General features: G+C 40.0%; 1 protein-coding gene across 1 annotated transcript; it reads left to right on the forward strand.

Moving 5' to 3' along the window:
- The first annotated feature begins 20,130 nt into the window (after positions 1-20,130).
- Positions 20,131-49,809, forward strand: ZFP64 (ZFP64 zinc finger protein). Its single transcript, XM_026697479.2, has 6 exons — positions 20,131-20,300; positions 21,875-22,114; positions 23,670-23,831; positions 37,473-37,535; positions 38,815-39,066; positions 43,815-49,809. The coding sequence occupies exons 1-6, from the start codon at positions 20,252-20,254 to the stop codon at positions 45,098-45,100; spliced, it is 2,052 nt and encodes a 683-aa protein (XP_026553264.1). The 5' UTR covers positions 20,131-20,251; the 3' UTR covers positions 45,101-49,809.
- Positions 49,810-72,089: the final 22,280 nt, after the last annotated feature.

Raw genomic sequence — 72,089 nt, forward strand, 5'->3', positions numbered from 1 at the left:
ATTTTCAAACACTACCAACCAAAATAATTATGCTCTAATGTTCAGATGTTTTAAAATGATAGAATATGTAATAATAGAATTGGAAGGGATGTTGAAGGTCTAGTACAATCCTGTGCTCAAGCAGGAAACCCAATACTATTCTGGACAAATGGCTGTCCAATCTCTTCATGATGCCATTTGGCAAACAAAAAACTAGAGAGATTTGAATATTGGAAGAACAGCTATGTGAAAAGGCATGCATTAGTATAAATAATATGTTAAAATGAATGAAACACAAACACACCTCACAGTAACTTTCCTTGAGATCTTGGAGAAAAGATAAGCTATAAATCTAAGTAATAATCATCATCATAACAACATTAATAGCAGCAACACACATACAAAAAAAAAAACCAATTCACAGAAACTTGCAAAATGCTTCTTCTGAGAAGATGGGAAGCAGTATATACAATTACATCATCATCATTTAGGCAAAAATTGCTGTTAAATGCAAATTTCCCTGAGAGAGATGCTCATCTGAACAAAGAAATATCACCTGCCAATAAAAACTGATTTTCTCTCCCTAGCTAATGTTGATTCAGGAGAAGAGCTTCCAGGTTCCAGTCGCCACATTTCATTAAATTAAAACAAAACTTATTTCTTTTCTGAAAAATAGTTGGAGCATCCTAGGAGATGACTGAGACATGCCACTTGTTTTTTAAGCTCTTGGTTTTATGGTTTATCATTTTATTCCTGCAAATAAATAAATCTCACATTCTCCCATTCCTATTCAACACACTTATTAAAGTACAGAATATGTATTCATAATTTCCCTTTCTTGCAGCATAATTTTAACTCTTTCTGCTTACAGTATTTCCTCTCTATTGAGATATTTTAAAAGAAAAGAAAAAAAAAACAGGAGAATTTCCTGTCTTGAACTTGTGGCCCTTTTAATTAGTTAAATAATACATCGGTACAGAAGTTATAACATTGGTTTGCATTAGGATATAAGGTTTGTTTTAATTGAAAATGTACTCAGTAACCCTTTCTAAATTCACAACAGAGACTTGTTAAATAGAAGTTACAGAAGCAGATGTCCAATCAGAACCAGGCAATAGTCAAATAATATTTCCTGTTATGAACGTTTTCTTCTTCTGCAATGATTGAAACAATATTTAAAACATATGTAACATGTTTTTTTCAAAAATATGAACAGAAATGAACTGTGAGATAGGAAGACAGCAGGAGAGAAGGAAAAACAGGCAGAGAATAAGAAAGAGAAAATTGGGAAATTGAGGGAAAATGGAAAACAGAATGGAATTGCAGAAGCTGAGATCTTGCCTCAAGTTTGAATACAGCTCCCTTCTTGTGCCCCCAAGCCCCCCTCAGGCAGCACTTATTAGAAATTAGGAGTACATATTCTTACTGATTTGAGGCAGGAAACACAAAAAGTGTAGTAGAAAAGTGTGTAGAATTAAGTACAGGTAGTCCTTGACTTATGACCTCAATTGAACCCAACATTTCTGTTGCTAAGCATGACAGTAGTTAAGTGACTTTTGCCTCATTTTACAACCTTTCTTGCTATAGTTATTAAGTGAATCTACTTTCTCCATTAACTTTGCAGGTCAAAAGGTCACAAAAGGTGATCACATGACCCCAAGACACTGTGCATCTTCCCTAAATATGAGCCTGTTGCCGATCGTCTGAGTTTTGATCATGTGACCACAGAGATGCTGCAATGGTTATAAGTGTGAAAAATGGTCAGAAGTCACTTATTTCTGTGCAGTTGTAACTTCAAATGGATTCTAAACGAATTGTTTTAAGTCCAAGTCTATCTTCTTGGATGAGAACCAAAACGTCTTTGAAAAAAAATCAGAAAATTCAGTTGCCTCTTGAAAAAGCACCTTTGGGACAACCATGACCTGGATGACATAATAGAATAGAATAGAATAGAATAGAATAGAATAGAATAGAATAGAATAGAATAGAATAGAACAGAACAATGGAATGAAATGAAATAGAATAGAATAGAATAGAATAGAATAGAATAGAATAGAATAGAATAGAATAGAATAGAATAGAATAGAATAGAATAGAATAGAATTCTTTATTGGCCAAGTGTGATTGGGCACACAAGGAATTTGTCTTGGTGCAAATGCTCTCAGTGTACATAAAAGAAAAGATACATTCATCAAGAGTCAAGAATCATCAGGTATAACACTTAATAATAGTCATAGGGTACAATAAGCAATCACATCATACTAGGAAACAGTCAATTAAATCGTAAGGATCCAAGCGAAAAAGTTAGTCATGCAGTCACAAGTGGGAAGGGATGGGTGATAAGGAGGGATGAGAAGATTAATAGTAATAGTAATACAGACTTTGTAAATAGTTGGACAGTGTTGAGGGAATTATTTGTTTAGCAGAGTGATGGCGTTCGGGAAAAAACTGTCCTTGTGTCTAGTTGTTCTGGTGTGCAGTGCTCTATAGCGTCGTTTTGAGGGAAGGAGTTGAAACAGTTTATGCCCAGGATGTGAGAGGTCTGTAAATATTTTCACAGCCCTCTTTTTGACTCTTGCAATATACAGGTCCTCGACTAAAGGCAGGTTGTTAGTAATTGCTTTTTCTGCAGTCCTAATTACTCTCTGGAATCTGTGTCTGTCTTGTTGTGTTGCAGAACCAAATCAGACAGTTATAGAGGTGCAGATGAATCTATGAATCTCCATAGACATTTGACTACCTGTAAGCAATTTTATTTTTGAGTCAGTGGGTCTATATTTCTTAAACTTTTTGCTTTTCCAGTAAGATATTTCCAATTTGTATTAAGAAAAACCATACCCAATACCCTAAATGTCCAGAATAAAAACTTTATTATCAAAATCCTACACCTTTCCATAAGCATGTCCAGGATTTGCCCCTTTTCTGCCATCTTCCAGTCTTCTGTAGCCCTTAGCCCTATCTACAAACATTAAGATCAGTCTTCAAATGCCCACTCTGTCCTACTCATAAATATATTGACTGGCAACACTTTTCAAATTTTGATCTGCAACTCTTAAGGACAAAGTTTTAAAAGATTTATATATGCGTATATCTGAAAGGCAAAGTTGAGGATGGATCATTTTGGAAAACATCTATTTATATGCTTAGTAAGAGTCAACACCAACTTGATGGCACATAATCAATTAATCACTCAATCAATAGTCATAATGCTGCCATACCACTGATCTTCATAAACAATATGGATGAGCTTGTTTTAGTAATGGTCTTGGGCTTTCTTTTGCCAATTGGGCCTGCAATACTTGCTGATGTCGTCAATCCATCTTGTTTTAGGTCTCTTTCGTGGATGCTTTTTATCAAGTGGGATCCATTCTATGACTGCCTTGGTCCACCTGCCATCATTTCTTCTTGCTACGTGTCCAGTCCATTTTCATTTCAATTCTTTTACTCTTTTGACAACAAAACCATGGAAAGGGAGGCTGAAGAGATGCAGACAAGCAGTGTGACCTCTATCACTGCATAGGACTCCCTCATCATGCTGGGAAATATGTAGAAAAGAGAGAAGAGAAAAGATTCAGATACAGTTGAAACTCAAAAATTAGAATATCATTTATTTCAGTAATGCAACGTAAAAAGTGAAACTAATATATGAGATAGACTCATTACATGCAAAGCAAGATAGTTCAAGTCCTGATTTGTCATAATTGAGATGATTATGGCTTATAGCTCATGAAAACCCCAAATCCACAATCTCAGAAAACTAGAATATTACATGCAATCAATAAAACTAGGATTGTACATAGAACAATATCAGACCTCTGAAAAGTATAAACATCCATATGTACTCAGTACTTGGTTTGGACCCCTTTTGCAGCAATTACCGTGTGGCATTGAAGCTATCAGCCTGTGGCACTGCTGAGGTGTTATGGAAGACCAGGATGCTGCAATAGCGGCCTTCAGCTCTTCTGCATTGTTTGGTCTCATGTCTCTCATCTTTCTCTTGTCAATGCCCCATAGATTCTCTATGGAGTTCAGGTCAGGCAAGTTTGCTGGCCAAGCAAGCGCAGTAATCCCACGGTCATTGAACCAGGTTTTGGTGCTTTTGGCGGTGTGGGCAGGTGCCAAATCCTGCTGGAAAATCAAGTTAGCATCCCCATAAAGCTTGTCTGTGGAAGGAAGCATGAAGTGCTCCAAAATCTCCTGGTAGATGGCTGCGTTGACCCTGAACTTAATGAAGCACAGTGGACCAACACCAGCAGATGGCATGGCTACCCAAATCAACACAGACTGTGGAAACTTCACACTGGACTTCAAGCATCTTGCAATGTGTGCCTCTCCATTCTTTCTCCAGACTCTGGGTCCTTGGTTTCCAAATGAGATGAAAAAGTTGGTCTCATCAGAAAAGAGGACTTTGGACCACTGAGCAACAGACCAGTTCTGTTTTTCTTTAGCTTCTGATGTTGTTTGTTGTTCAGGAGTGGCTTGACAAGAGGAATCTGACATTTGAAGCCCATGTCCAGGATCCGTCTGTTTGTGGTGGCTCTTGATGCACTGACTCCAGCCTCAGTCCACTCCTTGTGAAAGTCCCCAACACTTTTGAATGGCCTTTTCCTGACAATCCTCTCCAGGCTGCAATCATCCCTGCTACTTGTGCACCTTTTTCTTCCACACTTTTCCCTTCCACGTAACTTTTTATTAATGTGCTTTGATACAGCACTTTGGGAACATCCAACTTCTTTTGCAATTACCTTTTGAGGCTTTCCCTCCTTATAGAGGGTGTCAATGATGGTTTTCTGCACAACTGTGAGGTCAGCAGTCTTTCCCATGATTGTGCTTCCTACTGAACCAGACTGAGAGACCATTTAAAGGCTCAGGAACCCTTTGCAGGTGTTATGGCTTAATTAGCTGATTACAGTGGGACACTTTGAGCCTAGAATATTGAACCTTTTCACAATATTCTAATTTTCTGAGATTGTGGATTTGGGGTTTTCATGAAATGTAAGCCATAATCATCTCAATTATGACACATCAGGGCTTGACCTATCTTGCTTTGCATGTAATGAGTCTATCTCATATATTAGTTTCACCTTTTAAGTTGCATTACTGAAATAAATGAACTTTTGCATGATATTCTAATTTTTCGAGTTTCACCTGTAAGTTCCTTCCCTCGTATCAACAACCTCTAGAACAACTGAGACAACTGAGATATAATTCCACATTGGACAACCAAAGGTTTCTGCCAATGGCAAAGGAAGGAAGGAAGGAAGGAAAGAGTCTTTATCGTCGTGGTTGCTTCATGTCCCATTTTCAGGAACTGGATAAATAACCTTTGTCTTTCTGAGATACTTTTGCTTGATGGATAGGTAAAATTTCCTATGAACATCATCCATTGTAGCCTATCTCATTGAAACTGTGAATTAAACTAGCACTTCCTCATCTTGTGGTTCTGCTGAATGCTTTCCAGCATTTTTCAGGAAGCAGCACTGAAACTATGGTATGTCATTTGATTGGGAGGAACCTGGAGGCTATCTGTTCGACAGATCAAGGAAGAATGCCCACTTTAAAGTGCCATATTTGCCAGAAATTCACTATGTCAGGAGACATTCTCAATACCAGTGACTTTTACAAAATTCCTTACTTATTCAGTCCAATTCTGAATCTGGTGAATATTTGGCATACACTTAAGACACATCTGTTCATTACCCAGTATACTCTTCACTTCTGCTTTATGAGAAATTTTAAAAAGACAACTCAACATGCAAAACTCACAACCAATCTAACCCTTGGGGAATATTGCACACTAAGGTGTAGAATGCAGTAGACCAAAATTGGTCCAGTTCTTGGGAGGGGCACCATTTTGTTTGCTTATCTAGTAGATTTATATCCATGTTCCTTTCTTTTAGGAGTACACTCTCTACTATACCGCTGGCTCTGAAAAGCAGCATGTCTGAGAATCCCAGCAGATGAGAATGGGATTCTGGCATAATTTGGAGTCATCCCATTTAGCCACTGACTTCTAACTTAATTGAGAAATTCTTGTTTAAATTATGTCCTTTTTAAAAGAAAGAAAGAAAGAAAGAAAGAAAGAAAGAAAGAAAGAAAGGAAGGAAGGAAGGAAGGAAGGAAGGAAGGAAGGAAGGAAGGAAGGAAGGAAGGAAAGAAGGAAGGAAGGGAGAAAGAAGGAAGAGACAGAAGGGGGGTTTCATTGTGTTGTATCATTATTTTTAATTCCTCAGTTATTTTAAATTGTTTACCCACTGAATTTGAACTATGGGAAACACAATAAGCAACAGATAAACAGGTGAAAAGTGACTTTTTGCAAATTGTTTTATTTTAATGCTGCTTTGTAAAAGAACAGGGATGTCTGCAAAGAGGAGGATAAAAAGTCATAATGACAGCCATAATTACAAGCACATAAAAAGAGGTGGGGCTTCAATTATACAATTGCAGCCACCATCTTGTCTTTTTAAACATCTTCCCACTCCCCCTCCCCTCTGCCCCGTGGATGTAAGGACATGAATGTAATATAAAGTAAAACCAATGGTCGGACTTTTAATGGAGGAAATATTCCTTAAACTTATTGTCCCAGTCAAAAATGAGAGACAGAAATGCCCTTCGCTTATCTCCTGCTTAGCTATGCAAATTTCTACCATCATTTACCTTATTTTCTTTCTCTGGGAGTATGTAGTGTTGTTTTGAAGTAGTTCAAGTAATCTATATACCTCTGAGAATGCGTTGAAAAGACTTTATAAGCAGCCACTAAGTTTTATTGGCCTGTCATTTGGGTTTTCATTAGACTCAGATAGCAATCTTCCTCCTATCTTATGAGGAGATATAATGAGATTGCAGTTGCAATCCTTTTCCAAGAAGGAGAGAAGCAAAATAAAGGAAAGTCAACACTGTCCTTTGCTGCATTGCCAGCAACTTCAACAATGTCATCACACTTAACCATCTTCTTTTATTTATGCTGCAGTCCAAGGATTTTTTTAAAAAATGCTGTCATTGCTTTGGTGAACACAGAGAACTACCATATTTATTTATTTATTTACTTACTTATGTAGTTATTTATTTCCATTCTTTCATGCCCTAGGGTTTCTTATCTTGACTGTAGCAAGACTGGCTAAGCTTTGCTCAGCCCTACTGACTGCTCTGGAGCACATACCGAAGAAATGAAAAGAAAGAATGAGAAACCATTGTCAACGGCTCTTCCTTTTGAATATGGATAACTATTACTCATGTAATTTGACAGCTGTTGACTCTCAGCTGTATAATGGCAAAAAAAAAACCTATAAGAATTTCAGCAACTAACTTCTGTCTTATTTCGAGATAAGCTTATCAAGGATAGCACAAATCCCTATAGTTTTTGAACAGATAGAAGCTCATGTTATGTTTGCCTCTTGGATTCTTAAGTTTTGACTATTCCTATTTGGAGAGGCATTTATAATCTTTGTAGCCTTCAAAAGCCATTCTCCCAATATGCACAGCCACCTAGGATTCCAATGCCCTTGCTTCAGGACAAGACTGTATCTATAATGAATTAATACAGCCAGTGAGTTCTGTGGTTCTTTGTTGAACAACCCAAGTGTAGACTACCTCATTATGAGGAATTTTCCATGAGAGAAGATGGACACTTGCGCATGGAGGTTTGGTGTCAGTCTGCAGTGTTGCTCTTCTCTTGAGTTACTACACCAGTCCCTCTACTAAACAGCCAAGGATATTGATCACCATTTGTAATCTTCCCATATGGCTTCCAACAAGCAAAGTCAATGGGGGAAACTAGATTTGCTTAAAGAGCACATGTTTCACTTAACAACTGCAGTGATTCACTTAATAACTTTAGCAAAAAAGATTGAAAAATTGGATCCAACTCAGTTAACAGCTGCCTTGCTTAGCAACTGAAATTCTGATCCCAACTGGGGTCATAAGTCAAGGACTATGTATGCTGGAGATATTTGATGATGGGCTATTTTCCTTTTATTTTTAATAGGTATTCCTGCCAAATCTGCCTTTTGAGTCCTTGGTATGCCTCTCTATCTTCATAGCTCAGTAGCTGCCTTAGCACTTAATGGTTCTTACACTGCTATCCATTTGGGTCACAATAGTGTTTTAAATAGTTTGCCTCCCTGAGAAACCAAGAACCACAAAGCAAAGATGGAGATGGAGGAAAGGCAGAAAAGGAGGCTCATTTTAATGCTCTCCCCTAGGCCAATTGGAAGGAAGTGTTGATTAAACCTAGTTAGTGTTTATAAAGGAGTACTGCAAACCATTACAAGACTGTGATGGCTCAGAAAAAGAAAAGACTGTTTGGGCACACATAGATGTGTCCAAATAGAAAGATGAGAGAAATCAAGGTCAAATTAAGGATGAATGTAAACTGTAAACACACCAATAACATACCTGACACATTGTTTTAATTGACGTTGAAGATTAAGGCTTCTTCATAAGATAGGTATGTGGTTAGGTTTTCAGGGAACTGGAAATTGCAGGATTTAAATGTGAAAATAGGAAGAGTAAATCCTATCTTTAATCTCACCTGAAATAAACAAAAAGGTGAACAATGCCTTTAGTTCCGCCTGGTGCAAATTTTCCTGTGTTATATTTAGAGCTTTAGAAAGGCTAAGTATATTGGCTTTATAGTATAATAAGGCCTACTCTATTTGGTAGGGATAATTTTCAAGGTATGCTTCAGAGTGCAACCAGATCAGTCAAAGACATGGAATGTCCTCTTTTTCTAATCATCTGTCTAATGATCTGCAGTGTCCCTCACTTCCAAACTTCAGTGAAATCCAAGGGATTTCAAGACTCCAAAAACAATTTACCAGTGCTAATAGCACCATTACTACTACTAAGTCTGTCCCTTGAGAAATGATAGGAGAATTTTTCCTTTCTCCAAAAAAAAAAAAAATGTTGCCCATCTAAATTCTTTTTGCCCACTCATTTGAGGATGGATTTGCAAAGACTATTTGCACCCAAAATCTAATCTGAAATGCCAAACAGGCTAAAGAAAAGTTCCTTGGGCAAAGTTATTCATCCTTAGATATAGGTAGTCCTTAACTTGCAGTATGACCAAAATTGGAACCAGAAGTTCAGCTGCTAAGCAAGACAAGTCGTTAGGTGAGTCACACTAGAGTTTTGCATCCTTTTTTTTGCCACGATTGTCAAGCAAGATGTTAAGTAACTCATGCGATCGTTAAGGGAATCCAGCTTCCCTCACTGATTTAAGTTTCTCAGAAGCCATTTGGGAAGATCACAGATGGTGATCTCATGTCCCCAGGGTCATGCTGCAATTGCATGTAAATACATACTGGTTGCCAAGCGCCCAAATTGAAATCTCATGACCGTGGGCATGCTGCAATGTTTGTGAGTGCAAGGACCGGTTGTAAATTACTTTTGCTGAGTGCTACTGTAACCTTCAACAGTTGCTAAGTGAATGGCGGTAAGTCAAGGACTACCTGCATGTTGCAGTACATCTTGGGGCACCTAGGCCTGGCCCATGACACATCCTCATAATCATTCTGCCAAAATGTGGCCTGGAGATAAGACAGGGCATCATTCTATCCCAGATTTCTTACCTGTATATTGGGTGGGGCATCGATCCATTTGTTAGTTCATTTTGTTGGTTCTTGTGGGAGCGGGGACCCTGCTTCTTCTTCTTTTCAATAATATATTCTAATTTCCTTGTTTGAATTATTTTAGCGAGTTCATAGGAAAAAGCCTCTTGAGAGGTACACCTCATTTTCATGCACGCCCCAGGGGAAGAGGACTTGTCCGATGGCAAAGCTGGCTTTCTATTGGCAGGCAGAGGTGACAACTGGCTAAGAGACACCGGGGAGCTCTGGAATTTAAACTTGTTAGGTATTTTGCTTAATACAGCTGAGTTGGAATTTATGCTGGTATTGAAGTTTTCATAGCTAGGCTATGCTCTTTGGAATGGAATTTCACACTAATGAGCCTTAAAAAAAAGAAGTAATGTCTGGAAGCAGATTTCAAAGAACATTTGATGGTAGCTGCTGTACAGATAGGAAAATTACAAATGCAACCAAACAGCACCCTCTATTGACAGACCTGAAATGCAGCAGAGAAATTATAGAACATTTTGCATGTTGGGAGAAGCTAATTTATATTGTTCAAAATATAAGCATTGACAAAAGGATTCCTACTGCATCCTTTAAACAGGTTAAGTTACTATTGCCCTCTTCCATAATGTGTCTTATCAGATGTATGCTTTGGGAATTATAATCCAACAAATCTCGAGATAGCCAAGTTATGGGTGCTGATTTAAGAAGAATCTGAATATGCAAACTGTAAATGTTGACCAGCAACTGTAATATATACAGTACATGCAAAAAAAAGGTATGGGGACCCCTTGTCAGGCAAAAGAAACCAGAATACCATAAATAGGCCTAAGCAGTTCTTTATTGTTGATCACCTACTGTTGATCATCTACACTTACTAGTCTGTTTTATGTTTCCTTCCCCAGAGAAACTCCATTTTCAAAGTCTCTTAACTCCCCCCTACCCTTTAGCCAGTGATTCCAACACACCCCTACATCCAACCCAAAGTATTAATAAGTATATTTTTCTAGAATTGACTCTGGTAAATCAATCAACTAAAACACATTCTAGGAGCTGAAGTCCACCCCTCTTAAATTTGCCAAGGTTGAAAAAACACCATCTTAGAACCTGCAGGGAAATGGCTCATGGTGCACTGCATTTCTTCTAACCCTTGGTTGACTCTCAATATCTGTCACCTGACACAAATACTTACTCACCTCACAGTAAGGTTAACCTCCTGTTCTCCCTACCATCTCTATATCCCATTGATCCAGGCTAAATACAGATCCTTTGGTTGACCACTAACCTGAAATCCTACTAATGTTATTAACACCTGATAGTGAAGTCCACAAGGTTATCTCTGCCTGTACATCAGCTATTGTTGTCTTCAGTTCCTAATATTTGTTCAACACATTGCCAACAGTGGCTAAACACAGATTTTACTCTTGTAATGTCCATCTTATGTGCAATGCAAAGAGGCCGTCAAATCCTGAGTTGATACATTACTGTCATTGTTATCATAATCATTTATATCTCTTCTCTGACAGTTGATAGCATCTTACATGGGAGTCTCCTCTAATTTTACTTGAATGACAACAATCCCATGAGGTTAGTTGAACTAAGGGAGAATGAGTGACCCTAATCATCCATTGAGCTTCATGGTTGAATAGGAATTTCCCTATCACAAGTCTGACACCTTAATCACTGATATAAGATTGGTTATATACCATTTCAGGCTGTACAGTGGGGCAATTTCTTCATTTTGACAGACAAAATTCTGATACTTCATTCTGCTAGTTCAGAACAAGATCACCTGAGGGCAGCTAGTAACTCTACTTAGGAAAAGTAGAATTTACTGAAGGGAAATGCATGCCAGTCCCTGAAGTGCACATAACTTCAGTCGTTAAATATGATGTATCTCTGCATTTTATATGAATGTATACCTTTCTTTTTAAAATATAATTTGTGGGGGATTGGCTATACTGTAGTATCCCCAGTTCTGATTGATTGATCTGTTACTGAAAGTCAGGGAACCAGTAACTTTGAAATGTTTTTAAAATGTTGTTTTTATTGTTATTGATAATGGCAGCAACTATTCTAAGCTCATTTAAAAAATAATCACATCCTTGAACCTTTTTTAAAAAAGCATTTTGCTTTAAAGACAGGGGGCTATGAAGAAGTAGCAAGCAGCATTTTATCTGACAGTCTTGAGAGACTAAGAGTAGATGGTAACACTCATTTTACAGCAGAAAATGTTAAGATATCTCCTGTTTCTATCTTATATGTATATACTTAGAATAAACACCAAAGATGGATTATTCAGATTAATGTTATGAACTAATAATAATGAAAGTACTACATATATAGTAATTGGCAGTCGATAGTTTGTTCATCATTTATGTTGGTTGTACTTTGGTTTTTTTTTATTATTATGAAATAGTTTTGTGAAAATTCATTTACTAAATGACTATGGAGATTCTTAATCATCTAAATCATTGTTGCAAAAGTGCTTCTCCAAAAAACAGAACTGAAGAAGCTTCCTGGATGAGAAACAAAATGTCTTCAAGGAAAAACAAAGAAAGTCCAGTTGTCTTTTGGAAAAGAGCTTTGGAACAGCTGAATTACTACTTCTAGGTACCAACTAGAGCAAAATTAGCCTAATGAAGCTAATCTCTCAGCTGTGCTGATGAAATGGGCCCTGGATTCCTCTATCTTCAGTGCCAGTTGCTAGCTGATGGTTGTAATGTTATGCAATATAGATATCTGAGTTACAGGAGCTAATTTTGGAAGGCTCACTCACAATTAAGCTTGTGGATAATTTGGACATAGCAACTTCATTAAAAGTGAACAAGCCAGAGTAATTTAGGCAAACAAATGATGCACCTCTCCTTTTTCCTCCTGCAGAGTCAATCCTGGAACAAGTAATGTGCAAAGCCAGTTTAGTAAAAACCTCAATCATATCACCTTGCCAAATTCAGAATGATGTAGCCTACCCATGTCCCTGGATTTTATGAGAGATGGTAAGATTTGTGGAGAAAAAGGCTCAGAGAACATTATTCTTGGTGAGCTTTGGCACATACAAGTTAATAAATTCTAGTTGTCTTGGTTCTACGGAATGCAGTTCTGTCTAAAATTTCAGTTTTGTTTTTCACCATCTTTCCCTGGTGGGGCTCAAACTTGGAAAGAGCATCAGTCAATGGCTCGTTAGTTTGATAAACTGGTATAAGTGACTCAAGCAAGAATAGGTACCTCCAGCACAGAAGCATTTATGGGTCTCGGGGGTGGGGGGGAATTCTGCAAAACATCAGGCAGTCTTTGCCTCCTGAATCACACCAAAGTATTGAAATCTTTAATGTTTACATGTACAGGGATGTGTGCCAATCTCTGTTGGACTATCTAGTTCTGTTCATACCCATGCATGCATGTAAATATTGAAAAAATTGTAACTGAAGTATCTAATAACTGCCCAATACTTGCAGAATGCCTTTCCTTTAAAAAAAAAGCGTGTGTATGTGTGTGTGCATTTGTGTTTATGCTATGAAAACATCATCCCTAAAATATGAAGTAAGCCTGTCCCACTTGGTTTCTATAACCAGTAAAGCATTCAAAAGCTTCTGGAATAGAATTACTTATCAAATGCAAAACTCCACCACAGGGTATTCAGAAAATCCCTCCATAGGTATTCCTTTCCATTTTCAATCCGTAATGTACAATAAAAATGAGAAAATATTAATCTGGAACTGTCTGACTCTGTGAACATACTTTCCATTTGCTGGTTATCCTGCTGTCTCCACAGCATTCCACCTTGAATTTTTATTTATAAGTGTGTTTATTTATATATGTGTCAGCATAAATTTTGGGAGAAATTTAGTTTGCAAGAAGCTTCCTTCCAGATGTGACATATCTATCATCAGTGTGCTCCATTAATTATCAGACCCAGCCAACAGAATAAATTGTCTGTTTTACAGATTACATTGGTTGCAGAGTTAGTAAGCCATATTGATGACAATAGCCTGGCAAAGCAAATGATAGGCAGGGGAACAATAATCAGGATTTTTAAAAAATAAATTTAAAAGGACAAAGAAATCTGAAGTCGATTATATAGGGCAACTTTTACAACTTGAATCACCTTCACATATGGGTTCCACTGAAGGTGTTGCCTGAGGAAACATGGGATTTGGTTCATCTAGATCAGGGGTGTCAAACTCGTGTTGTCACGGCGGTTGTCATGTGACATATTGGAACTTTTTTCCCCTTCGCTAAATTGGGTGGGGGCGGGGCCAGCACGTGACGCATCCGGCCCATGGGCCGTGAGTTTGACACCCCTGATCTAGATCATGGGTGTAAAACTCACTGGGTCACGTTGCTGTCACATGATATTTCATGACATTTTCCCCATTCACAGACCTGGGTTAGGCGTGGTCTGTGCATGATGCATCCAGCCCATAGGCCACCAATTTGACACCCCTAATTTAGATCAGTGATTCTCAATCTGAGGATGGGTGGACTTCAACTCCCAGAGTCCCCCAGCCAGTCATTTTGCCAGCTCAAGATTATAGGATGCAGATTTTAAAAAATAATAATAATCCAGGTTTTGCCTGCTCTAATCTTTAATATTTTCCACAACCATATAGAATACGTCAGCCAATGACAATGAGAGAGAATTAGGACTAGTAATCAATATTGTGGGACAATATCTCATTGTTCTCAAAACACAGATCCATGTTTAGGTTCCAGAGTTTTGAAAGGTCCCTTCCCCTATTTCCACCCCAATAATTCTGAGATTTCAAAAGAAAAGGAAAATTAGTGCCTAAATACCTATTTTCTGCAAACTTTAGGGAAGAATGTGACCCCATGGCAAAGCATGTCAAATTCAATCCATGAGTCAGAAGGGCCAAAAGAAAGATTCCTGCCTGAATTTCAAGACTGCTGTCAAGCATTGACAATATTAAATTAATATTTTAATTTCTATGTGTATGGTGGACATAGTAGGCAGCCGTACCTAATTTACCTTTTGTAGACCCAACAGCTATGCAAGATTAGTACCCAGAAGAGAATTCTAAGAATATTGGCTGGGCTGGAAAGTTTTAAAAAATCTGGGAAGATAATAAATTTATTCCATAACTCTTCCAAGAAAGCAGCATGAATATTGGGTCCATTCTGGGTTCCAAGAACTGAATCCATACTAAGAATCATTGTCTCATTTGATATTCAGAGGCACTGAATTCCAGGATATTTCAGAGCCTTCAAAAAGTTTTCCTACATCTTCACATGTGCTACAAATTTCACCAATGGGCCATTTCTTGACCCATTTCATAAAACTGCTTATCTCAAAAGGAACGTTAGTGAGCAAAAACCCAAACTTACCTTTAGACTGTGTTATCCTTTGAATCATCATTTAAAAAGCAGATGTCAAAATAAAGGCTGTTATTCTAAGAGCTGAGCTTTTTCTTATGTTTCAAGACATAATGATTTGTCATGGTTGTGTGACCCAGATAACTATTGATTTATCATAAACAAATTATACTGTGTAAACTCAGCCAATGGGCTTGCTGCTCTTAGTTTAAAAGTCTTCCCTAAGATGGTGCCTTCCAGTTGTGTCCAACAACAATTCCTCATATGGCCATCTTAGCTTGGCATTCTGGGTGTTGAAGTGTAATTTATCTAGAAAGCACCAGATTAGGCAGACTGAGATAGAAGTTACTAAACAAAAGTCCATGAAAAATTAATCTCCTACATGACGAGTCTGCTTATACTCCTTGTACAATCCTTATTTTCTGTTGACCAGTATGTCATGTGCTAATTAGAATGACAGATAAGTTCTCTTTCAAGTTGGATTTGACTCTTGAAGAACTTCAAAGACGCACCCATGTAACTTTCTTGGCAGTAATGTGGAAGTTTGCTTGTTTTTACAGCTGCTTTCTAGGATCCTTTATCAACTTCTCAGTTGAGGTTATATAGCCCTGTAATTTCACTCAAACATTAACCAGGTTTTATCTTGCTTAATTTTCCAAGATCAGTCAAGAATTTTTAGATTATGCCACCTAGTTGAGGAAATATGAAGGGCTCTTGTTTTCTTTTTACCCATCACTGGCCATTTATTTTGACTTGCCTGTAATACATTCTACACAATGTGCAATATTCACATAATTGGATTAATAAATATTCATGTATCTGAGTCATAGATGAATAAAAGTGTGAATTTATCTGCACCAGGTAAAACCTTCTTGGACATGAGATTTTTATCGCTAATAGCAAATTAAAAAAAAAAAAACAAGAGCTATGTGAGAATATTCAGCTTCAAATTCTACTCAACATGGGTGGCTGATGTTAGGCCAATCATGATCTTTCAGCAAATGTATTCCACAGGGAATAAAAGTAAAATAGAGGAAACTCTGCATACCATTATTTGGCTCTGTATGGGGGCATACAGAGTACAACAATAAATAAAATAAATGTTGCTGGTATTAGTTCAGAGATCTTTGAAAAATGTCCCACAAATTTGGTATGGAAGTTAATTAGTGTAATAGAAAGAGCAACCTATGAAGAAAAATGCTTTTGTGGGAGCATGATTCCTTGTTGTCAATTTGTAGTATTGAAGAATTGGTTTCCATACCATTATTTCACTGTTCATGTGCTGGTAGGAAATATTTCTGAGTAAACTGTGATTCTTTTAATGTGGCACAGTGCAATTATATTTAAAAAATGTATAAATTGCAACATGTATTAAATGTCAAAATACCTACTCTGAATTATGAATTCAAATGACATTATTTTAAAAATATGCAAGAAAGCATCTTCATAATTATATGTTATCAACACAGAGACATATTAGCTATTCTTTTAACATAATTAATTTTATGCACAATGCATTTGTTTATGGTATTTGTCATTATTCATCAATATAATTACGAATTACTGAGGATTGTTTTATATAATCTTTTTAGTTATTTTAATTGCCAGTTGATTTCCCTTCATTTCTACATTTCATATTCTTTATTATTTTAACTACTGGGCGTTATTCCATATTAGCTGCTATCTAAATTATTAAATTTAAATTTAAATTTCATCTTCTTCCTCCTTCACAAGTTAAGCTTGACTTCTGGTGACTTCACAGAAAAATTCTAGTTGCCTCACATTCAAGTGTTTGAATATAAATTGAATGAATCGATACATTTATTTTATTTAGAAAGTTTACATTGCTGTCCATTTTAAATAACTCTGAAGAGCTTTTCAAATGATGATTCAAAGGATAACACAATCTAAAGGTAAGTTTGTGTTTTTGCTCACTAAAATCAAAAAATTGTATAAAACTCCCACTAAACAGAAAAAATACAATTAAAAATCTCATAATACAGTAGTCAAGACATAATTAATTCTCAGCACAAAAATGGGTGTTAGGTTCTTGTAAAACTTTCACTCTGATGCCTGGGAGAAAAGCATCCCAGGAGGCCAAAACAGTTTGAATATTACAATGGAGACGAGGCTATTCCATTGGCCAGCAACTGCAACTGGGTTCAATCCAGCTGGATTAGCCAAGTTTGTTTAGTGCTGTGACCACCATCCATTACAACCATAAGGCAATACCAATTAAATTAATTCCTTTAGGATTACAGCATTTCATCATTTTCTACTGTCACATCAAGGCACAAGTCATTTCTGCAGTCACTAATTGGCCTGACCCCCTAAGCCATATTTGAACCATAATAACAGGCCACCATGACTAAACTCATCCATCACAATGATTCCTCTACTCGACTCCTCTACTCGTTGAAGAATACCTGATGCCACCAGACTGGAAATTCTTGACCTAGACAACCTAGAACTACGCTGCCTTCAGTCTGATCTAAGTATAATATATAAAATTATACATTGCAATGTCCTACCTGTCAATGAATACTTCAGCTTCAACCATAACAATACAAAAGCACACAATAAATACAAACTCAAGGTAAACCGCACCAAACTTGATTGCAGGAAATACGACTTCAGCAACAGAGTGGTCAATGTTTGGAATACTCTCCCTGACTCTGTGGTTTCTTCCCCAAAGTCCCAAAACTTTAACCTTAGACTGTCTACTATTGACCTCACCCCTTTCCTAAGAGGTCTGTAGGGGGCGTAGATAAGAGCACCAACATGCCTACCATCCCTGTCCTATTGTTTCTTTTTTATTCATATCCACTTCATGTATTCATAACCATACTTATATCTGTTATCTTATAATTGCTTGACAAAATAAATAAAATAAAATAAAATAAATGAATCCAAATCAAACTGAATCTGTTACGGTTTGACACAGGGATGAGCCACACAGAATGCAGGAACTGCAGGTGATCTCACAGAATGCCTTCTGCAGCCCCAAAGCAATCCTGAAAGGAGAAGGGTTTTGTGCATAGGAAGCAAAAGTGTTAGTATGGTCTTTTTTGTAACTGGAGTTAAGAGGTATTTCATCCATTTAAAACATGTGGAAAATCCATATCAGCCATTTAATTTTTTCAGGGAGAAAGGGGAGAAAATGGATCTGTAAACTTTAAGCACAATTTCCAAAGTGTTCAACTATACAAAAAATAAACCTTGCTAAAAAAAAAAAAACTTGGAAAAGTCATGGCATTTTCAGTAACATCTCCATGGTGTCAAATACCTTTTTGTTCCCCCCTTTTTTTTTTTGACAAGGAAGAGTGAGACTATCTTGCCTCATTTCATTTGAGTTGTCATTCTTGCCATGATTTCTCTTTTTTTTTCCTTCCTATTGTTGCAATTGGATTTCACTGACATTTGTTTTGATTATGAACTGCCCAGAGCAGTACAGAAGTTTAACAATAAATAAAAATAAATAGAATTCACAAATATATACACTTTGTTTTTGTCAAAATAAAAAAGCAGCATTGTGTTTCCATGCTTTAAGATTTAGGCAGGTGTGTGTGCATCACAACACAAATGTAAAAATGGCAGGTATTGGCTGGTGATGCAAGAGGCTGCTTTTATCATTCTGTCCCCCTCTTGACTCCCCTGCAGACATTACTGAATGCACTTTAATCCTGTATTTTGGATCATAGGTTGCCGCCATTGCAGAACAGATTGGGATCCTGATTGTACACTGTGCACTCTAGCAGAAACAACTGGACTGACACCTTATTCAAGGTTTTGCTCCACGCATACCAGTCTCTAAGCAACTAGATTTCCTAGCAAATTGCCCTGCTCTTTATATAATCTGGCAGATGGTCAGCATTGTCTAGAAAAATACTGTGCAGATGCTGAGAACCAGTATTGTCTTGGGATGACTCGGGGTCCGCCTACCTGTGGTTTCTGAGATATGGAACGTTTCCTGGAAAATTTGCAGAAATTTACGCCTATGAAAGACCTACCACTTCATACAGGCCTTCTTGTACTAACAGCTTTTCTTTCACTTTTGTTTTTCTTCTTCCCTTGCTGTGCTACAAATTAGGCTTGTGCCGTTTTATGTACAGTTTGTCTTTCAACTGTTGATGATCAATCACTTCAGGATGGGGAGCGACTTACAAATGCATATAAATATATATACAAATGTATATACATTTAGTATATACATTTAGCAACAACTAATAATCACACAGAGCAGAAATGCAGAGAAACATCGAATGCAGAAAGAACCGCCTGCCTGGATGTCCATTGTCACCTCTACTCTTTATCCTCACACTAGAAAACTTATTGACAAATATCAGGAAAAATAAATTAAAGGGGTTACAATTAGAAATGAGGAATATAAAGCACAGGCTTTTGCTGATGATACAGTGGTTTTTTTAGAGGAACCGGAGGAAGCTGGAATGATCTTAATAAGAGAAATTGAAGAATTTGGCAATGTTGTGGGACTCAAAATAAAAACAAAATGAAGATATTAACTAAGAATATGAAGGATAAACAAAAAAAAAAGAATTATAAGGGAAATTGGGAATGCAAATTGTTAAAAGAGTAAAATACCTTGGTATTTGGTTAACATCAAGGTGTTCATCAATTAAGGAAAATTATAATAAATAAAACAAATAAAAAATAATTGGAATTATGGGGGAAGTTACACATTTCGCTAATGGGAAGAATTGCGGCAGTCAAAATGTCTATATCACCAAAAATTCTATACCGTTTTCAAACCATACAGGTAAAATTGGATAAAAAAAAATGGGGGGAATTAGATAAAACAGTAATCAAATTTGTCTGGGCAGGAAAAAAAAGCTAGAAATAAAATGAAATTATTGCCGGATAAGAAAGTGGCTTTGGACTCCCAGATTGGGAGTATGTATAGAAATAGTGTAAATGTAAACAAAGACTTGACGTTGACACAATTGTGTATATAATTTTATTTTATGTTTTTAAAACTTTTCAAATTTGAATAAAGTTTATTTAAAGAAAGAAAAGAACCGCCTGCCTATACAAACCGATTTGGAAGCAAGCCTCGTGCAAATCTAATAGGCTTCCTCTTAAGTAACAAGCCAGTCTTAGCTAACCACAACAACAACAAAAAAGGACGCTTGCTTGCTTGCTTGCTCTGTGGGCAGAAAGACGAGCTCCGTCGGCTTCAGCTTTTTCTACGGAGCATGCTCGGCAGGCCCATATCCGTCCCCGCCTTAAGGGCTTGCGGGGGGGGGGGGTTGAAGCAAAGAGGCTTTTTTTTATATGTTGGCCCCCTTTGTTTGCATGTTTCTTTTTTGTAGAAAAGCTTCAGCTCGTGCATCACCGCGGAGCCCACGATGAACTCGAGCGCCGCGGCTACTCAGCCCTTCTCCAGTCCCATGCAATGTAAGTGGCCGCGCGCCTTATCCGCGCTCCCGGGCCGGGGAGTTGGAAAAGCAGCGTTGTGCTGTGGCACTGGCGGGCCCCGCAACCTGAGTAGCGGCAGAAGCGAGCGCTCGGATCGCCCGGGAATCTGGCTGAGCAGCGGCTACGGGCCCCGGAACCTGGGTGGCGAGAGAGAGAGAGCAGCGAGCGGATCCGAGAAGGCGCACCGAGGGGTGGCACGGCTGCGCGAGAAGGCGCCCGGCGGTTCGGAGAAGGGGGTTTCTCTGGGCTTTCTAACTACGCGCTGAATTGCTGCAATCGCTTATTTACAAGATGTAGGGGAGGGGCCCCGAGGAAGCCAGTGCAATGCAACCCTTGCCGAGGATATGCAAAGCGTGAAAGCTGCCCAAGTCCCGGGTAGCTGCCTGGTTCAAGCCTCTTAAGGAAGGTTCACGCCGATTAAGACGGCTCAGCTTGCAGAGAATGCAGGCCTCTTCCTAACCTGGCTACACAACCACGGAAGGCTTAGCTTTTGCGTTTCCGTTGTGACGCATCTTTTTCCAGATGACTGTCGTGCCGCTGTGCGCTTGGGAGACTTTGGACTGCAGTTGACATTATCCCCAGACGATATGGTCTTGGATGAACACTGGCATCCAATTAGAAAATACTGTTTTTGTTTTTTTTAGAATAGAATAATAGAGTTGGAAGGGACTTTGGAGGTCTTCTAGTCCAACCTCCTGCTTCGGCAGGAAACCCTATACCATTTCAGACAAATGGTTATCCAATCTCTTCTTTAAAACTTCCTGTGTTGGAGCATTTACAACTTCTGGAGGCAAATTTAAGCTTGGCAAGATGGTTATTTTGTATAATCCTCTTTTCTCTTTTTGGCAGCAAAAGTTTAGATCAGGGACAAGAAAGGGAAGACCTCCAGATGATGTTGCTGAAAGACATCCAGGGCAGGCAATGGTGAAGGATGCTAGGAATTGTTCACCAACATTTGAAGGACTGCAGTCCCCAGCCCCAGTTGTTTTTATGCAGAGTTTTATCCCAGCATCTATTTGCAAGTCATCATACCAGTTGCGTAAAAGTTGATCTATTCTACATTAACTTGAGATTCTGAACCAAAGTGTAACACTTATAAGCAAATTAAGGTGAGAAACATGGGATACACATGTTAATTTAACTACATTTTTTACAACATTTTTTAGGAATTCTGGGAGTTGAAGTGTACATCATAAAGTCACCAAGGTTCAGAAACACTGCTTTATTGTAGCAATGTAAAATAACAGAATCTCTGGTTTGTAATCAAGGCAGGGTTATTTTGAACTTTTTGATACAATTTCTTATTTCAGGATGAAACATTTCTGCAAGTTCTACAGACCCTTATTCCTTCCTTTTTCTCAAAGTTAGTTCTATGTTCCTTCACAGCTCACTCTGATGATATAATGATGTTACTGGGTACAGCCATAATGCATCTTTTGGAAATCTGTTTTTAAAAAGTCCATTGATCATGCATTCAGTACTTTCTGAATATAAAATTTGTCTGTTAATATCTTTTGAGAGTCATTAACTGTTTGGTTCATATATTTTGGCAGTTCCTGGTGGAACCACAGTCCTTGTGGAGCTCACTCCAGATATCCACATTTGTGGTCTCTGCAAACAACAATTCAACAATCTTGATGCCTTTGTTGGTCACAAAAGGAGTGGTTGTCAGCTGTCTGGCACAACAGCTGGAGCTACCAGTACAGTGCAGTTTGTGGCTGAAGAAACAGTGCCAGCCTCACAAGCACAAACTGTTGCAAGAACCATCACATCAGAAACACAAACCATCACAGGTATTTCACCTAGAAGATTTGGGAAGTGATGTCTAAGAAGCAGATAGTTTCATTTCTTTGAACACAGAGGAGACCACACTGAAACTTCATGGTTTAATTTCTGGCACTGTCAATAAAAATGAAGGAAGTCTTCCCCACATCTTAATGAGCAGCAAGACTGGCAGAGCTGTATGGGTGTGTGGCTCAGTATATCTGTATGACATTTGTAAGTTCCATTCTTGGGGACAGGAAGAGAGGATTTGAAAAAGTTTCTGAAAAAAAAAATTACATTATCTCCATATTGGAAAAGAAACCCCCAAGCGCAATTTGAGACTGTTGGGCTAGCTGGAGAAATAGAAGTAGTTTAGTAAGTATAAATACAGGTAGTCCTTGCTTAAGAACCCACTCATTCAGCAACCATTTGAGCTTACAGTGGTGCTAAATGTAGGGGTTTTATGATGGATCTTCATAGTTACAGTTGTTGCCGTGTTCCCATGAACATATGATCACAGTTCAGCTGCTCAGTATCCAGCTTGGAGTTATGTTATAGCATCTGGTGGTCATATGGATCACCATTCGTGACCTTCACTGACAACAATAGCAATAGCACTTAGATTTATATATCACTTTATAGTGCTTTAAGGTTTAGAGAATCAGCATATTGCCCCCAACAATCTGGGTCCTCATTTTACCCACCTTGGAAGGATGGAAGGCTGAGTCAACCTTGAGCCTGGTGGGATTTGATCTGCCAAATTGCAGGCAGCTGGCTGCAGCAGAAGTAGCTTGCAGTACTACACTCTAACCACTGCGTCACTGAGGTTCTATGTTGGAACAATGTTGGAAGCCAGCAGGAGAAATGACAATCACATGCCCATGAGCTCTTGAGACTGCTCAGGATTTCATAACAACATCAAATGGGACTGCCAGAACTGCTGTCATAAATCAGTGCAGTTACGTGGATATCATTTTTTACAACCGTGTCATTTATTGATGAAATTCCTGGTCCCAATTACCATTTTTTAAGCAAAAAGTACTTATCAGCTTCTATGTTTTCCTTTTTGCCCATCCTGTGTTCAGGATAGGCAACAAAGTGATCAAGAATGAAAATATCTGAACCTCCTGTTTTTTTTCCCTGCCATTAATGCCTTATTGTCAGGCATAAGAAGCCAGGAGTCAGGATAGAATTCAAAAGCACTGGGAAGTTTATTCCAAGCAGCCTATACAAAAATCTGAACTACTAACAGTCAGCAACAAATTAGGGGCAGATAAGAGTCAGCGGACTTTTGGGGGAGGGGAGGGCTGGACTTAGATCCCATTTGGGATTCCAGACTGATGATGACCCCCACCCTTGAGCTAATCCTGGTCATCTCTTATGCTTAACTCTGGTTTGTTGATTGGGTATAGAAAGGTAGACTCTGAACATAAAAATATCTAAACGATAGAAAGTCAGCAAAGGTTGCACTGAATGCATGAAAGGTTTTTCTGCCACCAATCCATATACAATTGAGTAACAATATGAGGAAAAGGCTTTCAACATTCGGGGATCATAAAATGAAGCTCTTTTTATGTTTATCAGTATCGGCGCCCGAGTTTGTTTTTGAGCATGGCTACCAAACGTACCTATCTGGTGAGAACAGTGAACCTCGGACAGCTACTGTTGTTACTACCCCACCGAAATCACGCAGCAAAAAGTCTAACACATCATTGGCACAGAAGAAATTCAACTGCAGCTACCCAGGTAATGGATAAACCAGTGGGTAAATAGAAGTCTAGTTTTAAATGGAAGGTGGGGCAGAGGGCACCCTTGGCATTTTGAAAATATGTTGTGAGTACAGCAGCTACCATGGAAGGGAGTGGGGGGGGAAATTCTTCATAAAATGACATTTAGAGTCACATGATGATTCCAGACAAGAATTGAGTAGCAAAGGCCTTAGATAGTGCTGGGGGGTGTCCAATATGTTTTGTTTCCAGATCAAAATTTTGACAATGTCCCAAATCTGAGGATGAAATAGGCTTTTTTTTTTAATCGATCTGGATCCATTTCAAGCATTTTCTTCATTGCTTTTATGCCAATGAAGATTCTCAGTCACCCAGGCAGAGTTACCTGGAAGTTGAGTCATGGCATCTGGACTTATTTTATGCTGAAATAATAGAAAATACTTGTAGCTCAGGTTTTAGATTTTGGCAGTGGTTTGCTGTCCAAGCTTGTTTTAATTTAGTTTCTGAACCTTTCGTTATCAAGCTAGGTAACATCATCAGCAGGATTGTCTTGTCTTATTCTCCTTAGCTTATAATGTTTTATTTGCCAGTGTGGTCAGTTGATCAGTTGGTTGGTTGTGCGTTTGAAGTTATATTTAAATTCTGAGCAGCTGATTGGTTCTTTTGTTGATTGTTATTTTATGCTGGTTTGAGACATTTTGCTGCCTTCCCAGCAGCTTCCTCAATCAGAATAAGTTGGTTAAGGGAATCTAAGTAGACAGAGAGCCATTGGGATATGCCAACTCCTAAAATTCTTAGGGGGATTCCAGCACTAACCTCAGGATTTCGGCAAGAAAATTAAGAAAACTATACACTTTGGGGAAGAAATCCTGAGGTTGGTACAGGAATAACCCCTAAGAATTTGTTACATTCCAACGGCTCTCTGCCTACTCCAATTCCCCTAACAACTTGTTCAGACTGAAGAAGCTGCTGAGATGGGCAGTGTAATGTCTCAAATCAACATAAAATAAGTCCAGTTGCCTGCCATGACTTAATTTCCAGACCCCTGATTTTAGCATTTCATGTTTCCAAAAGTTTTAAAACAACACGTTTCACAGTTGAAACAGTTTTTCATTCAAGAAGGTCGATGGCTGTATTTGAAACAGTTGGAAAATGCACACTCCCCATGCTCACAATTACCTAGATCCCAGCATGCATAAAAAGTGTGGGAAAATGCCTTGCTTCAGTGACTTGGAACCTTTGGTCATGGAATTAGTAGGAGCCAAAAGACGTTCAACTGCTACTTAATTCTGTCCTTTGCTGATGGACAAAATCCACTAATACACATCTTTAATTCATGACCACCCAACCTTTGCTTAAAATCTCCTGATAAAGAATACTCCACTACCTTTCAGAATAAACTATTTTAATGGATTAATGTAGACAAATTCTCCTGATGTTTCTTGTTGCGTTGCTTCTGGCAAAGGTTCAGGCCATATTAGTTAATGGAGAGAATGGACTGGCTGAAGTTAGAAGGCATTTCCAAAAGGAAAACCTCTGAGCAGGAAATCCTCTGGAAAAGAAAAAGCAAGACATAGTTATAAGGAAGCATATATGCTATACTCAGGCTAGACACAGTATCATTCAGTTATAAAGAGCTCTGTCTTACATTGAGCAAAGATCATTATTCCAGATAACTCAATACTATATATTCTGTCTAGTAGTAGTATCCTCCAGATACAAGTTACTGGTAGTCCTCGACTTAAGACTGATCAAGCCAGCAATTAGGTTGTAAGTTATGCTGGTTGTTAAGCAGGTTATCATGTGATTAACTTTATTTTACAATATTTTTAGCGGCTGTCATTAAGTGGGTCCCCAGTGGTCATCTAACCCATTGTCTGCAATGGGTGTGGTGGGGGGGTTGTTTTGCCAGAAACTGGAAGTAAACACCATTTTTTGACACACAAAAAGGTCGCAAATTAAGGTCAAATGACCACAGGATGCTGCCAGCAGCTATAACTGCTGGTTGGCTGCTGAGTACTCAAAATGCAATTGCATGATTTTTTTTAGGGGTGTGCATGTGTGTGTGCATGTGTGTGTGTATGTGTGTTTCAGAACTTTGAATCGGACTTCAGGTCATAAATACCTTTTGGGGGGACTGTCATAACTTCAGTTGCTAAGTGACTGATCGTAAGTCGAGGAACACCTGGCTTAACTAATAATTGGCGCTAATTGAATTAAACCTGAGGACTTCCTCCTACACCAGATTAATTTTGTCATAGAGCTACCTCCCTGCAATGACATAGCTAATTTTCTCAAGCCCAAATTAAGCATGGTTCAATGAATTATTTAGGTAACGTGCACTTTCTATAGCAGTTGGCACCAAGAAGCTCACCTGGGCTGATCTTAAAATGCTGAACAGATTTGGACCTGAAAAAAAAAGAAAGAAAAAAAAAATTGGACCTATTTTGCTAAAACAACCAGGAAACCCCAATTATTAGTCTAGACTGGGAAGTCAAAAGAGATTCCAGGAGAAGGAAGCTACACTTGTGTACTGTTTTAATCTAGTCATCAGGAGATGATCCCATCTAGTGTATTCCATTTGGCCATGTTTTCATTGAAAAACTAAGATGGAGAATTGAAATGTTATACTTTATTGCAACTGTTGACACATTCAGTCTATAGCTAGAAAAATTGCAGGATTTTTATGGAACTACATCAGTAGGTGCCTGCAAATCTACCAGTTACTTTTCTGCAAGAAAACACAAGCATGCTTGACCTTCGAAAAAAACATGGTTGTATTATATGCAAATCAGTAAATGGAAGCGCTCAGAGAGATACTTTCTTCTTGTTGGGGCTTTTTTTTCCTCTTTTTTCTTAGAAGCCTTACAGGACCTCAAGGGACTTGGCAGTTACGAATTGTTCTTTGCATTGTATTTATGTTCTGCCCATTGATCTGTTGCTCTCTGAGATGGAATGAGGAAATAAATTGGCATCGCTTGTATTAATTTTACTCAGTGACATTGCCACAAAGTTCCAAGAAGATTCATGGAAGTAGTTTTTAAAATTAATTTAGGCTGACATTGATCATGCGGCCTAAGGAGTGGGGAAAATAACCTTCCATGTGTGATTAACTCAATTAACTTCATTAGGACATATAGCCAAACCTGTCTTGGCTTGAGAATTTGACTGAAATTTATGCTGCATATCTCCCTCTGCACTCCAATTTTGCTCTCAAGCAGCATTTACATTTCAAGCAAACCACCTGAGGAAAGGAGTCAATAGGCTAATCCAGTAAGGTTCAGATCCTTGTTTGGTGGCAATGCTCGGTGCACGGATTTAAATGAATTAATATCTTTCACCCTGGTCCACTTATCTTGGAGAAATATATCCTTCTCCCCCATGTTCATTGTCATGGCCACTGGCTTGCAACACTAGAATAGTAAGCAATGGTAGACCAAACCAGAAATAGAAAACCGGGTGTCAGCATTCCAAGTAACAAACTCCAACTCCATAAACTCCAAGATAACCATTTTCTCAAAGTTCCATTTTATTAGAGTTGTCATATTGGCACATCTGGGAAAACCCAAATCTGACAGTTGTGGGCTTTCCCTTAGTAATCAAAAATCAAAACCCCATCACATGGCCCAATCACCATCCGTTCCAACTTGAGACCTTCCTCCAACCACTCCTTTTCCAGGTGCAGGATGACTTGTCCTTGACTGAGAGGAAGAATGTTGTTATGACTAACTTCCTCTCTCTATGAGGTCCCCCCTCCCAATTTCCCAGGCACTAGAACGTGGCAGTGTAGAAACTTCTAAGAAAAGCATGGCTTCCAAAGCTGACACCAGGTTTCTGCATCCATAGCTCCATTCTGGGAAGGAGTGCTGGCAAGGCAATTTAGACTCAAGGGAAGTTTGTAAGGCAAGTTAGATTTAAAAAAAAAAAACCTGCTCAGGTAGCTAAAAATATAGGAGAAAAGAAATAGGAGGAATTTATTTCCTTTTCTCTTAAGAACTGAGGACAATTTTTTCTACAATGGTAAAAGACAGTCTGCAAGGAGTTGTATTTTTTTCCTTGACTGGTAAGAAGACAAATGGGTGCACGATGTTACGGAGAGTTCTGCTCTATTTTTCTTTTTTTCTTTTAAACTATTTCTGCCCTGGCTGGAGAATTGGCAGGCATTACTTGTGCTCTATAATATGTCAGAAATTTTATATGACAGCTGGAACCATCAGTGGGAGAGCTCACTATCCAAATTCTTAAGAGAATCCAGAGGCACAACTGCCTACAGAGGGAGATCTTGCTTCTGGTCATAAGGACTTTATTGATTCCAAAAAAACTATTGCAGTTTATTTCAAAGGAAGTTTAATTTGGCCAAAGCTGCAGCTTTTATGACTGATGCCACTATGGGTGGTATGCCGTTCAGGTGATACATTTGGATATTATTACTCATGTCCAGAAGTGGTTACTAATGTCCAGATTCTGTGGTTATCACAAGAGTGAGTGGTTCTTTTCCACATTTGTTAGAAAATGAAACTGCTTCAGAATTTGAAGTGTTTTATTTATTCATCAAACAATCTGTGCCCAGTTGTGTCAGTGTTTCAGATTTATTTCCTTATCTAAACAAAGAAACAGAAATGACCAAGGGCAGGCAAAAAAAATCAATAGAAGCAGGAGTGACTTTCAACTCCCAGCTGGCTTCCCCCTTGAGTTTCTTTGTGGGAATCTGTTAGGGAGCTTTGGAAATCTTCCTTCTTTCTTCCTTCCTTCCTCCCCTCCCTCCCACCCACCCACCCACCCGGCAGGCAGGCGGCTGTTGCTGGATGGGGGAAAGGAGCAAAGAATTACAAGATTGGCTGAGAAACTGTCACAGAACATTGAGAATGAAACACATGACCACAGTAGCAACCAGTAGCATAGAAACAGCCAAAACTTGGCTGTGGAAATGTCTTTTCCTTCAGAATCATGGGTTCTGGATTTTGGACAGATCTATTAGTTAGCCCATCTGAGGTATCTTGGTTCAAAAATGGTTGCCCTAGGATGCACTGTTTCACCCAGTTAAAGATAATAAAAGACTTTTATTATATATAGTTTCATTTATTCAGTCAGTCAGTTTGTATGGCCTCCTCAGACTCTGGACAATATACAGTATTAAATTAAAAACAAATTCTCATCAGGTTTCCTGCTAACCTTCCATCCCTGAATACAAAAGAAAGAATGGATCAGTATGACGTCCAAGTATGGATAGGTACAGAATGATATGCTGCTGCTAAGATCATATTGCTAAACTCACTTTCGAAACTTGTCAGGTCAATCGTATTCCCAGATGTATAGATATCATGACAATAGCCAGACTCCATGATCTAGACACATAGTTCAGTGCACTGATAGCTTTCCTCAGGACTAGCAAGAGGAAACTGTGTAACATCCTTGTTCAATTCCAGTGACACCAAATACCAGTCTTGGTGTGGAACATATATTATAAAGACAGGATGGTGCTGAAAGAATAGCCATAACATCAATATCTATGAAAAGTGAAACTATACATAGTTTTTCTTAGTTTCTAATATTACCTGAATGTCCTTTGTTTCTCCCATGAGCTGTTTAGAGCATCCAGAAGTGGGAGGTGCTTCAGTCTCTTCTGGAAAGGCTGGGCTTAAAACTCCGGGATGCTCCTCCTCCTCCACGGGACACCTCTCCAGCGTCCCCCAGTTTTAGCTCAGCCTTCGTGGTAAGAGGTTGTGCACTCCCTGACTGGAACGGTTTCTGATTCAGCTACTCAAATTTCAGGTTTGCTCTTGGGTTAATTCGGCTTGTAAATTTTTTCCCCAATTAATTTGGTGATTTCAAGGCTTGTGGCTCTATTAGGTTATCCCCCCGATCAGTTGAGAGCAGCTCTTTGTGACAGGCAGAGTCTGCCCCTCCGCAGGCAGCCTGAGACGGCCACATCAGGCAATTAGCTTATCTATTCCCCTGATCATTTTATCTCTGTGATCTTGGCGGAGTGCTTGCAGCCGCTGCTCTCTCCTCCATGCCGTTTTGACTGACAGGATCATTTAGAGAGTCAGCAGCAGCGGCTCGTTAAACTGCTCAGGCAATCAACATTGGAGATTCTGCCTTCCCGCCATTTTCAACGCCTGGCTTCAAGTTCGCGCCTAAATACACAGGCGCCATTCCCCGCTGGTTTCCCTTCTTGGGGACTGGGGCAAGTACCTTCCCACTCCACTTTCCTGGGATTATTTCTCCTTTATCTTGCTGCCGTTGGATAAGCAGGCTAGTTCTTCAAAAGGAATTTCTTTGCAGTTCCTTTTGAATCATTACATTGAAGTGAAGCCGCAAGTGCCATTTCAAACAGCGGGACTTTTTTGACAGGAAAGGATCCATCCAGGTCCTGTATAGCTGGTTTCCCTTGTTGGGGACCAGAGATCCAGAATATTTTTGCTTGGAGCGATTGGGGGTTTCTCTTGTTGGGGACCCTTAGATACTGTTCACCATATACTCAGTTTTACATATACATATACATATACATACATACATACATATATATATATATACCTGTATGTGTATATATGTGCGTGTGTATATAGATAGATAGATATATACAGGCTTACACTCCTGGAGAAGCGTTCTACTTTCAACCACGGGTAGGCATCACCCCAAATAAATAATAATAATAATAATAATAATAATAATTATTATTATTATTATTATTATTATTATTATTATTATTATTATTATTATTAAAAATAATAATAATAATAATTTAATAAAAAATTAAAGTTAGAGGCACGAGAATCAGTCCTCCACAATGGAAGGTGACAACGTCTTTCGCTCCAAGACAAATGAGTCCCGAGATAAGTCAGTGGGCCCCAAAAGGCCTCTAAGGTGGTGGATAAGGATGCCCATAGACGGCACCAAGCCTTGGAAAGGCAGTTGCAGAAACGGGCCAGGGAGGTGGACAAGATGGCTATGACACATCAACCTCAGGACCCAAGTCCATTCCTGGGGCCCTTGGACTACCCAGCCCAGACAGACTATCTTTGGACAGCCTCCCATAGACATATCTCCTCCAATGAGCACTGCCCGGCAAATCCCAGAGGCAACCTTCACCTCTACAGCAGCTGGTTTAAGACAGGAGGAGGGATTACCTGAGACTATCCCCATCAAAATGAGGCAATGGATGGAGATGGCCATAAAAAAGGGCATTGCGGCTGGAGTTCAGCAGTCCATCCAGACCAGATACCTTTCGGCTACTTCAGAAGCGGGATCCCTATCTTCTCGTTCCTTTGCGCATTTGGGACACCATCAAACTCAGGTATTGCCCAATACTCCTGACTTACCACTCCAGGGTCTTTGGGAGGAGGTGGAATTAGATGACCAGGATGTTCCCATGGAGGTGGGGTCGATCCATCAGATGGACTTGGGGTTGTCAGAGGCTGACCCACTAGAACGAGGAATATCGGATGATGAAGGCCTCATTCCGGACCAACCTACCTTTTCTGGCCTTTTTCATCCGCACCTTTTAATATCTTTACTGTTCAAAGCAAAGAACACTGCTAAACTAGGGACATCAAACCCTCATCCATTATCATCAGGGTCTCAGGATGAACCCGAGGATCTAATATTCTCACAACCGGCTAATGAGGCAAAAACTATTCCTGTCCCTCGTATGTTTGCTGATTTAGTACAAAATCAATGGGCATCAGCAGCATCCTACCCAGCCCCAACAGGGTACGATAAACGATATTATAATTTAGCACCAGAGTTTACAGATTTTCTCAAAACGCCGGAGGTGGATGAGCCTATTGTGGCACTGGCCTCTTCTTCAACTTTTCCCAGCGAGGCCGAGGAAGCCCTGAGACCAGAGGAAAAGAGAGCAGAGTTGGCAGTCCGTAGGGCGCACATTTCTGACGCCAGGGCCCTTAGGCCAGCTACAGCTGCATCTTTTTTCACACGGTCCTCCCTATGATGGCTCTTCAACTTGAGGGATATATTGCCAGCATCAAATGTCAGAGCCCACCAGGACATTGCTAAGATTATTGCAGCGGCAGAATTCTCCGCTGACGCCACTTTTAATGCAGTCAAATTCTTGTCTAGAGCCATAGCATCTTACGTATCAGCACGGAGACTGCTATGGCTCAGACACTGGCAGGGGAATACCAAGCATAAATGCAAGCTAGCATCAGCCCCAATATCGGGGGTTAAATTATTTGGCAGTGTCTTAGAGCCCCTGCTTATTGAGAATAGGAACAAGAAAAAAGTGCTTCCCCCTCTTTTTCGGAGGTCTGAAAACACAACACCCCAGTCGTTTCGAAGGGGTTCCTTTTGGCCCTATTATCAATGCCCATACATTCCGAGATCGCAGAGAACATCAGGCTACAGGCCCAGTTTTAGACAGGATAGGTCGGAATCTTCTGATAGAGGTCAGCAGGGAGGCCAAAATAGAAGAAACCCCAGAGGTACTGGAGGCCGATTTTTTCGTCGCCCCAAGTGAGTCCTTGACAGCAGCTCCCATTGGAGGGCGGCTAAAATTGTTTGCTGATCAATGGGACAATTCTACCTCTGATGCGTGGGTCAGGGACACTGTTAGGTTTGGTTTGGCGCTAGAGTTTCAATCCTCCTCCCTGAACTTTTTCATTAAGAGCCCTAGGTCCATGGACCCCATTAAGAGGGCGTTGATGCAGGAGGCTATCAATCATCTTCTGCATATTTGGGCCATTAGAGAGGTCCCATCTGAACAACGGGGTCAAGGCTGTTACTCTCTATTGTTTGTGGTCCCAAAGAGTTCGGGGGCTGGAGGGCAATTCTGGACCTCAGACGTTTGAACAGATCATTGGTTTATTGAAAATTCAAGGTGACTACTCTCCGGTCTATTCTGCTCAGCGTCAGAGAGGACGATGTCCTGACCTCTAGATCTGACAGAGGCTTATCTACATGTACCAATTAGACCTGCTCACTACAAGTATCTCAGATTTTGCTATTGTGATCAGCACTACGAATATATCGCCCTATCATTCGGTCTGGCTTCGGCCCCTAGGACCTTTACCAAGGTCCTGGCAGCTTTGGCTGCCTCCCTCAGGATCAAATCTATTTGTTTACAATGTTATCTGGATGATATTTTAATGTTGTCATCTTCCAGACATCAAGTGAATTTGGATTCCAAGATTACTCTGGAGACCCTTCAAGGTCACGGCTTTTCCATAAATTGGGGTGAAAGCCGTTTCACCCCCTCAACTAGGTTAGTTCATTTAGGGGCAGTGATAGATACCGTGGAGGGCAAGATTTTTCTCCCTCAGGACAGGCTGAATAGCATCCAGTCTTTGGCCAGAGAGATCAGAACCTTTGAGAGGGTTTCCTTGGCAGTTCTGTCTCAACAGTTAGGCAAACTGATTTCTTGTATTTCCATTGTGCCTTGGGCTTGGTTCCATCCTAGAGACCTGCAATGGTTCCTGCTACCTTTCCAGCGATCCAGAAGAGCCACTTCCAATGTCCGGATAAAGGTACCGCACAATGTTCTCCGATCACTCCGCTGGTGGTCAGAAAACACGATAAACAAGGGGTGTCCTTTCAAGGAACCTTGCAGGGCAACGATCACAACTGATCCCAGCCTGGTAGGATGGGGAGCTCACTTCCAATCCCACACTGCACAGGGAACTTGGACTATTTCCGAACAATCACAAAGCATCAACCTATTGGAGCTGTGAGCAGTTCATCTGGCGTTACGCAATTTTCTAGCCTTTTTCCAATCACGCCATGTTCTGGTCTTGACAGACAATATTACAACCAAGGCCCACGTAAACAGATGGGGGTACCCATTCCAAACTTCTGATGCTGGAGATGGCCAGGTTGTTCAAGTGGGCCGAGACCAATCTGCTTTCACTCAAGGCAGAGCACATAGCAGGGGCCTTAAACACACAAGCAGACTGGCTCAGCAGGGCCATGATAGATCAGGCAGTGGTGCCTACACCCATCTATCTTCCAGGAAGCAGTGCGGAGGTTTGGGCAGCCGGTGATCGATCTATTTGCCTCTCCCCTCAACGCCCAATTACCCCACTATATTTCAAGGTACCCGACTCGGGGCGGAGGCCGTAAATGCCCTGCGATGTCAGTGGCCTCCCGGACTTCTATATGCATTTCCTCCACTTCCTGTAATACCCAGGTTGATCCAGAAGTTATTGGAGGAATGAGCGGAATTGATATTGGTTGCCCCTTACTGGCCCGGGCGAACATGGTTCGCGGACTTACAGGACCTGTCGAGCCAACCACCTTGGAAAATTCCACCGTCAAGGGTTTCTCTCTCACAAGGGCCGGTACTTCATCCGGACCCACAATGGCTCAGCCTAGCCGTATGGAGGTTGAGCGGAGCTGTTTAAGGACCCAACAGATTTCAGAGGATGCCATTGCCACCGTACAAGCATCCAGACAGTCCTCAACAAATCGTATATACGAGGCTATGGGGTCCGCTTTCTGTCGCTGGTGCCGGGAATCTAAAATCAATCCAACCACCCCATCAATAGGACAATTATTGGACTTTTTACAGGACGGGTTGACCAAGGGCCTATCTCCAAATACTTTACACAGACAGGTGGCGGCCTTAGCCTTGGTGATATCCTGGGGTGACCTTCGTTCCATAGCGCACCATCCACATGTCCGCAGCTTTCTTAAGGGTGCTGCGAACTTATGACCTGTAATTCACCGCTATCCCACTTGGGAGCTCAACAAGGTGTTAACCGCACTTACATCTGGCCCATTTGAGCCTTTAAGAACCGCTAGTCTCAAATTCCTGACATATAAGGTCTTCTTAATTGTGATCACATCAGCAAGGAGGATTTCTGAATTGGCAGCATTGTCGATGAGAAAGGACCTGTGTGTGTTTCATGCAGACAGAGTGGTTCTCAGATTGGATCCATCGTTCACCCCTAAAGTAAATTCAGTCTTCCACAGAGCGCAGGAGTTGGTGCTCTCAAATTTTTGTCCGAAACCATCTCATAGACTGGAGCATCAATGGCATCGACTTGACGTTCGAAGGGCGTTGAGCATCTATCTGGACCGCACGGCGGAATTTCGAAAATCTGAGGCTCTATTCATATTTTTCAACCCATCCACTTTAGGACACAAGGTGTCGTCGACGACCATTGGTAGATGGTTGAGAGCCACCATAGTTAAAAGTTACAAATGCCAGTCCATCTCAGTTCCTAAGGGCATTACAGCCCACTCAACAAGGAGTACGGCAACATCAGCAGCATGGGCCACACGGGCTTCCATAGACGAAATTTGTAGAGTGGCAACTTGGGCTTCACCATCGCCCTTTTTCGGAAATTATAAAATTGATGTCTATGCCTCAGCGGACGCTTCATTTGGCAGAAGAGTCCTGCAGAGGGTCCACAGAGATTAGGACTGGATTTTGATCCAGACGGAGTCCCTCCCTAAGGACAGGCTAAGCTTTGGTATGTCCCACTTCTGGATGCTCTGAACAGCTCATGGGAGAAAGGGCATTGGTACTTACCTGATATGCCCGTTCTCTGTGAGCTGTGAAGAGAATCCAGCCCTACCCATTTCTTTCTGTCTGGTGGGGTTCCGTTCCGGTCAGGGATCTAGATTAGGTGATGAGTTCCAGACTTTGGCACTCAGTCTTCGCAAAACTGGGGGACGCTGGGGAGGTGTCTCGTGGAGGAGGAGGAGCGTCCCAGAGTTTTAAGCCCAGCCTTTCCAGAAGAGACTGAAGCACCTCCCACTTCTGGATGCTCTTCACAGCTCACAGAGAACAGGCGTATCAGGTAAGTACCAACACCCTTTTTCTGTTGACAGATAAATGTAGCCACATCTCATAAATATCTAACATTTTCTTATCACAAGAGAGGTTATGAGAGGGAGGTTAGTCTGGGTGGAAATTCACCCAACATTTCAGCAGAGTAGGAATATGACATATTCAATTGCATAAAGTACTGGTAAAGTTGGGTGGATTCAGATCTGGAAGAATAGTATCTAAATCCTACGTCATTCATCAACTTCCTTTTTAGCGGTCCCCCAGCTTAAATCTCTTAAAACATCTTTGACCAACCTCAAAGTCTCAGTACATGTAGGAAGCAGAGAGGATACAGATGCTGAGAAGCTTGGAATCTTGGTACTATTCCATTTGTTCTCGAGCATTTACACTTGTCATTCCTCAAGCATTTTTAATGGAAAAGCAAATTTCTAGCAGTCCTCAGCATAGAAAATATCAGAACTTTATTTGTCATATGGGAGACAAGTGCAGTCTTCCCAATTTAGAAGCTCTTCATCCAGAGCAGTCATTCATCATTAAGATGAAATTGATGTTTCACAGAAAGCAACAGGTGTCTGTGCCTTCCTCCTGTTCCAGGGAGAAATGGCATCAGTTGGTTTTAAGGTTTTAGATCTCAGGTATTCACACTCTCCAGTCCCCCTTGGTTTTATTGTAGTCAACAATTGGGCAGTGGTGTCTAGGGGAATCAAGAATGCATCACTTTGACTGGTAGTTCTCTTGCTCTTCCAAAGAAAATTGGAATCCATTCTATAAAGATCGTTTGCTATAGATACCCAAGGCAGCTACCCAATTGTATTTTTTTCTTAAATAATTACAAGTTTGAACATTCTTATTTCTGCTAAGGTATATTTCTGCAGCCTGTTAATTAGGACGTCTGCTCCAGTGAGACTGTGCAGGTATATCCCAATGTTAAATACTTTTTCTTCCACTACAAGAAACTGGAAAATTCGACTCTCTGCTAAGGTTTCTCTTCTGACAGTGAGAAGACATCATCACCTCTCTCTCTCAAATCTCCCTCCACTGCACGGGAAGGGTTTTAGATGTGTGGTTTGGTGTTTCATTCATGAAGCTTGTTGATTTCTTTAACCATTATTATACTTACCAGAAACTACATTTTAGCTTGGAAGTCACTGCATGTTCTTCCAGCCACTTTTAGGAGAACAGAACATTTCTGTTCTCTGTCTGCCTTACCAGGAAGAGCAAATACTATCTGAAAATCATGTATGGTAGTGGTGCTGGGGTTCAATTGGATTGGGAGCAGACCAGGGGTGGGCTTCAAAAATATCAGCAACTGGTTCGCTGTCTGGCTGCTGGGTGGGTATGGCCATGGTGGGCATGCTTCCTGCACCATGGCCGGGGGGAGGGCATTTTCACCCTCCCTGGGCTCTGGAGGCTTTCCTCAAGCCTCCAGGAGGGCGAAAATGGCGTCCCCGGAGGCCGGAAATGGGCATGTTTCCAGCCTTCCAGAATTTCCGGGAGGCCCGTTTTTCGCCCTCCCCAGGCTCCAGAGGCTTTCTTCAAGCCTCCAGGGGGGTGAAAACAGCTTCCCCCGGGCTCCATTTTTCACCCTCCTCGAGCCTCCGTGCAAGCCCTGCATTTACTTGGCATCCAAACAGGCCACATGGGGACTCCGGGGAGGGGAGGGATGAGTGGGCGGGGCCAGCCAGGGGTGGGATTTACAGTTTGCCGAACTGGCCTTAAAACTAGCTACGGGTTTGCTCGCATCAGGGTGAACTGGTAACAGCTCACCCCTGGAGCAGACCCCAGTCAGCTCTGTGTCTCACCACCCCTTTGCTTATTATGCCCCACTAGTTGTTGGGAAAAGAGGAGAACAGGAACAGACAGTTAAAATGGGTTCATATTAATTTGATTTTTTTCTACTTCTCCCTCCAGGGTGTCAGTTCAAGACATCTTACGGAATGAAAGACATGGAACGGCACTTAAGAACACACACAGGTACATTCCGGGGACTTTTAGAATACAGGTAGTCCTTGACTTACAACCACAATTTCCACTGCTAAGCAAAATAGTTTAAGTGAATTTTGCCCCATTTTGCAAGCTTTCTTGCCGCAGTTGTTAATGAATCACTGCAGTTGTTAAATTAGTAACATGACTGTTAAAAGAATCTGGCTTTCCCATTGCCTTTGCTGGTCAGAGGGCACTGCAACCATCATAAATACATGCCCAGGTGCCAAGCACCCAAATTTTACTCATGTGACCACAGGGTGGTCATAAGTGTACCATGGTCATCAATGTGAAAAATGGTCATAAGGATTATTTGTAAGTTATTTTATTTTTGAGTCAGTGGAAATAGCTTTCTTAGAATATGTGTCCTTTTCCAGCAAAACATTTGTAATCTGACGTTGAGATGGGGGTGAACAATGATAGGGGAGTGTTATTTTCTGAACTGCTGCACCTTTTTATAGTCATTCCATGATATGAATGCTAGTAGAAATTAGGAATAATAATAATAAATTTCTCTTAAACCAAATCGTAGTGGACAACCAGCTAAATATGAGCCAGCAGCACCACTCTATAAAGCCTTAGTAAGACCACACCTAGAGAACTGCATCCAGTTTTGGTCACCACATTATAAAAAAGATGTTGAGACTCTAGAAAAAGTACAGAGAAGAGCAACCAGGATGATTAGGGGACTGGAGGCTAAAACATACAACAAACAGTTGCAGGAACTGGGCTTGGCTAGTCTAGTAAAGAAAAGGATCAGGGGAGACATGATAGCAGTCTTCCAATATTTGAGGGGCTGCCACAAGGAGGAAGGGGTCAAGCTATTTTCTAAAGCGCCTGTGGGCCAGACAAGGAATAATGGATGGAAACTGAACAAGGAGAGATTTAACCTGGAAATAAGGAGAAACTTTCTGACAGTGAGAACAATCAACCAATGGAACAGCTTGCCCTTGGAAGTTGTGGGAGCGCCATCACTTGAGACTTTAAAGAAGAGTTTGGACTGCCATTTGTCGGAAATGGTGTAGTGTCTCCAGCTTGGGGGTGGGGGCGGGGTTGGACTAGAAGGTCCTTTCTAACTTTGATTATCCTAAATCAAATTATTGTGACTTTTCGAAAGTGGAGCTTACCTGTATCTGCACATATCCCTAATTTTCTAAGGGAAAGTAGACAGCATGATAAAAAAAAACCTTGAATGATAATTTCCATTTCATCTTGGAAAAGATGAATTCTATCCCCTCGAAAACAGGGTGCTTTACATTTCTTCTCTCAGGTGACAAGCCCCATAAATGTGAAGTTTGCGGCAAGAGTTTCAGTCGAAAAGATAAGCTGAAAATGCACATGCGCTCCCACAGTGGAGTGAAACCTTACAAGTGTAAACACTGTGACTACGCAGCAGCCGAGAGCAGCAGCCTAAACAAGCACCAGCGCATCCATTCCGACGAGCGTCCTTTCAAATGCCAGATCTGTCCTTATGCCAGCCGCAATTCCAGCCAGCTCACTGTTCATCTCAGATCTCATACCGGTAAGGCCGGGGCAGGGGGAGTTGTTTGTGGTCTATTTAGCCCTGAAAACCTTAAGATGGTTTTGGGAATGGAAAAAAAATGCCCATTTAAAAATGCAACTCAATTCAACAGACTTTATTTATTTTTTAATTACTTATCAAATTTGTGAACTGCCCAAAGCTATGCAAGGGTGATCGGCGGTATACAAAAAGAAATAATAAGACTGTATTGTGATGACCCAGGCTGGGAGACAAAATAAACACAGTCACAAAAACAGGTAAAGCCCCTTTTATTCCTTCACTTTGCTTCAAAGCTCCAAATATCCTTGACTGGAGACAAAAAATTCCCCCACAAGCAGTTACAAAAAGGAGGAAATGCCATTTAAACTAAAAATGCCTATAAATTATAAGGAGTAAAAACAACACGAACCACACTGAAGCAGTTAAGGGAACCAGGCAAGATAAGGGCTTGAAAACGTCCACAGATATCTGAACACACACTGGGAAGGATGCCAAACTCAGAGAGGAACAACAGACTAGAGATATTTCCATGCTTTGTTTCCAGCACTGGCCCATACACATTTCCATCCCTTTAACCAGTTCTCACAGCTGTAGCCCATGAAGAGGATCAAGGCCCTGTCCTCCCCCATAGACCATGCCATTCACATCTCTCCCTTATCCTCTCCTCCCTGCGTGCCCTAGGATGAAGAGGGGATGGGCCTGGGTCTTCCTCTGACTGCCCAGCCGGCCTCTGCCCTTCCCTAGCCTCCTCCACAACTTCCGGAGCCACATTTCCACTCCCTGTCAGTTGTTCCTCCTCTCCCTTGGAGTCAGTCTCCAACAGGGACATGGCATTTATAAAGGCAGTGCAGGTAGTCCTCAACTTATGACCACAATTAAGCCCAAAATGTATGTTGCTAAGTGACATATGCCTCATTTTTCAACCTTTCTTGACACATTTGTTAAGTGAATCACTGCAGTTGTTAAGTTAGTAACATGGTTGTTACGTGAATCTGGCTTCCCCATTGACTTTGCTTGTCAGAAATAGATGATTATGTGACACCGGGACATAAATATAAACCAATCACAAAATGAATTTTACTCATATGACCATTGGGATGCCGCAACCGTTGTAAGTGTGAAAAACAGTCAAGTCACTTTTTTCAGTGCCGTAACTTTGAACGGTCACTAAATGAACTGTTGTAAGTTAACTACCTCCGGTAGTCCTCAGCTTACAACCACAGTTGAACTCAAAATTTCCATTGCTAAGCAAAACAGATGTTCCATGAGTTTTCCCCCATTTTATGACCTTTCTTGCCACAGTTGCTAAGTGAATCAATACAGTCATTAAGTGAATCTGGCTTCCCTGATTGATTTTGCTTCCTGGGAGCTTCCTGGGAAGATTATGAACAGTGTTCACATGACCTCAGGACAGTGCAACTGCCATAAATACATGCCAGATGCCATGTGTCCAAAGTTTGACCACGTGACTGTGGAGCTGCTGCAACAGTCATGACTGTGAAAAGTAACCATAGGTCACTTTTTTCAGTGCCGTTGTAAAATACTGCCTGCATCATGTTCTACCATAGTGTGGGATTTTTATTTGATTTTGCTTTAGCAAGTTGTGCCAAACTTTAGCAAGTTGTGGGTATTAGTAGACTCTTTTTAAGCAAAACACGATAAGTTCAGTGCTTGAATCTGCTATTAATACTGTAAATAGAAGCTTAAAGAAGAAAAATCTCTTTTAAGATCCCGATCTAAAAAACTTTCAATTGTGGGCGGAATTACCCTACCCAGTGTTGGTCCTACAGTGTTATCATTTCTCCTCTCTCCAATCAGGCCCCCATCTTAGGTCAGTGGTTTGAGCTGGACTCTGAGCTTTTCCACAAAGCCAGGTTTCTAGGGCTTATACCCAACTTTTTCAGTCCTCATGTGCTACACGTGTTGTTTGTCTAAAGCAGAGTTCCCCAACTTTTCTGGGTTGGCAGCCCAGAGCAGGGGGGAAGAGGGGATCTTTTGTGGGAGGAGCATGTGCAAACATTTGTGGCGACACTTGCATGAGTGGGGCCGCAAGCACCCACAACAAGGCACATGCGAGTGGAGCCGCGAACGCCCACAACGATGCTCGCACGAGTTGGGTCAAGAGCACCTGCAACAACACTCACATGAGTTGGGCCATGTGCACACACTGGTCAGCCACTTACATGGCCCGGTGGCAATTAGGCCCTGACCCGGTAGTGGACCATGGCCCACAGATTGGTCTAAAGGGCTCTCCCACGATACCTTGATTTTTGGCTAGTAAAGTTCTGCTCTTTCTCACAACCAAGTTTCTTGTAAGATTCTCCAAAGCAAAAGACTTTTCCTTCTTCCCTTTTTGGCCTTTTATCCTATGAGTTTTAGACTCAGCTAGCCAGCTTTCTTTTACTTGCTTTGACACTGTTTAAAGGTGACGTTTTGTGTTCGTTTTGGGAGGTAAAAATTAAAGCTCCTCCTTGACTTTTTTTAAAGCCATTGTTTACCAAAGCCAACTATTTTAAAGTTCCCTGGGCTTAATCTTAAATGCACTGACAGCAATTAAATATTGCTACTTTTTTCCCCAATATATTTAGGCATCCTAACATGGAGACTTTTTGCACTGCTGCAGCTGTTTTTCAGAAAAAGCAGATCAGTGTGGGCAATAATAGGCAGAGACAGACAATACAAAGAACAGAACTGCCAATCTGTGCAACTTCATTAATATAATGTGTATAATAAACATTTTATAGTGAGGGCCTTAATCTTTAAATACATGCTTGGATTACCACAGCATGCCATGTCATGATTTCAAAAAATCTTTAGTTGGAATCAATGAAACATACAGCCAGCTAAACCAATTATGCATCTTTTTACAATCTTCCATTTATGAAAATCTATAAAATATTAACTTGTGAAGTAAATTAAGCTTCATGTGTCACAGTTATTAAAGAATAACAAATTCACTGTATTAGGGAGCTGCCTATATTTTATTTCTGTTTTAAATAGCATCCTGTGTCTTACTCAGCTTGTGGTGTGTGTACAAGGGAGGGTGGGGGGTCCAACCAATACCCAAGCTGTTCAAATGACGGAAAGCAACAGTAAATCAATAGTATTTTTTGTTTGTTTAAGTATTAACAATAACCATAGTTTATTAACAAGATGGAGCTCATAATAGCTGTCGGTGTGCTGCAAAAATTATCAATACTTTGTTGGACAAAGAGTTCGCTTGTCTTTTTACACTGGCATTTTTCTCTATAAAACTTCTCTTTGTAGTGTACTTTATTTTTTTAATCAACAGTTGAATGCAATTTTTCCAGTAAGGTAGCAACTAAATAAACAAAGGCCTATATACCAGATCAGTAAATGGATCAATGAAAGCTAGGTCTTTCGAAAAGCAGCTTTACCCAAAACAAATTTCTAAATACAATTTCTTTTGCTCTAAACAAGATATGCTTTAAAGCAGGGGTCACCAACTTTTGGACCTCAGGGACCACCAAACTCATAATTTTAAATCCCAGGGATCTATGGGCGTGGCCTAATTTGTGAGTGTGGCTTGGTGGTCATGTGACTGGCTGGGCATGGCTTGTATGTAAATATTTTAAATATTTATATAAATATTGATTTTTTTTATTTAAAAAAAGAGCAACTTTGACCCAAAATCAGGCAAACAGGCAGGCAGATTGAGTTGCTCACAGAATCATTCAGTGATCTATCTATCTGCCATCGGTTACTTGAGTCTGTCACATAAAATTTGTTTGCCGTGAGTCTGCACTGAATAATAGAACCTTCAGTCCTAAGGGAGCCGAAGACCTAAAGACTAGCTAGAAAGCAAGAAATTCAACCATTTCCTGCTTCCTAGCTAATCTAAATCTCCCAACACAGCAGAACAGATGATGGTCGGAAAAAGGAAAAAATAACAATTTAGCAGGTAAGTTTGCTGGGTAAGGAGTGAGTGGGCGGGGAGGGTTCCCACAGGCCATGTGGGCGGCGCAGCCTTTTGTTTCTGTGCAGCCTGGATTAATTGCTTTGGGGGGGGGATGGTCTGAGGGTGAGATTTCTCTGCGGCCCACCAAAATTTTCTCACAGCCCACCGATTGGTGACCGCTGCTTTAAAGGACACACTTCCCAAGCTAGTACTAAAAAACTTTTAACATTTCTAGCTAGCCTGTTTACTGTCACCTGGAAATTCTGGGAATTGCAGTCTCATCGGGGGTATTTTGGGACATGTAATGGCACAAAGGCAATACCACCAATTCCAGCATTTGTGTGTGGTTTGAAGAAGGGTGAATGGGCTAGATATGTACCCTCAAATCTTCTAAAGCAGGAATGTCAAACTTGAGGCGTCACAGCAGTGTCACATGACATATCTGGACTTTTCCCCCTCGCGCTAAGCCAGACGTGGGCATGGCCAGAGTGTGAGGCAAGTGGCTCATGGGCTGCATATTTGACAGCCCTGCTCTAAAGCAATATTTCTCAACATCAGCAACTTTTAAGGTGTGTGGATTTCAACTCCCAGAATGCTGGCTGGCTGAGGAATTCTGGGTGTTGAAGTCCACACATCTTAAAGAGGCTGGGATTGAAAAACACTGGCCCTAAAAGTACCACTGTGGAATTCAAAGTGTTCTATAGCCCTGATGAATACATAGTTTTCCAATTACTTTGTCAGTAAGTATCACGAGTTTCATTTGGCTAGAATTAAGCGGAATCCCTGACATGCAAATAATTGCCCTTGCAAACATTTGTCTCCCAAACAGGAGATGCTCCTTTCCAGTGCCGTCTGTGCTCTGCCAAATTTAAAATCAACTCTGACTTGAAGAGGCACATGCGTGTGCACACAGGGGAGAAGCCTTACAAATGTGAGTTCTGCGAGGTCCGGTGTGCCATGAAAGGTAACCTGAAGTCTCACATCCGCATCAAGCACAACATGGAGAATGCCTTCAAATGCCTCGTCTGCAAGTTCCAGTGTGGGAATAAGACAAGTCTCCGTCAGCATCTGCGAATCCACCAGCCCGAGCAGCCCGTGAAATGCTCGGAGTGCAGCTATTCCTGTTCCAACAAGGCGACCCTCAAAGTACACGAGAGGATCCACTCCAAGGATCGCCCTTTCAAGTGTGAGTTCTGCCGCTTTGATACCAAGCAACGGAGCAATTTGACCACCCATGTCAAGAAAACCCATCCCGATAAGATCAGGGCCAGAGAAACAATATCAGGTCAAGGGGAAGGAGATCGGTCAAAGGAAGGCAACTCCAGACAAGTTGCTAAGCTGGAGGCCAGGAAAGCTTTCAGATGTGATCTCTGTGAGGCCTCCTTTGTCCGGGAGGACTCTCTGAGGAGCCATAAAAGGCAGCATGTTGAATATAATGGAACTAAAACTTCTGAGCTGGCTGTCTTACAGTTCCAGATGGACCCCACCCCACAAGATGATACTTCTATTACTGTTAGTCATCTTCAGATGCCATTGCACGCTTCCCCCTATGGGGAAGGGCAGGTCAAGATCATTGTTGGGCATCAGCTACCCCAAGGCAGCAGCTTGGAACAAGGAGGTCAAGTTAATATTGTGTCTCCTACCTTAATAGCTCAGAATCAGGATGATCTGTCCAGTAATAACCAGCTGCAAATACTGCAGCAGGTGAGCTTATTGGCTCCACCCCTTCCTGTTGGGTCTTCAGCAGAAAGCCTTTCGGTCAGTCAACCCACAGTCCTTCTCACAACTCACAACCAAGCTGATGGCAGCAGATCAAACCAGACCCTGATCTCTACCATTCCAGTAGGCAGTCATGAGGTCTCAGCTAACCAGGCCTTCATCAATGGCACAGGGATCAGCTGCTCAGATTTGGAAGGGCTCAATGCTTTAATTCAAGAAGGGGCAGAAGAAGTGACAGTGGTCAGTGCTGAAGAGCAGAACATCTCTGTGCGAGCATCAGCTCCACCAATCTTTTCATCCTCTTCTCATTCCAATGTGCCAAAGCAAACCTATTCCATCATCCAAAGTGGAGCTCATGCGAGTTTGTTGTGTCCTGCAGACTCCATACCAGATTAGACTGGAGGCTGAAAAAGTCATTTTGCTCCATTTAGTCCTAGAGTGCATTCAAGAGGAGGCTGTTACGTGAAGCAGGCACGGTCAGCCTGGTGCCCCTTTCTCGAAAATGAGCATAGTTTGCATTCGTGAGAAATATGTTGATACTGATGGCTTTAAGGATGGATTGTGGTGGAAATAGATGCTCTTAGGTGGGGATTAAGTCCTGTTGTATGAGACTCATTTATATCGCTTTCAGGTCTAAATCTCTAGTTTGGTCTAATAACAATATCTGTCATGCTTAAATAATGTCTCTTTAGCATAACTTTCCAACTTTGTTCTAGGTTTAAATACCCAGTGAGTCAGACTGCGTAGGAAATGCTGTCAATCTTCAAAACTAGTTGTAATGGGAACCATTGAAAATTATTCATTGGCTCTTGGGTTCTCCTCCCCTTTCCTTTTTTTCCGTTTTTTTTTTTCTTTCATATCTCAGACCTTAAAATCGTGTTAAATGTATAAATTATGCATTTTTAATACTTAGGATAACAGTCTTACATTGTAATCTACTGCTGGATTGTTCTCCAGTGTGATCAATGACTTTAGATGGGCTAAAGAACAATAGCTGGCTATAATGTTGCAATATAATTCCCCAAAGTGGCTTTGTTCTTCTGTCTTCAAAAGCATTTTGACATATAACAATCAAGTCTGTCATGGAGGAAAGTGGGGAGAAAAATATCAGTTGTTGACAGTATTAAGTAGGCAGCTTAAGTGGCTCAAGGCAGTTTACTACTTTTTGAATATCTGATTTCTATATCAAGACTAGGGGGACCAGCTTTTGAAGCTCACAATACATGGTGCGGATGGTCTACAATACATCTGAACCATCTGAAGCAGACCAATTTTGTTGTGTCTCAGTTGAAAGTAGGCAAGCTCCACATATATCAGGGATCATCTTTTTTTCCAGATGTGACACCTACAGGATACAGTTGAACATTACCCTAAACCAGGTCTATGACAGCATGGAATGCACTTATTATCTTCTTACACCAGTTGGTTTATGGGAAATAGATGTCACTTTTCACTTGGGAGAAGCAAGAGCAGAGTGTTGCCAAGGGATGGGGAGACATCTTAACACACAAAAAGTGGGACACTCACTGTTTAGTGGAAGCAAAAACTATTTTGAAATCGTGGTTTTGTTTGAAGGTTGCCTTCATTTCTGCAGCATACAATAAAGCATCTTAAATAGTGTAACCATAACAATTAGATAGGACTGCACAGCATATGTTTGTTCCATTGAGCCCAACTCAGTCCTTTATATACTACAGCGTACTGGGAACATATCCAAAGTTGCAGGCAGATATAGGGTTTGTCTAGCATTTCTCACTGTGCTGGGCAACGTTCAGTTATTATAGTAGAACACCTTGATAAAGTGATTTTCCAGATTATATGCAGTTTATGGGAAGAAATGCATTCCATTTCTGTGGTGTGTATGTGAAGGCTAGTGGCAAATTTTTCTGTCACCTGTAGATGGTGCTAGAACTCAAGCTGAAGTTTGAGAGGAAGGACATGATTAAAGAACAGGTATTGTATGTCTGAGGAGTATTTCCTGCAAAAAAGTGAATTGAACTGTTTTGTTTCAATACATGTACATGAATGCTAGCTTAGAAAAGAAAACACTTCCTGGGGTACATCCCACTAAGGTACCAAGATTTCTTCAGTAAACAATAACAGGACTAGTTAAAATTTAAGTTTCCATTATTTTAGAAATGGAGTAGGTTGAAGATGTTGCATGTAGACAAGAAAATGTTTATACATGCATACAAATCTATATAGGTTTTGTTTGTATAAAACAAATGACTGATTTTTCAGTGAAAAGTTAAAAATATTGTCTTGTATCAGGCAAAAGTTGTAATCCATCTAAGGCAAGGGATAAACAGTCAGAGACTCCAGTGCTACAAATGATATTGGAAAGTTTTAGATGAGGTCCCAAGAGGCTAATTAATTTTATTATCCCATTACCGTTGTAATATGAGAGAAATGAGGAAATAGCCAATATGTGATAGAAGAGTAATACTGTTAATATATTATTTAAATGTGAGTTAAATTATATTGAGAGTTGTTTTTCTATTTTGCTCACTAGCTTTTTTCCTGTATTCGAACATTCGAAGACCAAGCACCATTCTTGTTCTAGAAGGAGGTTTCCCTAGCATTTTGAGTGTTATCTATAGATCATGGGTTCTTTGGTTTTACAAAGTAAATACTGTCACTAAATTATCACCCCTACCAATTTATAATACTCATCAGCTCCTTCACTGCTCCTAAGTTACAGGTTTACAACTTAGTAAACTATATTTTTTAAAAAAAGCAGGAAGAACTAAGATGAAGTAGGGTAAAACACCTGACAAACAGAATGTTGGGTTGCAATATTGTATATCATAGTGACCACAGAGGAGAATAGGTGAGTCTGGTAGAAGAAGATTGAGTGCAGCCATGCTTCATAAATGGAATTGTAGAATTGTAGAAGGTTGAGAAAACGGGGGAAGAAGAAGGACGTGTTTTGCTCTCTGAGGAACAGAGATTTAGAAAGGATGTGTTCCCTGGAGCAAGAGTACTTTGATTCTGGCCTGAGTGAAAACCACTTGGGAAATTGGGAATGGGATCAGAAGTATAGTCGTTAGAGGTGAAAGGAACTGGGTGAATTCGGATTGCAGAGAAGTTGAATGAGTTGTGTAGTAAGGATAGTTGATAAAGGGGAGAATGAACTGTAACATGCACTGAGAATTTTGTCTGGTCTGTTTAGAAAAAGGGAACTGAGTATACAAGACAAAAACCAATTAGAATAGAGCTGAAAGGAACCTTGGAGGTCTTTTAATCCAACCCCCTGCTCAAGTAAGAGACCTGGTACCATTTCAGATAGGTGGCTGTCCAAACTTCTTACAAACCTCCAATGATGAAGCATCTACAACTTCTGAAGGCAAGTTGTTCCACTGGTTAATCATCCTATTAGGAAGTTTCTCCTTAATTCCAGGTTGCTTCTCTTCTCAATTAGGAATTAGTAGGAAGATAGTCAAGAAGTATTGGGGGGGGGAGTGGGAGGGAGCCATGCTAACAGGGAAATTGGAAATGTGATGCTAATGTTCCTAAATCTTAATTCTTGGGCATCTGATTTACTGGGTGCCAAGGCTTGGAAGGGTGCTTTTGAATGCCAGATCCATTTATAATAACGTAACCTCATTGATAATGTAATTGTGGATGAAAGACCAGACCTGATGTATGCCACCAAGAACTGGCTGGATGAAAGGAAGGAATTTCTCTTGCTGAAATCTGTTCAGCCATGTTTTGTATGTTGCGTTAAATCTAAGACCTTCTTTGTGAGATTAAGCCAAAGGGTCAGTTTTAGAGATGCTACATAGTACTGTCCTTCCAGCTTCGTTGCAACATCTCTTCCTGAACTCAGTTTTATTACAGGTGGAAGTTTTGGCCATTCTGAAAGCATTGCTGGTCTGCCCATATCTCCAATCTTCCTCTGTGGGAAAGACTACTAAGAAAATGGTAGAGTAAAAATTACAGAAATTTTTGGAGGATATGAGTTAGATGGAATAGAAATCGCATTGGTCATTCTTGTGGACAGTTTGCACTGGGATTTGAAAGTAACCATTACTATGAGGTTCCTGGGTTGACAGATCAGATCAGAGGTCAGAGAGAGGCAGGGGTCAGATCTTCAGTTGTTGTGGCATGAGCTATCCGAGGATTGCAGTCTGCCTCTTATCCTTTTTGATGTCTATATGAAGCTGCTGTAAGAAATAATCCATCAGTTTGGGGTATGAGATCATCAATAGGCAGATTATACTCAACCATGTATCTCCACTCCAAGCCCAGTGGGAGATACAGATATCTCCCTGTGCCTGGAAACTGTCAAAACTTGGAAAGGAGAAATTAAAATGTTGATTCAGAGTGAACCAAGCAGATGGGAGGAACTGTTGCTTCAGAAGCTTAGTGATTCCAGGACAATTCAAACTTTAACACTTGCTTTTGTGCTTCTTCGGAAAAAAAAAAAAAGCCTACAACCTCTTGGGTAAAATCAAGAGCAAGCAGAGGCCATAGATTAGAGAGCCTTTGCCCAATTCTAGCTACAGCTCCAAATATCTTGAGCACGAGAACCATCAAACTTGCCCTTACCTGTCTCAGTTAATTCAGTATACATGAAACTGCTCTTGAAGATCACCCAGAAACTAGAATTGTATTGATCTTGATCAACATGCACTCATGCTACTGCCATAGTATACCTTTGCTGCCGGAGCTTAGATGTTCTGGATGCAATTCAAAGTGTTGGTTGCTGTTAAAGCCCCAAGAACTGCTTTTCCCAGATAGATCCTTCCCACCCAGTCCAAGTAGCCAGAGAATGCTTGCTAAAGTCCTTATGAGGTGTGAGAGGGTTGTGAAGTTACAGGTTATTCTCTGTTGGGGCTCTTTTCTGGGACAGCTTCCTCTTGGATGGTTTTCACTCTCATGGCCTTCTGGAAACTTGTAAAAACTTGAGAATTCCAGAAATCCTTCAGGAATGAATTAATGTGCAGTGACTAGCACTATTGTTAATGTTTATTGTCTGTATTATGATTAGTATTGCTGGTATTTGTTTTAATTTATTAGTATATGTATAGTGCCTAGAGTCTACTAGGATTAAGGTGGTATATAAATTGCATAAATAAATGAGTTGTCATTTTTTTTTTTTTGCTTTAAAATCATCTGTCTCTAAAATGATTCATTATTATCTCTGCTCACTGCAGTATTTCATCAAATTTAATAACAACAGGGTACAAATTACAGTGAAGCTTTTTTTCTTAGGTATTATACTATTTTTTTCACATAACTTCATTCTCTATTCTCTGTTCTTATTCAACAGTCAGAAAAGGGGACATGAAAGTCATATACACTTCATCATTTTTGCTTATCATAGCCAATGGTAGCCTCTCACCACCCTTGGCTGATCTTGAAAATGGTAAGCAGGATCAAACTTGATTCATACTTGAAGCCCCTGAGATACCCATTGTTGCTGGCAGGGAAAGCCACAACCGTCCTAAAATAAAATAACAACAAATCATTTATTGTTACGATTACATATATAGGCATGTACAGAGAGTCACCAGGAGTCCTGCCTGACCCAACGAATCTTTAATTTGGCTTTTTAAACTTATGGTTATTCTCAGCTATCGGGGTGTGTACTGAAAGTAAAGCTCAAAAAAAGTCAAGCTGGGGTGAAAAGGGAGGACTATCACTACAGACATTTGCCCACAAGTGTTTCTCACCTGCTCTAGATAAAGATAATGTTGAACGTGAAAAAAAAATGTGCGTAATGAGTTCCATTATTCTGAAAATGTTGCCACTAGTAAGAGACACAGTATCTACTAATTCATAGAAACTAATGAAAACTAACCTCCTATCTCACACAGTTCAAAAATAATTTAAAAGAGATCTAGAACAAAATATTTTTGAAAGAAATATTGTTAGGAAGACAGACTGGAGAATACATTACACCCTGCAAAGTGAATCAGAAGATGAATTATCTAGAATGCCTATATTAAACAAATTTAAGAAAATATATAATGGCCTGGAATAATGAAAAGATTCAGCTTTATTTGGACTGGAATCTCATTTTTAGCATGTTTTGGTGTGCTAATCCACAATCAAGATTTCAGATGAAAATGCTGTTCAGTGCTGATGCCACCCACGCTATTACAGCACTCTTATCAATTAAAAGTATTTGGCACAAAGGTGCCAGAAACAATTGTTTTGCCCACACTATGCCGGTCTATTACAAGAGCAGTGAACTCCCACACAGGAACATAATGCCACAATTAGGTTGTCTAACCACACTCTCTGCTTTTCACTTTTTCAGAACCTGATGCATTGGTTATTTGATTGTAGGAAACTGGTATGTTTATGTCGTGATGGCCAGCCTATTAATCTAGAGGCTGTACATAGTTCTATAGATAAACAGGAAAGATAACCAGTGTGAAAAAATAGAAAGGTGATATACAAGCTCTGCATCACAGTGATACATTATGCTTAAATATATTTTTCAACTCGAATGGGTTTTTTAAAAAGTTTTTTTTTTTGAAGAAAAGTGATTAAGCAATAGAAAACTAAGTCCATCTCATAATATAGTATGGTTAACTTTTAGCCAATGAAAGTTGTCCACAGTTGAAAACTGGCCATATGCAAAAATATGCTGGGTTGAAAGCTTATAAACTCTATGGATAATACATTGCAGGAGTTCTTCATGGAAAACACCAAGATTTGCAATGCTATGGACTTTGCAATTTTACCCCAGTTTTGTTTTATATGTTGTCGAATGGATACCTTATTAGCCATAACAAGAAAATGGAAGACTCAGATCTTGCCAGGGTGTTGTCCTTAGGAATTTTAATTCATCCTTAACATTAGCACAATTCAAACAGTTCTTTCAATGTTTCAGATTTCCACTTTATTAAAAATGGAAAGTTAAGGATGAGTTAAAAAAGAGGAGGAAAAAATGAGACAAGGCGACTTTATATTGATCCAGATGATGATGAATGATTAGAAATCCAAGAAATTTACTGAATAAGCTCATGGATAGCATGGAAAAAGAAACTTTCTTATGAGCTCTTATAAAGTTCACATATTGTAAGTCACGATGCTCAAGATTGATTTCGTAACCATTTCTGAAACAGCTGTCATCTCATTTTGGAATAAGTACTAGAGATTCAAGTCACCAAGGGATAGGTTTTGACATTTTGATAAATTGATGCTTAAAATAATAATCAGAAACTACAACCTTTCTATAGAAAAATAGGTCTGAAAAGATCTCAGAGATTTTCTAGTCCAATCCCCTGTTCAAGGCAGGAGAGCTTATACCATCCCAGTTAAATGATTGTCCAGTCTATTTTTGAAAACCTTCAGTGATGGACCACCCACAACTCCGGGAGACAAGCTATTCCATTAATTAATTGATATAATCATATATAATTCTATATAACATTAGAAAATGTATTATCTGGAACAGGGTTGAACTGTGGAATCCGTGGTGTCCTCTGAGCTTGGTTATTTACATGCAGAGATTTCATTACTTGATTAGATAACATTATCAATGCTTGTTAGGTAGATAACGAATCATCAAAACATCTGCAAACAAATAACCCGGCTCAGAGAGCATCAAGGATTCCATAGTTCAACCCTGTTCTACTGTAGATAATATATTTTCTAATGTTATATAGGATTATATAAGATTGCATCATATTATGGACTCATAAGTAAATTAAATCCATTATTCTTTGTCTTACATATAGAAACACTAGAAAACTTTTTGTGGTCATCTTTGTGATATTTTTCAGCAGTTAAGAATGGCTATCACATTACTTTTAACTTGTCTTTCCTCAAAGCTGAAAATGTCTCTCAGTCTCTATGTAGGAAACTTGGTTTCCAATTCTCCAACTCCTTTGTTCCAGTTGATCTCAATCTTGCTTAAGATGTATTCAGACATGGACATAATACTTCAGACAGGGTGTGACTAATTCATTCATACATTCATAGATACATACATAAATACATACTCATTTTGGTATTTCTTTGCTGGGTAAGCAAAGTTACACAAGGAACAGAAGCAGAGTAAGAGTAGTGAGCATAAAATAAGGAAAGTCCAATTTACACCAACATCATTCACTATATGCCTTTCTTTTATGCAAACCATTCTTGCTTCTACCTCTTCCACCTAACTAAATAAAGTGGAAATGTGAATCCAATATTAGTGTTGAAAGTTAATGAACCATTTCAATGAATAGCAATAGTTACAATTATCACTAATATTACAGTAGCAGTATTCCAATATATCTTATAAAGCCAACTGAGGAACACATTTTTTGTTGTTTGCTTGTTTCCAGCTACCAAAAAGGTCGTGGAGATGTCACTAGTTAAGAAGTGGTGACATTTTTATGGCAACCTCTTTTCCACTTGCATATTTGGCAGATTCATAAATTAATTTAAGGTTATCTTCATGGTTTGATGAGGGTCAAGAATACAAACTCCAGAGTTGCATACATCACTGTACTAATTGTTCTAAATAAATATACACCTTACTAATTTCTAAACGTAGGTTTGTTTTTCTTTTAAAATGAATGCATAAATAACAAGCTTCATAAAGTTTATGCAATTGTTTAGTAACAGTACTATCATACTGAATCTTGCAAATATTGGTTTGGCAGCTCAAACGTGCACGAAGAGCAAACTGCTAAGTGAGACAATGCAACAGTTCTAGTCTCAGCCTTAAGATGTCACTAGCAGACTTGACCTACAGGTTCTCACTTTTCCAGTAGCTTGGAGGCCACAAAAAGAAGAGGAAGCTTTTATGTTGCTTTTAACACTTCTCCTACTTCCTATATTGAGGACAGACAAGAAGTTCTTGTCAACTGAGTTATCTTACAGGGCTCTTTAAATCCACCTAATTCTACAGGCCTTCTCTATTTGGCACCATTTTCAGCTAATCTAAAAATAAATGTGAAAACTATTTCCCCTCCAGAACAAATGAAAGATAAAACATAAGAAAGGACTTGAAGTCCACCAAAGTAAGAGGAAAAGAATACAACAATTCTACGGTATGGATGCATTACACAATTGCAAAGATTAATAAATATTTCTTATGCAGGACTCTTGTTATATTAAACAAGGAAGAGGAACTTTTTAAAACTGAGGTCATCTTTTCTTTTCCCTACCTGTGTCTTTTAAGTACTTCAAGGATTGAAGTACTTGGCTAATGTGACCCAAAATATCTCCAACATATTTTTAATGAGCCAGAAATGCATATATATTGTGATGACCCGGGATGAGATAAAAAAGCAACCAAGTCACAAAAACAGGTGAGGTCCTTTTAATTCCTTCAACTTGGCTTTAAAGGTCCAATTATCATTGGCTAGAGCAAAAACTCCCCCACAAAGAGTTGCGAAAAGGAAGAACTTCTGTTCAAACTCAAAATACATATAAATTATAAATAGAAAAAAAAAACACAAACCACACTGAAAAATTAAAGAGATAAGGCAGGATAAGGGCTTGAAGATGTCCACAGATATCGAAATACGCACACTGGGAAGGACTCAGATAAAAACTGACAATAGAAATATTTTCACACTTTGCTTCCAGCACTAGCCCATGCAGTTTGTCCTTTTAAACAGTCCTCACAGCTACAGCCCGTGAAGGGAATCAAGGCCCTTTCCTCCCCCGTAGACTACACCATTCATGTTTCTCCCTTATCCGGTCCTCCCTATGTGCCCTAGGATGAAAAGAGAATGGGCCTGGGCCTTCCTCTGAATGCCCAGCCAGCCTTTGCCCTTCCCCACCCTCCTCCACAACCTCCAGAGCCACACCTCCCACTCCCTATTGGCTGTTCCTTCTCTCTCTCTCTCTCTCCCTCCCTCCCCCCTCCCTCTCTCTCTTAGTCAGACTCCAATAGGGACATGACATATATGGCCTTTAGTAATATTCACAAACTGTAGTCTACCTTTTGTTGGGATTCTTGAGTGTGGTCTTCATATTTTTATATTGATTTCATTATGTAAGACTATGCTCTATGCTAAAGGTATCGTTTCCCTGGGGAATAAACCATCAAACAAAATTATTGTGAATAAAGTTATCTAAACATAGTCTGACAATTTTCTGCATTATTTCTTGCATTGTTCCATGATCATTTTTAATTTGATTAACATTAGCCAATTTACATTTCTAACAGGAATACATTGCACTATATATAACTTTATAAGGTTGCAAGATATGCTTCAGTATGCTTTTCATACTACATAACACTGTGCTGGGATGAATATTTTGTATTACAAAGGTTCCAGATATTCAGAATAACAGTCTGGAAACTGCTCTAGTCAAAATTAGAACTCGCAATGCCATCTTCCTGCCATCAAGTATCTTGGACTACAGCAATCACCCATTAGCTTTAGCTATAAACTGTCCTTTTGATTAAACCTTTCCACTTTTTCTAAAGGTATGGTTCCTGTTTCCTAGGACTCTGTGAAGCTTCAAACAAATTATCCCTTTGAATGGATTCACTCAGCCAAATTGGTCCTTTCAATTGACTCAGTGATTCTGGGGAGTTTTGAGCATGCACACAGATACACTTTTTTTCAGAGTGATGATTCAAATCCAACTGACTCAACATAAACATGTAAATTGACTTGATTCATCAAAGTAAATCTTAAGTGATCATCACACCCTATTAATCATACAGTTAAAATATGTTTTGATTTGATCATAAACTAAAAAAAGGTCAGACCAAGGTTTAAGAGACCTTTGGAAAAGTAGCCTCTGAGTTGTTTATTTTTAGAATATTCTATTTTTCAAAAATGGGATCCCAGCTTTTTGCAAAGTAAAGAACTAATCCCTGACCTTTTAAGATTGCTTTTGGCCCCATATTGATTGCCTCTGCATTTTTAAAAAAATAAGTGACTAATGATTTCAACTCATAGTTTTATTTGGAAATGCATCCACCTATTCCAAAGAGAGAGGAAAAGAAAGAATGCCAAAATGGAGTGGGGTAAAATATTTAGGTGGGCTAGGGAAGTGAAATGGAGACCAATGTCATAAATATGCCTTTTAATAAATACAGATCAGCCTTCAACCTTTTCCTACAGGGAAGCTTCTTGGTGGCAGTGGATCAATTATGCAACACTTGAGAAGAAATACTTATTAAAATGGCTTCATGGTTCAGGACAAAACACAAGAAAAAAAACAAGCATTCATCAACAAGTATTTATACAATAACTATAAATAAATTGCCTGGAATCTTCAGTCAAGGTTCAGACCCAGACATGGAAGTAAGATAGCTTAGGTTGCTCTCTGGATAACTTTTTATGGTTCATGGAGGGGGACATTATGCCTCTCTTATAGTCCTTTAAGACTTCTCAGTAGCTTTTGAATGCATCAACTACAATATCTTACCAGGCTGCACAAAGAATTTGGAAGTCTTGTCTTACAGTAGTTCTGCTCTTTTCTCACCTACTCCATCATCTTTTACTATTTATATTTGCTGTCAGGATGAATATGATTGTTTTGTTTTTATTCCCTCTACATTTTATTTTTTAATCTTATCATGAATCTTTTCACTTTTCTCCCCACAACTTATACATTGCTGAGAGTCATGAGACTGTGACTGGAGATAAACACACATAACTTATACTTATAAATGATTCCTCTCACATAGAGTTTTGCAGATCTTATTAACAGCTTCAACACATACCTTTAAAAAAGAGCTTTATTGAGACTGGAATAGCCGAGTGTTTACAGTAGGGAAGTGTTTATGGTAGGGAACGCATGGGGAACAAATTTGTTTTTACAGACATTGGTGGGGGAACAAATTATTCTCTGTCTCTGGATGTTTGGTGTAACCAGACACTGCAACAGCTATCACTGATTAATTCAAGGTCCTGCTTCCATTTTGAAACCCACTTTATAAAAGTTCAACCTCCCAGAAGAAAGATCATGGTTAATTTTTGCAATTCTTAACAAAAGCTTCACTCACTGCAAAGTCTGCCAAATTCAAACATTTCCACCATCTCTCATAACCATTTTGATTGGTTCTAATAAAACTATTCTCTTAGGTGGTAACAACACCTAGGTAGCTTTGATTATATTGGGAAGTTAAGCAGGAGTGGGTGGGGTTAGTAATTGACTAGGAGCTGCAAGGAGTTGCTAGGACCAAAGACTGAGAAATAAAAACTAAAGCAAATCTAGAACACAAGTACATAGACAGAGATGTTACAGAGAGAAGGAAAAATGTTGGCAAGCTTATACTGATAGTGAGCTTGCAACTTCAACATTTTTAAGAGGATGTGTTAGGCCTAATTTGTAGCACAGTTTATTGTCACTGAACTAAAAATATATATGGTGCTAGATCGTTCAAATTGTTCATTAGATGGCAGCATAAAAATACAATCTAGAGTTTTTTTGCTGCCATCAAATATTATTCTGATTTTTTTCAGCACATATAATTTCAGGGGAAATTATATTTACCAATGATTTCTCAATCATCAGTGTGTTTTGATGCTCAGAAGGATGGGTGATTGACAGGTATAATCCACAAGAGAATACATGGGCCTTCTTTCGTATTTGCATAGATCTCAGTATGTTTTTTACACATTGCAATATTTTCTCTTTTGAGCTCTGTTTTACAGGTCTCTTTTGCCCAAAATAATGCCATCAGCTATCAAAGAAAGAGAAAAAAGAAGGGTTATTTTACACCTAACACCCATGACAATCCCAAAATGCAAAGTAATCCATCGATTGAAAATTGCCGTTACAGGACCTCTTCCCCACCTGCTGGCAAGCTCATAAAGTATCACACCAATTTTCCCATCTCTCTGCTTCTCTAGCCCTGTCGAGCAACTAGCAAAAACATTACCAATATAAAAATTGGCTTTCAAATTGTGTTAACAGATTTTTCTCTGTGGAAAAAAAATGAGCCATGCAGTATATGTTAGTGTACCTGTAAAATAATGCACACTTTCCTCAGGGTATTTTCATGCAAATCATTATCTACTTAGTCAACTGGCAGACTTTTCTATCAGTTGTTAATTTTTCAGCACTTCTAAACTTTATTTAAGTTTGAGCTACATTACATGCTAACATACTCTATTCCACCTTTGTTTTAACTGTCATTTCCACTTTAGGGCACAATCTTATGGCTGCTGACTATGTTCAGAAAGTGTTCTTCCCAGAAAAGAATCATAGCTGTAGTTATTTGCATCCATAACGAGGGAGAGAAAGAACTATTGTTACTCTAGGTGAAGTTGCTCCTTGGCTAATTGGACTATTTGACTCATTGGTGCAGACATGATTAAAAGACCAGCTGATTTGCACTCCCTGTCCAATTACAGATTGGGCCCACCCAGTTCATGATAGTTCCACTGCTTAGTTTGTGCTGATTCACTGAACAAACTAATCCTTTGCTATTCAGTCCTGGTATGATGAAAGCAGTTTGGCAAATAATAGAGGTGATAACAGTTTGAGAATATGAGGGGGGGCGGAAGGCAGACTTTATTTTCCCATTCAATTTTTTTTTCTTTTCCCTGTAAGAGCATGCATTTGCTCTGTAAACAGAATGGTTCATTTTTAAGTCATGAACTACATCAGTACTGTATTTAATATATTTACACTCAGTAAGCAAGTTTATTACTGAATTTCTACAGTATTCAGTAAGCCAGGAGTAGGTGATCAGATGTTCGGCACATAATTGATAGGTTAGGGAAATACAGATAGTCTTTGAGTTAGGACCACAATTGGCAGGATTTCTGCTATTAAATAACACTGTTACTGAGTCATGCTTGACTTTACCTATTATTGCCGCCATGGATAGACGAATCACTGCAGTTGTTAAGTGAATCACATGGTCAGTAAGCGAATTTGGTTTTCCCCATTGACTTTGCTTGCAGGAAGCTAGCTAGGAAGGTCACAAATGGTGATCATTGACATTAAATATATGTTGGCTGAATTTTGCCTGAATTTTGATTGGGTTTGGGGAATGCTGTGATGGTCCTAAGTGTGAAGATGGGTCATGTCACTTTTTGCAGTGCCATTGTAACTGAAGAACTGTCCCTAAATGAATGGTTGTAAGTTGAGGACTACCTATAGTCTAAAACAAGAGTGTGAAACTTGATTGTGCCACGTGATGTACTGTGAGGTACCTTCATATTTTTTTGCCTGTGTGTGACACATTTGGCCTGCAGGCTGCCAGTTTGATAGGCCTGGTTTAAAACCATGTTTATGTAGCTTGACATCTTTAAGACTGTGGACTTCAATTCCCAGAATTCCTCAGCCAGCCTAGCTTAAAGTTGCTAAAGTTGAGAAACACTACCATTCGTTGCAACCTTTCCTCACTGCCAAAAAATTAGTACTTATGCGCCTATCCTGAGTCAGCAGGAAACTCCACCAGCATCAAACTTGCTGTATTCATCGCCAATCTTTGTTTTGCCTTTCAGTCAGTGTCAGCCACCTGACTTCCCTCTCAATACTGGGGTGCAAGACCAATCAATTGATCCCTGAAGCTGGGGTGTAAAAAAAATACCACTTTAGCACTGATAGAACTAACTGACTATCTCACTCATAGATTAGGGACAAGATTATTTATTTACTGGGTTTATATGGCTGTCCATATGACATACTGGTCATGACTCTGGACAGCTCACAATATTAAAAAAAAAATATATAAGCATATACAAACATATAAAACAGCTGAAAAACAACGGCAAAGCCATGCTCCAGTGCTCAACATGTCCAAGCAATGGGTTTCATCCCACTTCTAGGGTTCGAGGCTTGAGCACAGAGCCATATTTTCAGAGACTGAGGGGAAGCCAACAAGGATGCGGCCAATCTGATCTCTGATTTCCATGATGGAAAATGCTTTCTTCCTGAGTTCCACCAGTCAAAATCCCTTGGTTCACAGGATCCATCAGGCAAACTCAGGCAGAGCAAAATGGTTTCCAGGGTAAGTGGATTAGAGATTGCCATGACTCATTTAAAGTCAGGAAGGAAATCTTCCCAAGGGCCATTTTCAGATCAGGATAGCCACAGATACTGTACTGCAGTATGAGGTACTACTGTGGTTATTGTCTAGTGAAGAAGTCAAGATGGCAGAACTGCCTCCCTCCATTTTATATGTATCTTGCAAAGTTAAAAGGGTGGGGCTTGCCTTATACCATCACTACCTCAATCTTGATTTTTTTAATCCCTTCTCAGATGTCCCTAACATAATGGAAATATTTCAAAACATTCTAATAGCAACAATAGTTTGCCTCCTCAAAATATTAAATTATTTTCATAATCAGCTCCATGGAAATGCAACCCTCCCCCCCGTTTTTTTTTTTCAAGGTAAGCCATTTCAGGAATTAGAGAATAAATCAATATTCCCACATGCTCAATTCTGTGACATTCCACAAACTGCAATATATATTTAAATGCAATATAAGTATGAGTTGTACCTTTGCAATTATTCATACATGGCATCTTCCACATGTCAAAAATATAGCCAGTCCAAATTAAACACACATCTACATTTTTTGTGAATATGAGGAACTTCTTTCATTTGTGGGGATCAATAGTTCCCACTTCAAAAACTATGGCTGAAGAGATCAACCATTGATAATTTCTCCCTTTATCTCTTTGTTTGCAGCTTGGAATGCCACTGATACTTCCTTTGTCTTTGTAATTGTTTTAATTAGCCACTCAGCAGGAGCCCCTGACAGTACTTTTGATAGAGCATTATGGTCAACACAGCAGGATGGAGCAGGCTGTTAGCGTGAAACATAGACATTATGGCAAGCTTAATTTCTTTGTGTTAAATTCATTTTCTCCCCTCTTTTTTGTTTTGTCCCCATTCCTCTGACCTGGGGGAGGGGAAGGGTCTTTTTTTGTCACATTTATATTAAACTTTGTGGCTCACATATGGAAGGTTTCCTCCCCATTTTTAAATATTGGCCGGGGAAATCTTTGAAGAGGACACACTTTGTTGATTGTATTCCATATTGGCAAATTGCCTTCTTAGTGATGGTTTGGGACGATGTGTGTGTTTTTTTCCCATATCTTTTTGGAAGAGGCTCTCTGTGTACTGTTTGTTCTCACAGCACATCCTTCTTTTGTAAATAAGAATCTGCTCATTCAATTATGATGCAGATCCAGAGGACTTAACAGTAAACTTTGCAATGGGCTGTCCTTTCCAGACAATTCCTTCACTTAACAATGCACAAAAGGTTGCCAATATCCATGTGGTCCTAGCATTTTAAAAGAGATTTCAGAAAATCGAAAATCAGTTGGCTTTCTTTCAGTATCAGGAAATGAAAACTGAAAAACAAAATGCAGATGTGCTTCTTGGAGAGGAATTTTATATGTATTTTAGAATATAAATGGCACACATTTAGCTGAAAAGCAGTTTGATTATCTCAACCCAGCTGTATCCTCAGTATTCATAAAAACACCAACTTTATTAACCAGAAATATAAAATGTTATTTTGCCACCTTCAAACTGAGCTATAAAGTTCATTGTGTTTTATGCACTACCTTGTTGACCTGTTTGTTGACTTTTAGTGATAAGGAGTCTTTCAACGTCAGCTCTAATGTGCCACAAAATGATACTGCCTATGCTTAAGATAGCTGTTTGAGTTGGAGGAGAGTATTATATGTGTATTGAAAAACCAGATGTCTGGCATTTATAAAATTGTTGACTTTCCATATTAGCATTTTTACTCTGGCTAACCTAGATTGGCTTAAATTTATAAATGAGAACAAGTTTTTTAAAAAGTGAAAAGTTTGAGATAAGTGGCATGTTTCGCCAGGCTTAAGGTACAGCTTAAATTAATGTGTAGATCATTTGATACCCAACTTTCCAAAAGGTTCATTTATTTTTATAATACTTTCAGATTTCCTTCCCCACACGCCCAAGAACAGACTTTTAATGATGTGAAGTCTCCCAAAGTCTCAAGTCGGTCGGGGTTATTAACCAAATCAACAATATTAATAATTAGTCAGCTAAAAGATTTACACATAATCAGCAGCTAGCCGTAATCTCTAATTATGATGCCAGTGTAGTTATTAGATATGGGAATGGTATACAAATCCTGACTTTGCAAGATTTAAAAAGAGCGACTTGGCATATTTTGGGCTGTATGGGTTACTTCTGCATGCAAGGCAAGAGATTTGTGATTGGACCTTCTAGATCCTTTTCAGTTTGTTAAAGAAAAGTTGGATTGCCTGTGTATCTGCTGAGCAGGAGGGATGTATGTAATCTGGGATCAAAGACTTTGGGTGGAGGGAGACTTAACGTTCTCCTGTGCTGATTCTTTTAATACAAATTCCCTCTTGCTCCAGAATTACTTTCAGTTGCACGAAAGAAATATATATTTAATCCTATTCAAATTATTTTCTTGTTTATTTGTTTGGTGGAAATGTTTGATGGAAATATATATTTAATCCTATTCAAATTATTTTCTTGTTTATTTGTTTGGTGGAAATGTTTGGTGGAAATCTATGGAAGCTCTGTAATCAAAACGTAGCCTTTATAGTCTAGTTTAAATCCATGGATAATTCCTCTTAGTTTTGGGGGGGTGTCAATCTGCAATTCAGGTGGGCATGGGGTCCCCCAAAAGTTGAGTGTGACCCCAGGAGTCCTACGTTTTGCCACATAATTAAAAAAAAATTCATAAGTGGGAAAACTTTGTTCTCTCTAAAATCTCTTTGTGGTAGCATTTCGAGTTTGGATATGGCCAAGTGTTTGACCCAGTTTGTCTGTGAGGTGAACTAATGTCCTGCAAATGTCCTAGTATCATCCCAACCTTCACTTGATTTTCTCCCTCTACCTCAATTTGAGCAGGACTTTAAAGCAAAATGAGTGTCTTAAAGCATTATAAGTCTTAAAGCGGGTGTATCCAACACATAGCCTGTAGGTTGTATGCAGCCCTGGACACTTTAGTAATGTAGCCCCTCAATAGCAATAGCATTTAGACTTATATACCATGTCACAGTGCCTTACAGCCCTCTTTAAGCAGTTTAAGCAGATTGCCCCCAACAATCTGGTTCCTCATTTTACCGACCTCAGAAGGATGTGTGTCTGAGTCAACCTTAAGCCAGTGAGAATCGAACTGCTGAACTGCTGGCAGCCGTCAGTCAGCACAGTTAGCCTGCAGTACTGTATTCTAACCACTGTACCACCATAGCTCTCAAGATTGTAAACTTTTAATATTGCGTGATTTATGTACATTAACTATATTATACATTTTATATACTGTCCAGGACAATTCCTTTTCACTCAGTGTAGCCCAGGCAAGCCAAAAGATTAGACACCCATTGCTTAGAGCATCAATGTCTTTCTTTGAGTCCTCTAGCTCTACATCCCAAAATCAGGGTAAAGTCCTAGTCCTCTTTGTCAGGGCTAGGACTTTACCCTTTACCCCTTTCTTTAAGGGGCAACAATTACTTCAGAAATCACACATGGGGAAAGAAGGGAGCACTGCTATACATTAGTTCAAAATTTGAACATGATTCATGGGAAAAATGTGTATGATGCAGAAGTAGGATCAAATGTGCATGCCTTATCTGCCTTATCTGTGCCTTATATGTGCATGCCTTATCTGTGGATATTTTTTGTCATATTTCCACAGGTGCAGCCCCTGCAACCCTCTTGTGTCCTCCCTGTCTGCCTCTCTATCACCTTCAGAAATAGTATGTGCTCTTTTATGTTCAACTCCAACGTATTTATAGTCCATGGTTCACTGCACATAAGCATCCATGTGGAATCCATGCCACCTAGATATCATAAAATCACAATGATTACATCTAAAACATGGGCAGATACACTAGTACTCACAACTTTTAGCCTTATAGCCCCCGGGTTGCTATCCAAAGGGAAACAAAAAATTGAAGCTCCATCAGGTCACCCAGGACTGAAATATTCAATGTGTAACACATAAATTCTTGCTGGTGTGTGTGGCTGGTTTGTAATGTGTGAACAACTAGTTATAATGGCAGATGATTATTTTCTACTTTTCATTTTGAAATAGATGGTGAAATGTTGACATATGAGGAACAAATATCACAAGGTCAAGGGGTGATGCAAATATGTGTGAAAAGGCTAATCCCAAAGGTTCTGTTCTCCTGAAGTACCCATTGTTTTATGTACTCATAACCCTGAAAAAACCCATAAAGTTTCTGTCCTTAAATCCCTTTGAGCTTCCCATTTCCAGGAAATCACATTCATAACTCACTTCCCAAAAATGAATGATTTAAATTATTTCAGTTTTTGATCTTTTACCACACTTTGAAATTAGCTTTCCCATTCTCAATAGCACTTGAATGCAATAAAATATTGAATCACTAGTTTTGGATCAACAAGCATTTAGAATTTCATGACACTGACTTATTAGAAACAATGATATTAATGGAAGAAAGATACTAGCCTTCTGTTGTGTTGTTGGAGCAATATAATGTAAGGTAGTATATTACCAATTCAATCAACATCTGGGATGGACAATGATGTCATTGGCAGTATGCCACCCAGGAGTGCTATTATGTTCATACCACTATTAGTCTGTGGAGAGCCATGGATGCTACAGCTAATGGGATTTGGAAAGCACCAGGTTGAAGAAAGCTGTTATAAGCAGAAGGGGAAGGAAGGGACGAGAAGATTAATAAAGAAAATAGGAACACAATATGGTGCACAATATGGTGCATTTCCATATCTTTTTCAGATATGGAAATGCATCTTTATGGGACTTCCACTTTATGAGAATTCCATATTTCATGTTCAAACTCAATGGAAAAATCAGGGAGGATATCCACCAAACACATTTCTAGCAGCCTTCAATATTGTCAGGAAATGTAAGACCACTGTTTCCCATTCCTCAGTCAGCATGACTCCTGAGTTTGTTTATTTATTTATTCATATTTCGTATTTCTTAACTGCCCATATCCCTCAGAGATTTATAGTTGTGGGATTTATAGTTCAAAGCAGCTAGGGAGGATTGCTATGTGGGATTGCAGGACTGCATCAATTAAATGAGAGATGGGAAGAGGTGAATTTAATGTGACATTACCAGTGGGGTTTCACCAGACTGCATTACTTATAAACTAATGTTGTTGAGTTCTTGGATGAGAAGTGAAATGTCTTCAAAGAAAAACCAGAAAATCCAGTTACCTCTTGAAAAAAAGCAACTTTGGGATTGTTGAATATGATTTACACAAGGTTAAATTTCTCTAATTTATACATTCTCATGTTCACTTATCAATTTATTGATTTATTTTAAATATGTATGAATCCTCCTTTAAAAAAAGACTTTTAAGGTGGATGGACAGAAGATAGACAGTTTGGTCTAGTGGTTAAGGCACCAGGCTAGAAAGCAGGAGACCATGAGTTCAAGTTCTGTCTTAGCCATGGAAGTGACAATGAGTGACTTTGGGCCAGTTACTCTCTCTCAACCCAACCCACCTGTTGTGGGTAAACTAAGAGGAGAAACGTGCATTGGATAAGTTTGCTACCTTAAGTTATTTCTAAAAATAATTAAAAGGCAGGATACAAGTAAATAAATAGACAAAACCTACAGAAAACAAATGTATGAAACAAAACATTCTCAAACACACACACACACACACACACACAAGTGAGACAGAGATCAAATGGTTCAAAAACAAAAAACAAAGGATTAAAATGTCATCTTTAGAAGACCCTCGCCATTTCTGTAAAATTGTTACTAATGATTCTCAGCATTTTAGAGAAGAGATGCCACATATACTAAAGACAGTGGGAAAGCATTTTTAATCAAACTATTCAAAATCAGATTTTAAGGCCCAAGAAGCCCAAGAAAACTTAAATTATGCTTTTGACACAGCTGATTCTACCTTAACTCAGTCACACCAGACATTTGATAGATTGCACCCTGAGAGTCTTTATGTGCAACAAGCTTTGTATCTGCAGGTTTTTTTTAAAATGGGGATAACATGTTGTGGTGGTTTCATGGGCCTGATGGTATTTATGAAAAGGTCACAATGAGGGCTGGCCATGTATCTTCCAAAGACCTGTACCACAAAGGCCCCAGTGCATGCTGGGCTAAGGGAATCCTATGCAATTTCTTATCAGGAAGAGCTGTCAGTGAAGAATTCCAATCATCCAATCCAGAGGTCAGAAGTGCAGGAATAAGCGCCTACAAATCGGATCGAGTGAGCAAAATAGCAAAGCCCTACTACTATTCCATAGATGACAAAGTGGGCTAATTCACCATGCTTCAAATGTAATGAATAGAGATGGATTGGCACAGGACATCCCACCATCACCCTTTCTATTTTTAACTTTACAGAAAAGTGGAAATCTTAAGAACAACAGCTGAGCTAAAGAATAAGAAAATGCAAAAAAAAAAAAGTGGTAAATGCAATGTGTTGACTTTGTAACTACTGTCCCCTCTGCTATTTTGTTTTATTTCTTATAAAAGCTACATCAACTGTTAAGGTATAGGAGCAGTGAGTTCAAGAAGACAGCATCTGATCTTTTTCTGTAATAATGAAAATTATGGTACTTGAAACAGTTCATTTAGTGACCGTTCAAAGTTACAACGGCACTGAAAATGTGACTTTTGGACCCTTTTTCATAGTTATGACCTTTGCAGCATTCCCATGATCACGTGATCAAAATTCTTGGCAACTGGTTCATTCATATATATGTGGGGGGAGTGGGGGGTGGGGGGTGTTTTCTGAGGTTTTCACGGGTATTTGTATGTGGATCTTTGGTTATTCGGGTTTTCTCCCGTGTAGAATTGGAAGTATCTAGGCAAAGTTTCGATGAAGTCTCATTCATCATCTTCAGGCTTTTGTCTTCAGCTTTGTGCTTCTCAGAGTATTGTGAGCTTGCAGCTGCTTCTTCCTTTTAACTGCTAGTGGCGGTGTGACTTGATTGGGTGGGGGACAAAGACAAAATCGAGTTAGAAAACCAAGGAGTATACAAAATCCCTTGCACCGCCTGCCCCACCACATACATCAGACAAATTAACAGAAGAATAAGTGCATGTACTGAAGAACACAAGAACTCAATCAAAAAAGAAGAACCGACCTCTTCCCTGGTCCAACACCTCAAAGCCACAGGACATGAGATTGACTTTAGAAATACCAGAACTATCGCCAAAACCAAACACTTCAACAGCAGAATAATCAGAGAAGCCATAGAGATAGAAAAACGCCCACACAGCATGAACAAACGAGATGACACCTCCCGCCTACCAGCCATTTGGAAACCCGCCCACATTAACAGACGAGTACCTAACATGAAGAATGACACCAGACCCACACCCATGAGAGCCACACAAGATGCCACCACCACACTTCCACGTAGAAAACAGACTCACACCCACACAGAAGATGAGACACGACCATGGACCAGAAGCCGCACTGCAGCTGCATCACTACCCGCTTCAAACCCCTCCGAGCCATACATGAAGCAAACTGACACCCACCATGAAGATGCAGCATGACCATGAACTCGAAGCCAAACAGCAAGATCACAGCTCACCAACTCAAATCCCCCAGCAACTAAGACTAACCTGAGCACAACCAAGCCCCCACCTGAACAGAACATGCCTCCAGCCAATCAGAACACGGCCAACCCCCCAACCAATCAGAACACAGCCAACTCCTACTAATGAGAACACACCCCCACCCAATCAGAACACAGCCAAGACCCACCCAATCAAGTCACACCCCCACTAGCAGTTAAAAGGAAGAAGCAGCTGCAAGCTCACATCACTCTGAGAAGCACAGAGCCAAAGACACAAGCCTGAAGATGATGAATGAGACTTCATCGAAACGCTGCCTAGATACTTCCAATCTTACGTGGGAGAAAACCCGAATAACCAAAGATCCATATATATGTATATGTATATATATATATGTGTAGGTCTAGGTGTGTTCGGGTCTTTTCCCATGTAAGATTAAGAGTATCTTGGCGACGTTTCGGTGAGGTCCCACTCACCATCCTCAGGCTGGTGCTTTTGGCTTTGTGCCAGTGCAAGCAGTGTGTGATTGGAGCTGCCGTCAATGGAGGGTAGAAAATTGCCCCTTCTGAAGCTCAGAAGTATGGAGTTCAGTATACTCATCTTAAGCCTCCTATGAACTATGGATCAATTAAGTCATTTTAAAACTAAAATTGCCCCTGCTGATCTGGTGCCACAGGTTGGTGGCCTGGATCTCCAATAAATGAACAATAGCTGTCTCCATCATGCTCCCTTTAACAGGATCTCCAGAGAGAAGGCAAGTAATGCAAAGGTTCTGGGGAGAGGATGGAAATTCTATAGCCAGGCCTAATCTTCTGATACCTCTAACCCAGGAAACAGAGGCGTCTTCTGACATGTCTCCCCTAGTCCTTCTTTTCCTCAAACTAGACATACCCAATTCCAGCAATATGAAAGGTTGTAAAATGGTTCAAAACTCCCTTAACAAATGTCTCACTTAACAGCAGACATTTTTGGCTCAATTGTTGTCATAAGTCAAGGACTACTGTATATGTTCTAGGGATTATGCCCCAAGCAGTGGGGGGAGAGGGGAAAGCTCCACTTGATTTCTTGATCAGTTGATTTTTTTTTTCATCACTTTGCTTTTCAGGATCAGGAAAAAAAATTGAAAGAAAGCACCTCTTTTTTACTCATTAAAGCAGCTGTATCTTGGGGACTTCTTTAAAATGCATTGCATACCGTGCTTTTCAAAACTTCACTTAGCTGAATGAGTGAATACTTAAAGATGAAGCTCTTGGAGAACTTTTAATAGAAAGATGGATAAGCCTTATCATGGTGTTTGTTGGTATCTTGAGTCTATAAGTTTGATATTGGTTTTGGTTTTGGATGTGTTATTACTGTAGATGTTTTAATATTTGTTAAATGTTAAAGGAATGTTTTAACTGCATTATTCTGCTGTGTGCCACTAAAACTCTGACATGGATTACACTGGTTACAGAAATAAATGAATGGGCTGACACTTCTGTAATATCATTTATATCTGAGTTTATAAAATACTTCAGCCTATGGAAGTCAATGAGCAAAGTTAATTCTCTTTGAAGGATATCCCTTGATATTACTGTAATAAACAAAATACAGTTAAGTTAAACACTTGTAAATTCCATTTTTTCCCATGAGCTGTTCAGAGCATCCAGTAGTGGGGAGGTGCTTCAGTCTCTGCATGTCTAGGCTGGGCTTAATTTGTGGAATGCTCCTCCTCCTCCATGGTACTCCTCCCCAGCGTTCCCCAGTTTTTGCTCAGCCTCGTGAGAGATAGGCAGTGCTTGTGATTCTTCCTTGGCTGAAACAGGAAAAATTCTTTCCTTGCTAGCAGGTTTGAAAGTTAATCAGCTTGTCTTTAGAATCCTTAGCCTTCTAATCACATTGCACTCTCTCGACGTTGGCTCGCATTGCAGAGATTGCTCAGGGAAGCTCCAATTCGCACCCCAAAGTGGTGGGAGGCTTCGGCACTGCTCCGCGCCCTCCTCCCCACAACCGATCTTTCTACCCCTGCCATTCCAACCGATTGCCACACAGTTTCTTTACCCAAACAGTGGTGTGAGCTCTTTGCTCCCAACAGAGTCGTATCACTTTCCTTCCCCCTCTGAATGCCACTTGGGGTGGAGGATTCAGTACCTTCCACCCTTCCCTGCCGTTTAGCCTCATAGGAAAAGCCATCGGAGGCTATTCCTTCACACAGCGGGAGTTTGCTACTGGGGAGTGCACCAAAAGATTAACGGCCGGTGGCCATCTTCTCTTACAAGACCTCATGGCCGCGCACCTGTATTCCATTTTGTGCTGTGTGAGGTAACTCTGTTCCAAGCAGAGGTTCCCTTCAGGAACACTGGGGACTATTATACCCTCGTCTTGGTTTTTTATTACATTCGAGACTATTCTTACAGTTAAATTGTTGGCTTAACCCTCACAGCCCAATCAACCCAGTGGCACAACAGCGAGCACCTAGGCCTGTGTCCGCCTGTGCAGGGAAGCTGTTGAAGGCCTCTACCCTTATCAATCTGGGCCTTTAGGTGTTCTCAATTTGGCTGTTTGGTTTCTCAGCACGTAACATCGTGCCACTTAATTAATATTCATATACATATTGCCATATGTATATAATAATAATAATAATAATAATAATAATAATAATAATAATAATAATAATAATAATAACAACATTCTCTTCAGTGTAATATTTTAATATCAATAAAATATTATTACTGAGATAGAACTCATTATAGATAGGTATTATTTTTAAAAAAAAAACAGGAAAGGGGGCATAAAAACATCATCAGGGCAACCGGTCTGTTCTCAGATCAGGCTCCTGGGTGTGCAAACCGCCTTCACAGTATTGCATTGTATAACAAGCATACTGCAATTCCAACTTCAATCGAAATGGCAGACGGTAACAGCTCAGCTCTCAGACCTCATCCTTGAAGATCAAAGCCAAATCTCAGCATAAACCTAAGCAGGCTAAAGGGAATTCTAAAACTTCAGAAAGGGATGCCATCAGGTGCCATAAAGCTTTACAAAAACAGATAGATAAGTGCACACGGGAGGCGCACAAGGTCTCACAGGACTTCCCCTACTCCAGCCCAGGTCCGTCTACCTCTTCCCACCCTCCTCCTCCCCTAGATCTCTCCTCATCCAGGCGCAGCTTGGCTCTCCAAGGCCAACAGGCCCAGGTATCTGGGACACTGACCATGCGAAGGGCTCCCGAAGCTACATTCACTCTGATGGCTGCCGGTCTTCGCCAGGACGACATTCTTACAGAGGAAGTTCCAGAGAGGATGAAGGTCTGGATGGAGCTGGCAATCTGCCAGGGAATCGCAGTAGGTCTTCAACACGCAGTTATGACCAGGGAATATCCTGTGATCACCGATCATGATTCCCAATCACTGAGGTCATTGACCAGGTCGGAGCAGCACCATACCCAGGTACATTTATAAGGGGAGGTCCCCCTCCAAGGACCAACTGAGGAGGAGGAGGAGGAAGAAGTGGATCAAATTGATCAAATGAAAGAGATTGAATCAGGATCAATACATGACAGCAAGCCCCTGTCAGAAGCAGACCCTTTAGAAAGGGGAATGTCTGAGGATGAGGGCCTTGTGCCTGACCAACCTGTTTTTACAGGCTTATTCTGCCCACAACTTTTCAGATCTCTCTTGTTTAAGAAAAAAATATCGCACGCCTAAACAGGTCGACCCCTTCTACCACTACCTTCTTCGGAAGAGGGACCAGAGGATCTAATTTTCAAACAACCAGTAGTCGAAGCAGAGGTGATCCCAGTTCCTTCCATGTTTTCGGACCTGGTACAGAAACAGTGGGCCTCTGCAGTGGTGTACCCAGCCCCCATGGGATATGACAGGAAATATTTTAATTTGGCCCCTGATTTCTCAAAATTATTGAATACTTCCGAGGTAGATGAACCTATAGTGGGATTAGCGTCCTCCTTCATTCCCAGTGATGCGCTGGAGGCACTAAAGCTGGAGGAAAAATGGGCTGAGCTAGCCCTACACAGAGCCCATCAGTCTGACGCATGGGCCATCAGAGCAGCCACGGCCGCCTCCTTCTTCACCTGTTCTTCTCTCAGATGGCTCCGCCTCTTATGGGAACATGTCCCTAATTCTAACCTTAGAGCGCACCAAGATATTTCTAAACTTATAGCAGCTGCTGAATTCTCAGCTGACACAACTTATCATGCAGTCAAGTTTTCAGCCAGGGCCATTACTTCAAATGTCATAGCGTGACGCTTGCTGTGGTTAAAACATTGGCAAGCGGACTTTAATCTATCTTACTTACATGCAATCTATCTTATTTGGCATCAGAAAGGGTGACGTCCTCACGTCCATAGACCTGACGGAGGCGTACCTACATATTACTATTCGGCCTTCCCACTATAAATTTCTGAGATTCTGTTATAATAACCTCCATTTTGAATATGTGCCCCTTCCTTTTGGACTAGCTTCTGCCCCCAGGACCTTCACGAAGGTTCTCGCAGCACTAGCTGCTCATCTCCATGATATCCCCATACAACTCCAGTGTTATCTTGATGACATCTTGATTTTGTCATCTTCCACTCATCAAGCAGTCAAAGATACTCAGAACACATTACAATCCCTACAACAACACAGATTCTCAATAAATTGGAAAAAGAGTCATTTAACATCATCGACTTGGTTAACCCATCTGGGGGCAGTCATATATACGGTGGAAGGCAAAGTTTACCTGTCACCAGATAGACTAAATAGCATTCAGCAATTAATCAAGGAGATCAGGGGTCTTAAGAAGGTGTCCCTAGCGGAACTATCAAAATTGCACTAGATCCCTCCAGTGGTTCCTGCTCTCGTACCAGCACTCTGGCTGAAGCAACTCCAAATACAAGGTCGGGGTACCATCAAAGGTCCTCATATCTCTCCTCTGGTGGACCAGACCAGTCATCAACAGAAGCTGCCTCTTCAAAGAGCCATACA

The sequence above is a fragment of the Pseudonaja textilis genome, chromosome 3 (assembly GCF_049901715.1).
Source record: "Pseudonaja textilis isolate UNSWEBS1 chromosome 3, rPseTex1.2, whole genome shotgun sequence".
NCBI lineage: Eukaryota > Metazoa > Chordata > Lepidosauria > Squamata > Elapidae > Pseudonaja > Pseudonaja textilis.

Excerpts from the sequence above, each read along its gene's own strand:
- ZFP64 (XM_026697479.2), top strand. The coding sequence starts at position 20,252 with ATGAACTCGAGCGCCGCGGCTACTCAGCCCTTCTCCAGTCCCATGCAA. Across the intron at positions 22,115-23,669 it reads AGAAACACAAACCATCACAG|TATCGGCGCCCGAGTTTGTT; the intron begins GTATTTCACCTA and ends TATGTTTATCAG. Across the intron at positions 37,536-38,814 it reads GCACTTAAGAACACACACAG|GTGACAAGCCCCATAAATGT; the intron begins GTACATTCCGGG and ends TTCTTCTCTCAG.